General features: G+C 38.5%; 9 protein-coding genes across 9 annotated transcripts; all 9 read right to left on the bottom strand.

The window, feature by feature from the left end:
• Nucleotides 1-486: 486 nt before the first annotated feature.
• On the bottom strand, nt 487-1,385 carry LOC143883201 (germin-like protein 8-2). The gene is made up of 3 exons (XM_077386551.1): nt 1,268-1,385; nt 780-1,043; nt 487-692 (listed from the first exon to the last, which is right to left on the bottom strand). The coding sequence occupies exons 1-3, from the start codon at nt 1,383-1,385 to the stop codon at nt 487-489; spliced, it is 588 nt and encodes a 195-aa protein (XP_077242666.1).
• Nucleotides 1,386-4,782: 3,397 nt separating this feature from the next.
• Nucleotides 4,783-5,778, bottom strand: LOC143883749 (germin-like protein 8-2). Its single transcript, XM_077387068.1, has 2 exons — nt 5,661-5,778; nt 4,783-5,434 (listed from the first exon to the last, which is right to left on the bottom strand). Exons 1-2 carry the CDS (start codon nt 5,776-5,778, stop codon nt 4,878-4,880), a joined length of 675 nt encoding a protein of 224 aa, XP_077243183.1. The 3' UTR covers nt 4,783-4,877.
• A 13,415-nt stretch (nt 5,779-19,193) lies between these two features.
• On the bottom strand, nt 19,194-20,092 carry LOC143883200 (germin-like protein 8-2). Its single transcript, XM_077386550.1, has 2 exons — nt 19,975-20,092; nt 19,194-19,750 (listed from the first exon to the last, which is right to left on the bottom strand). The coding sequence occupies exons 1-2, from the start codon at nt 20,090-20,092 to the stop codon at nt 19,194-19,196; spliced, it is 675 nt and encodes a 224-aa protein (XP_077242665.1).
• Nucleotides 20,093-24,289: 4,197 nt separating this feature from the next.
• On the bottom strand, nt 24,290-25,191 carry LOC143883748 (germin-like protein 8-2). Its single transcript, XM_077387067.1, has 2 exons — nt 25,074-25,191; nt 24,290-24,846 (listed from the first exon to the last, which is right to left on the bottom strand). The coding sequence occupies exons 1-2, from the start codon at nt 25,189-25,191 to the stop codon at nt 24,290-24,292; spliced, it is 675 nt and encodes a 224-aa protein (XP_077243182.1).
• Nucleotides 25,192-38,659: 13,468 nt separating this feature from the next.
• Nucleotides 38,660-39,558, bottom strand: LOC143883199 (germin-like protein 8-2). Its single transcript, XM_077386549.1, has 3 exons — nt 39,441-39,558; nt 38,953-39,216; nt 38,660-38,865 (listed from the first exon to the last, which is right to left on the bottom strand). The coding sequence occupies exons 1-3, from the start codon at nt 39,556-39,558 to the stop codon at nt 38,660-38,662; spliced, it is 588 nt and encodes a 195-aa protein (XP_077242664.1).
• Nucleotides 39,559-44,012: 4,454 nt separating this feature from the next.
• On the bottom strand, nt 44,013-44,913 carry LOC143883198 (germin-like protein 8-2). The gene is made up of 3 exons (XM_077386548.1): nt 44,796-44,913; nt 44,306-44,569; nt 44,013-44,218 (listed from the first exon to the last, which is right to left on the bottom strand). The coding sequence occupies exons 1-3, from the start codon at nt 44,911-44,913 to the stop codon at nt 44,013-44,015; spliced, it is 588 nt and encodes a 195-aa protein (XP_077242663.1).
• Nucleotides 44,914-48,993: 4,080 nt separating this feature from the next.
• LOC143883197 (germin-like protein 8-2) lies at nt 48,994-49,989 on the bottom strand. The gene is made up of 2 exons (XM_077386547.1): nt 49,872-49,989; nt 48,994-49,645 (listed from the first exon to the last, which is right to left on the bottom strand). The coding sequence occupies exons 1-2, from the start codon at nt 49,987-49,989 to the stop codon at nt 49,089-49,091; spliced, it is 675 nt and encodes a 224-aa protein (XP_077242662.1). The 3' UTR covers nt 48,994-49,088.
• Nucleotides 49,990-63,357: 13,368 nt separating this feature from the next.
• LOC143883196 (germin-like protein 8-2) lies at nt 63,358-64,256 on the bottom strand. Its single transcript, XM_077386546.1, has 3 exons — nt 64,139-64,256; nt 63,651-63,914; nt 63,358-63,563 (listed from the first exon to the last, which is right to left on the bottom strand). Exons 1-3 carry the CDS (start codon nt 64,254-64,256, stop codon nt 63,358-63,360), a joined length of 588 nt encoding a protein of 195 aa, XP_077242661.1.
• A 4,455-nt stretch (nt 64,257-68,711) lies between these two features.
• On the bottom strand, nt 68,712-69,599 carry LOC143883195 (germin-like protein 8-2). Its single transcript, XM_077386544.1, has 2 exons — nt 69,482-69,599; nt 68,712-69,268 (listed from the first exon to the last, which is right to left on the bottom strand). The coding sequence occupies exons 1-2, from the start codon at nt 69,597-69,599 to the stop codon at nt 68,712-68,714; spliced, it is 675 nt and encodes a 224-aa protein (XP_077242659.1).
• Between the last annotated feature and the right edge of the window lie 247 nt (nt 69,600-69,846).

Below are 69,846 nucleotides of genomic sequence, written 5' to 3'. Positions count from 1 at the left end.
AGAATGTGTAGTGTATCCCTCACTCTAAGTTTCGGCTTCACTTTGACTTTCTGTTGCAGCCTTCTGTTTCCCTACCATGCTAGACCCAGCTAGAGTAATGCTTGTTTACTATCTGAGCGTTAGCTCACTCGTAGTTTAAAATTTTCAGATATTGAAATTGGACTTGTGCAAAGATCTGGAGTGGGAGCGTACCCTCGTTTTATTTGGTCAAAGGACTAGTAATTTGCACTTGAGCGTGTATACATCTTTTAATAGTATTGATGGATATCGATGTTTTAGTTTGAGAGAGAGAGAGAGAGAGAGAGAGAGAGAGAGAGAGAGAGAGAATTCATGAAAAACAAGACTGTATATTCAATCAATCGCTTGATTGTCCCATTGACATTCTCAAACTGTATTATTATTACGATTTTAAGAAATGCAAACACCAAGTTTGCTTATTCAAATACACTATTGTAGTTAATGCATGGGATCCTTGTCGGTAGTTATCTAGTTTTTGGGCCCGAACTGTGCCTGAAGAAAATCAACTACTTTCTTGTCAAGTTGGAAGGCCTTGGCGAGAACATCATCGGAGATGGGCAGGTTTGATCCGAAGACGGCATTAGCTATGGTGATCACACCTGGGTTCTGACTTGCCAGAGCGGCAATGGCCACCGCATTGGTCTGTCCAACATTGAATTGGAAGTGAATGAGACCTATTGGAAACACAAACACATCACCCTTATTGAGGACCTTTGATATGAGCCGATTTTCGCCATTTGCAAGGTTAGAGGTGACGAAACCAACGAGGAGGGTGCCCTCTTGAACTACAATCATCTCAGTGCCCCTTGGGTGTGTGTGGGGAGGGTTTAGTCCATAGGGTGCAAAGTCTATGCGAGCCATGGAGATGCCAAGAGTGTTGAGTCCTGGTATTTGGACCACGTTCACTGCGGTCACATTGGACCCAACTCGGTTATTTGTGTTGCGTGGCATGTCAAGCCCTGGGAAGAAGAAATCGCTTGCTTGAGCGAGCATTGGGTCCTTGCAAACCACGCCATTGACTAACACTGAGAAGGAAAAACATCAAAAAAGATCAGCCAATAAAAAAAAACATAACCCATGCACGTAGGGCCGGTGTCCACACGCAGAGTAAATGCAATAACAATATTTCTCAAGTCATCTAGCCAAACCCCACAATACCTACCAAAAATGGAATTGAGTTTGCACAAACACGTGATTATCATGATACTAATGGAAGTTAAATTGAGAAATAAAAAAAAAGCATTTGTACCTGGAGACATATTGTCAGCAACACAAAAGTCCTGTAGAGGACTGGGATCAGCGGCAAAGGTAAGAGAAGATGCCAAGGAAAGGAGTACAAGTACAAGGAGGGGAGTAGCCTTCTCCATTTTATCAATCTAAAGAAGAGTATTGGGTGCAAGTGTTTTGACGGTGTGGAAGAAGCTTAGAAAGGGTGCATATTTATAGCAGAGAGAGAGAGAGAGATAGATAGAGAGATGCATGGCTTAGGGGTCATGTGATTTCATGGAAATGGTCTTGTTACTACCAAATCAATACACGGTTTAACAACTACGCTATCTAATCTAATTTTTTATCCAAGTAGATCTTTTCCAGCAAAGAATAGAAGCAATCATCGGACTTGTTTTTCTGTGTAAATTTTGTTTTTAATATTTTGAAATGGTAAGATCTAAATTAATAAGTGGAGCGAGCCCCACGAGCTGGTCGTAAGTATACAAAGAAAAATAAAAAACGACATATTATGCAGGAAGAAAACCAAAGATCCAATTCACTCCATCTCTCGCAAAACCGTCCGCTACACTATTAGCCGAGGGATGGACATGCTGAAATCAAACTGGGTGATCTCCCACACGGCCTCAAACAATGCCTACCCTATTTATACCATGTATATATTCCCAAAATACTTACCCATTTGATTGCTAATTTGCAGACCTTTTTTTAAGGTTGGCCAATACCACTCTAATTAGGAAATTGATTTTTCCCGACCCCTCTTCAGCATTTCCTTCTCCTTTTGTTAATCTTTTCTTAAGAATGGCTACATTTCCACCTTTTGTTTGCCTTTCTCTGAAAATAGTCATTTCCAAGAAAGCACAAACAAAAGGATGGATATGCTGAGGAATGAGGTAGAAATTAAAATTTCACTTGTAATTATTAAAAAAAACTTATGGCATCTCTAAAATTTTTTATTTTAGTTACTTCGTTATTAAAGATTTTTTGCGAAATCTTAGTTAGATTGTAAATAAAATAATAAATATATTTTAAACTCCTTTTACCATTTGGTTGTTTTTCAAATATGCAATTTGAGAAAAAAAAATGGCGTCGATTTTCTATCGTTGAAGCTGTTGATCTGGTGGACCCCAACTCACACCGAAAGGCCATCCATCATCTACGCTAAAACTATGGTAGGATGATCCTAACCCACTGATGGCAATTTTTTCAAAAAACGTCTTAAAGAATTTAAAAACGATTTTTTCAATAACTTAATATCATAAATTTTGGGGGCAACTAAGACGCCCTTATCTATATATTTGTACCAATATGGCTCCAATAGTATATCTACTACTACCTAATACATCTTTTTTCCCAACTTGACTTTCATTAGGTTGGATAATTTAATTAAGGGAAAATTACAGATACACCCCCTCAAATATGGTAAAATTCCACTTCTAACCCCGTGGTATCAAAGGTACCAAAGACACCCCCTTAGTTTTCAATAATGCTTGTTATATGACGGGGTGTACAGGAACGAATAAATTGTTAGGGGGTGTCTTTGATGGATTTTGAACTATAGGGTGAAAAGTAGGGGATCTACTTAAAAATGTCAGAAAGTTGAGGGGTAGCCTTTGGTACCTTCGATACCACGGGGTTAGAAGTGGAATTTCGCCCTAGTTGAGGGGGTGTATCCTGTATTTTTCCCTTTAATTAATGCCCTATTTATCTGAAAAAGGGCACCACTTATTTCACCCATCTACTTTTTACCGACGAAGCAGTCATTTCCTTTTTCTCTCCCCTTCCAGGATAAAATCACCCCACTCTACTCTACAGCTGTACAATACTACATCAAGCAAGGTAGGCCCCACCATAGGATGATCCAAACCATCCATTTGATTGATCCCAACTTAATTAGGTTGTGCTCAAAAAATCATTCTGATAGGATGATCCTAGCCCTCCGATCCAAACCGAGATTTTAATTTTTCCCCTCTATTTCTCCCACAATTCGGTTATTCGGTTATAACTGAATAACCGAATTTTTATTCGGTTCGGTTTCGGTTACCGAAATTTGGTAACTGAAATTATTTCGGTTACCAAATTTCGGTCTATTCGGTTCGGTGAAAACCGAATAACCACCCCTACCTACAATTGGGCCTTAATGTTACTGTAAGACCTGAACCATAGGATGATCCAAACCATCTATTCGATGGCCCACAACTTAAATAGGTTTCACTCCAGAATATCATTTTCAAAATATCATTTTCAAAGGATGATCGCAACCCTCAAATCTATAGAGGTTTCTCTTTAGATCAGAGGGCTAGGATCATTCTTTGGAAATAATATTTCGCGGTGCAACCTATTTACGTTGTGGGCCATCGAATGGATGGTTTGGATCATCCTATGGTGGGACCTACCTTCCTCACAAATTAAAACAAATTAATTATTGGGCCCACCAACAGTTCATGCACGTTGGAGAGAGAGAGAGACACCGGATTGGAGTAGTGTTGTATCGGTTAAAAGTAGATAGGAAACATGCTTTATGGATTGGCCGCGAGATACAAAGTCAAAGTCTTATTGAAAGGCTATTTCGTGTGTGTTAAATACATTCAGCAATATAATAAAGTTCTTTTGTGTTCTGTTCTCTTCTGTGTTTCTGTATTACTTGTTCTTTAAATTCTACAAAGTGGTATCAGACCAGAAAGGCTGGGGACAATTTCAAAAGAAGATCGGCACGGGTTCGGTAAGTTGGCAATATGGCAGGCAATACCAATTCTTCAAGTTTTCAGCAAAACGTTCCTTTGTTTAAAGGTGCTAATTTTCAGTTTTGGTCTACTATGATGAAGACATTGTTTATGTCACGTGATATATGAATCCTTTTGAATATCCCGACTTTGTTCATTCGTATATTTTGATCTTAGTTACTTGTGTTTGATCATGCTTGTAAATCTCCACTGTGAACTTTTGAAATACGCGACCATGCTTCTCGTTGCATGTTTCAGTTTCAGCTACATTTTTAGTCTCGGGATGTGATTTGATCCTGTTTGGTTCGTATCTTGGCAAAATGATTCTCTGATTACTCATTCTATGCCTATTTTACTTCACATTGGTCCTTGCCTCCTACTTCGGTTCTTATTATTGTGGCCATGCTTAACATTTCAGTTTCGGTTTCTACATGTAAATTTTGTATGTTCTATTTTGGCTCTTATCGATTTGTGGTAATATGAATCCTTGATTATTTACCTTGTCTTAAGTATACTTTGTGTGGTTCCAAATCACTTGTGATGAACCCTATGTGAATTTCTTTGTGATGAACTATAAAAGATAACCATCAGAATGTGTAGTGTATCCCTCGCTTTAAGTTTGGGCTTCACTTTGACTTTCTGTTTCCCATCAGTGGGTTAGGATCATCCTGTTGCAGACTTCATGATCGGTGTGTGTGTGTGTGTGTGTGTGTGAGAGAGAGAGAGAGAGAGAGAGAGAGAGAGAGAGAATTCATGAAAAACAAGACTGTATATTCAATCAATCCCTTGATTTCCCCAGTGACATACTCAGACTGTATTATTATTACTATTTTAAGAAATGCAAACATCAAGTTTGCATATTCCAATACACTATGGTAGTTAATGCATGGGATCCTTGTCGGTAGTCATCTAGTTTTTGGGCCCGAACTGTGCCTGAAGAAAATCAACTACTTTCTTGTCAAGTTGGAAGGCCTTGGCGAGAACATCATCGGAGATGGGCAGGTTTGATCCGAAGACGGCATTAGCTATGGTGATCACACCTGGGTTCTGACTTGCCAGAGCGGCAATGGCCACCGCATTGGTCCGTCCAACATTGAATTGGAAGTGAATGAGACCTATTGGAAACACAAACACATCACCCTTATTGAGGACCTTTGATATGAGCCGATTTTCGCCATTTGCAAGGTTAGAGGTGACGAAACCAACGAGGAGGGTGCCCTCTTGAACTACAATCATCTCAGTGCCCCTTGGGTGTGTGTGGGGAGGGTTTAGTCCATAGGGTGCAAAGTCTATGCGAGCCATGGAGATGCCAAGAGTGTTGAGTCCTGGTATTTGGACCACGTTCACTGCGGTCACATTGGACCCAACTCGGTTATTTGTGTTGCGTGGCATGTCAAGCCCTGGGAAGAAGAAATCGCTTGCTTGAGCGAGCATTGGGTCCTTGCAAACCACGCCATTGACTAACACTGAGAAGGAGAAACATCAAAAAAAGATCAGCCAATAAAAAAAAACATAACCCATGCACGTAGGGCCGGTGTCCACACGCAGAGTAAATGCAATAACAATATTTCTCAAGTCATCTAGCCAAACCCCACATTACCTACCAAAAAATGGAATTGAGTTTGCACAAACACGTGATTATCATGATACTAATGGAAGTTAAATTGAGAAATAAAAAAAAAGCATTTGTACCTGGAGACATATTGTCAGCAACACAAAAGTCCTGTAGAGGACTGGGATCAGCGGCAAAGGTAAGAGAAGATGCCAAGGAAAGGAGTACAAGTACAACGAGGGGAGTAGCCTTCTCCATTTTATCAATCTAAAGAGGAGTATTGGGTGCGAGTGTTTTGATGGTGTGGAAGAAGCTTAGAATGGGTGCATATTTATAGGCAGAGAGAGAGAGAGAAATAGATGCATGGCTTAAGGGTCATGTGATTTCATGGAAATGGTCTTGTTACAACTTAATCAATATATGGTTTAACAACTACGCTATCTAATCTATTTTTTTCATCCAAGTAGATCTTTCCCCGCAAAGAATAGAAGCAGTCGTCAGACTCTTTTTTCTGTGAAAGTTGAAACAATCTTTTCTTACCTAAATTATAATGTAACTTATCTGAGTTGAAAAATGCCTGCCCTTTTTTTAAATGCTTAGATCTAAATTAATAAGTGGGGCTTGCCCCACCACCGAACTGGTCATGAGTACAGACAAAGAAAATATACAAAGAAAAATAAGAAACAACATATTATGGAGGAAGAAAATCAAAGATCCAATTTACTCCATCTCTCGCTAAACGGTCCGCTACCCTATTAGCCGAGCGAAGGACATGCTGAAATCAAACTGGGTGATCTCCCACATGGTCTCGAACAATGCCTACCCTATTTATACCTACCCATTTGATTGCTAATTTGCAGACCCTTTTTTAAGGTTGGCCAATACCACTCTAATTAGGAAATTGATTTTTCCCGACCCCTTTTCAGCATTTCCACCTCCTCTTGTTTATCTTTTCTTAAGAATGGCTATATTTCCACCTTTTGTTTGCCTTTCCCTGAAAATAGTCATTTCCAAGAAAGCACAAACAAAAGGATGGATATGCTGAGGAATGGGGTAGAAAATAAAATTTCACTTGTAATTATAAAAAAACTTACAGCATCTATAAAAATTTTTATTTTCGTTACTTCGCTATTAAAGATTAGTTGCCAAAACTTGGTTAAATGGTAAATAAATATATTTTAAACTCCTTTGACCATTTGGATGTTTTTCAAATATGCGATTTGAGAAATAATTGGTGTCGATTTTCTGTCGTTCAAGCTGTTGATATGGTGGACACCCACTCACATAAAAAATCCATCCATCATCTACGTTAAAACTATGATAGGATGATCCTGATCCACTGATGGCAAATTTACCAAAAAACGTCTTAATATATCATTTCCTTCGGGAAATCGTTTTGACAATTTCATGTTTTCAGATAATATTGTGATGGAATTTCCATACCAATCTAATTGTTAATAGGGAAAAGTGTTTCTACACGGCCGAGTAGATACATTATCTACTCCGTCGGCCAAAATTACAGTGGGGCCCACATTGTTTGGGTCCTGATCGCAATAGTTAGGGTGTGCCAAAAAAAAAAAAAAAAAAAACCAGCACCATAAGATCATCCCAACCCTTCTATTTGTGGAGGTTAAATATGGAGGGCTATGAACCTCCCATTTTTAACCTCCACAAATTGAAGGGTTAGGATGATCGTTTGAAGTTGATTTTTAAGGGCACACCCTATCTATCTCAGGGCCTAACAAATGAATGCTCTGGATTATCCAAGCGATGTGGGCCCACTGTGTTTCATGCGACGTAGTAGACAACGTTATCTACTTTTGACCGAGTAGAAACACTTTTCCCTTGTTAATATCTTTTACATTATAAACTATAATTCAGAAAATATATTGTCAAATTAAGAGTTCTTCTAGCAAACCGTTACTACTTTACAATATTATAAAACAAGAGTTTTAATACGGTGCCCGACGGTCAAGTCCCATGTGGGCGGTACCCCCTTGATATTTGATCCAACAACAGCCCAGTTTTTAAGAGGAGCAAAAGAAATAAATCACAAGCAATCACAAGAAGAAAACAATATATGCAGTTCACCATAATGGGCTACATCCAACGACAAGGTAACACAAGTCCATTATTTAAAACCAAATAGTACAACGTTACCTCCACACTTGTAAAAACTACCGAAAAACCCTTCTCTCCAACCTTCTATACAATCACAAAAAATCCCCAAATCTATACACTAAGTCTGAGGAGAAATCCCCTTAAAAAAACCTCCAACATTATGCTAGGGTTGCAAGGAAAAACTAATGGAAATGAAGAATGAAAGAAGAGGAACACACCCTAAGTAACCAGGAAGAAGAAACATGTTTTTGCCTCACCAGAGAAGCCCTCCTAGAGCCCAAAGAGAAAACCCCTCATTTCTTGTAGTAACCTTTTCTCCTCTCAAACCTCTCACTCTTCTCCTCCTTTTTAAAGACCTTTTTATCTCTTGCCTTTACAAAACCATATGAGAGAGGCATGGAAAGCATCCCACTTAAAAGACCAAGTGAGACCCGCTCCAAAAAAAACAAAAAATGAAAAAATTGGTGCTCATGCGTCACCATTTTAACAATCTCCACATTGATGCATAATCATCGGCATACCAAGTCTTCCTTCTTGAGACCGAGAGAAGATAAACTTCGATCTAACTTTTCTCCTTGAACCATCGTTACGATCATATCCACTACATTCTCCTTGGTTCAGACTTTCAACAAATAGATCCTTCCATCAGACTTCCTGAATGTAGTGATATTGTACCGATATATGTTTGGTCCTTTTGTGATTAACTGAATTCATGGCCAAACAAATGATGCACATGTTATCACAAAAAAATAATCCATGGGTTTTGACTCGATGCCAATCTCACCCATCAAACCTTAAAGCCAAACTACTTTCTAGCAAGCTTCCGCTGTCTCCATGTACTCGGCCTCGATAGTGGATAAGGCAACCGTTGGTTGCAACTTTGCCATCCAACTAATAGGACCATTCCCATTAGCATAACCCATAATAGATCTTCCTTTGTCCATAAATTATTAAAAGTTAAAAAATCAAACAACTACACAAAATTTCTTTTAATTTAAAAAATCATTCGCATTTAAGATAAAGCTCATGGTACAAATAAAACTGATGAGAATTTCACATTCTGCCCTAAATTTTCTTTTGCATATGACGAAGATAATTATACAATCTGAACAGATAAGTGTAAATGCCAAGAGTAAATCTCTTATATCTTATGTGTTTATAAAAAAACTAATAAAATTTCGTAATATAAGCTATTATATCTCTCATGTCTTATGTATTTACATATGGTCTTATATATCTTATAATTAGGATTTGTAAATGGTCCAATTTTTTAAAGAAAACTCCCCAAATTTTGAAGAGGAATCCATATCATTCTGATGAATTCGCTAAGGGTGCAACTTATTCTTTTTTTTAAAATAATAATCCCTACCATTCTTGATCTTTTAAAACATTCCTAAAATAGATAAGTTAATGCCGCTAATCTTTTTTTTTTTTTAAATTACAATCATTCATTTTCATCCATTTATATGCCATAAATTTAGATTCTAAGATTGTCTCACAATGGAGATTTTTGAAACAATGGTCCATCCGCAATTGGGCCAAATATATGAACGCCTTAAACAATCAAATACGAAGGGGCATAATGTGTAAATAGGTTAATTTTAAATTAATCTTATCTACAAATAGAATATTAAGGAATTGCCTCTTTAAAAGTTAAGTAACTATATCGTGTGTGAGTGTACGTAGGGATTTGCTAGCATCCATCAACAGACCATCCGCGATGTGAGAGTTTGTCTTCATTCACGAGGTGGCTGCCCTCACATACAACAGCGCAGCCGTAAAATGGCTTCTGCGATGAATGCTAGCAAATCCCTATGTGCGTGTGCGCCAGTGTGCTAGTGCGTGCGTGCGTGTGCGTGTGTGTGCGTGTGAAGCATTAGAACCTTGTAGTCACAGCCCTTATAATTAATATTTTCCATGGCTTATTTTTATATAAACTATTAGAACCTATAAAGTATTAAAAAAAATTCTATCACCCGAATTTCTCAAAGTTTCACCGCCCTTTATCATTACACTTTACATTTATTTCGTTTTTAACATTTAATGATTTTAATGCTGAGAGAGAGAGAGAGAGAGAGAGAGAGAGAGAGAGAGAGAGAGAGAGAGAGAGAGAGAGAGAGGAGAGAGATGGGCCTTACACTTGTCATTTCAAAGAGAAGGAGATGGGGCTAATGGTTGTCAATTAAAAGAGAGATGACTTGTAACTGCCCGAGCATTTAATGCTCTTACACTTGAGAGATATGATTGTACTGTTAATGCTCTTTCACTTATGTCTTTTCTCTTCCTTCTCCTATTTTGTACCAACATACAGTTAAATACATGTACTTTGAACAACATTTTCTAGGAAGGTTCTCTTATATCTTATGTCACTTAGTATTTTCTATTTTTCTTTATTAAGTATTAGAGATAAGAGAATATAAATTACCAACGTAGGAACAATGTCGGTTCCTGGTCTAGAAATAGGATATAAGAGATTATTAATTTATAGAGCATTAATTACGAGAGCCTCAACTGTATTTGTAAATGAGATTTACTTCTTTGAGAAGGGTAAGCAATTAGCTATTTGAGAAGATTTAACGTGATGCAACGGTCTTATCACCCATTTTAACAAATGTCTCTTGTAAGAGTTCAAAACTTTTAAATATCTCGTTCACTTTCGCACGCATGCCCTGCGTGTGCGCGTCCACTGTTAGATACGCTGATGATGATATGGAAGATGACAAAGAGAATACAAGGCCAGATTACATACAAGAAGCATATGAGAAGTACAAAGAAGAAGAGCATGGAAAGTTATATGGAAGTGATATTGCTTTGCCATCACCGCAAAGGAACCTATGACTGCCATTGTTGCTAGTGATATGGTTTTGCCCGCAACTATTATATAATTCTATATATGATACGTTTACATAGTGGACTGCTACACATATGTCATATTTGGTTTAAACAGCGGACTACTACACATATGTCATATTCAGCAGACATTGAATTGGGGATTATAGGTATTCTACTAGCCCACGCACATCACATGGTAAGATACAACTCAATAAGAGAATTAAGGTGGGAGGTTATATTCCTTGGGACGAGGGTGTGTATATCTTCATCTTTGATCCAGGTGGACTAATTCCCGGGTGGAGTTTATGTGAACTCAGGGCCGAGTTCTTTCTAAGAAGGCAAGTGTGATGCACTACATCCTTTGGTGCATCTGCTTGACCATTACTTGCAATAGTAATGTTATTATACTATTGTCCTTCCATATTTTGTTATATTTAGTAGTCGTCATTATTAATCATTTGATTATTATACATGTCCTTTTTTAGTCTCTTTACCATTGGGGGTTATGTTGGTTGATGTTAGTTGTAAGGGCTGTCTATATGAAGCCAATCTCATTTCATTTCTGAGAATGACATTGATTTGAGAGAGAGAGAGAGAGAGAGAGAGAGAGAGAGAGAGAGGCTCTTCTCCTTTATTCTTTCTTTCCTTGTTATTGTAGACTAGTGTTATAGTCCTTTTTCTCTTCATTCCATTATTTTCTTGTTGAATGCATGAAGAAGAACTGATCAAGATCAGTTTGTTATCACTGACAGATTTAAACATACTAGCATCTTCTTCCTTGAGAGATCTTTCTTAAGGCTGGCAACGGGGCGGGTCGGGGCCGGATGTTGGGGTCCCCTACCCCTTGCCCTATGCGGGGAATTTTCCCCCTCCCCTTCCCCTCCCCACTGCGGGGATCATGGGGAATCCCCCTCCCCTCCCCATGGGGAATATCTAATCCCCATCCCCGCCCCGCATCCTTTGGGGACAATCACTTTACTTTGTTAAATGTTAGGTTTAAAACTAAAGATTTGCTAGGGACAATCACTTCAGGCATGTTGCGGCTTGGCTGTTGCATGTGAGAGTAGCCACACAACCCACACAGGCTAAGATTTTGTCTTATTCATTTTATTAACCTGGGGACAAAGGTGGTTGCTCTCAGATTCATTTAATTGATCGATAGTCCCTAGCAGATCCCTAATTTCCAATCCCACTTGCCAAAAAGTACTGTACGTGCCACACCATAGGAAGATCCAAACCATCCATTTGATGGGCACACCATAAGAAGAGGAACACACCTTGGAAAACCAAGAAGAAGAAACTTGTTTTCGCTTTACCACAAAGCCCTCCTAAAGCCCCAAGAGGAAACCCCTCTTTTCTTGTCTAAACCTTTTCTCCTCTCAAATATCTCACTCTTCTCCTTTTTTAAACCCTATTTATCTTTTGTCTTTAAAAAACCATATGAGAGAGGCAAGGAAAACATCCCATTTAAAAGACCAAGAGATACCGACTTCGAAAAAAGAAATAAAAAAATGGTGCTCATGCGTCACCATTTTAACAATCTCCACCTTGATGCACAATCACCAGCGTGCCAACCCTTCCTTCTTGAGACTGGGAGAAGATAAACTTCAATATAACTTCTCTCCTTGAACCATCTTTATGAGCATATCCACCACATTCTCTTTGGTTCACACCTTCAACAAATAGATCCTTCCATCTTTAATGACTTCCTAAATGTAGTGATATTGAACCGATATATATGTGGTCCTTTGTGAAAAATTGAATTCTTGGCCAAATAAATGATACTCATGTTATCACAAAATAAATCCATAGGTTTTAACTTAATGCCTCGATAGTGGATAATGCAACCGTTGGTTGCAGCTTTGACATCTAATTAATAGGACCATTCCCAAACCTAAATATATAACCCGTAGTAGATCTTTCTTTGTCCATATCATTAGCATAACTTGTATCAACAAAATCATGCAACGGATTCGAATCCTTTCCATATATCATAACATAATCAGTAGTACTTCTTAGGTAGCGAAGCACCAATTTGGCGGCCTCCGAATGTGCTTTACCTGGATTCGCCATAAACCGGATTAAAACTCCAACCGCATAAGCAATGTTCGGCCTAGTTCATATCACGATAAACATCAAGCTCCCAACAATGCTAGCATATGGGACTCGATCCATTTTCTTCTTCTCCTCTTCCGATTTTGGGAATTGATCGGAACATATCTTAAAGTGAGCCGCTGATGATGGCTTTATCGGCTTAGATTTGCTTATCCCAAACCTTTCAAGCCCCTTTTTTACAAACATATTTTGTGAAAGCAACAAAGTTCCATTCTTTTTATCCTTGGAACTTTGTTGCTTTCACAAAAGATGTTTATAAAAAAGGTGCTTGAATGGTTTGGAATGAGCAAGTCTAAGCCGATAAAGACACATTAGCAGCTTACTTTAAGTTATGTTCCAATCAGTGCCCAAAATCAGAAGAGGATGTGAAGAAAATGGATCGAATCCCATATGCTACCCTTGTCGGGAGCTTGATGTTTTCCATGGTATATACTAGGCCAAAAATTACTTACGCGGTTGGAGTTTTAAGCCGGTTTATGGGGAATCTGGGTAAAGCGCATTCAGAAGCCGTCATTGTTAGGGTGTGTGCCCTAATCAAAATCCAGTTGTTGTAATGTTGCAACTATTATTTATTGTTACATGACATCTATTGGGTATTTGTTGGAGTGAATCGTGAGAATATGCCTGGCAACAATATATTATTAACTTATATGCCCAATTGTTTAAGGGTGGAGACACAATTCTCTTCCATGAATGCAACCCAAGCATGAGACTGGTCAACCCATGGAGCCTTAGGTTTTAGATGTTAGAAACCCTTAAAAGATAGATAAATCATTAACCTAATGTGCTTCTAGGCACACCTTTATCCTTAGGTAGCATCGTAGGATAGGTCATGCACATTGAGATTATGTGGTGGGGAGATATGATCTTCAGGTTCTTTGCAGACCTAGAATGTTCTTGGTTGGGGTTGAGATTGGACATCTCGTACCTGTACACAACTAGAATCGAACCTGCCTCCATATACGCATTGGGGTGGCCTATCTAGGTTACTGGGGTAGTTGATTCTAAGTAGGTGGAATGGGCGAAATGATTGGATCACACACTGAACGGATGGCTTTGTAGAATAACATGTGGACAAGGAATTGGATAAGGTTATTCTGTCAGACAGGACCCTTGGATATGTCCTTAGACCTGAGGGATATTTTTAGTCTGTGGGCACACCTTATGGCTTTGGTCTATCTAACAGTAGTCCCCGGTCCAGGGTTACCAGCGGGTAGTGCTGGGTCATGGGGTAAACCCGTGGGGTCAATAGTGATGCCCATCATGGAATCCTCCACCCCTCCCATAGAGGAAAATCATTTGCAATTTCGATCTCAGCTAGGCCATTAAATAATGACTGGCCAATCCGTTTGATAAATTGTTTATCAAAGTTTTTCAAAAACATTGATTGTTTCAAAAGGGAGTTGCAAATGCATTTGCGGGCCCAAGCTTGATAGGTAGAAAGGTATACCATTGAGTGAGCCCATGGGGTAATTGATGTCCACCCTCCACAAGACCCAACTCGGTAAATGAAGGATTGGAGGAAGGACTACACATTGGATGTGATTTGGGTAATTTGATCTAATGGTCTTCTTCAGGGTAACGTCATGGTGGGGTTCACTTGCCTAATGCTATCGTAGTTGGACTACATTGCGTGAGATCACAGTAGGGCCCATTGTGGACCCTGTGAGAATGATCATTGGATCCCTGGGCCGATCACACTCACAACTCGCTAGACCCTTATGGATTGTTGGACAATATGGGTTTCAGATTTGATCGTATGTGTGATATGGATTGGATCCACTATATGTGATACAGGGAGGAAGAGCACCATACATAGGGTGCACACACATGTATTAAAGATGAGATACACCATATTATGGTGTGTACATGTCTTAATTAACATGTGCTTATTAAATGCTCAAATCCTATTGGATAAGAGTTATGAGAGATCCTATTGGTTGATTTATTCTAATTTCCTATTGGTGGAAATTTAAAAAGGAAAAGAGAGAATTTGAGTTGGAGAAGGTTTCCTATTTCTAAAAGTCCCATTGGTTATTGGTAACATTCAATAAGAAAAAATCATTTTGAGTATCCATGTGTTTTACATGTTTAAGAAACAAAGAGTTTTAATTGAATTTAGTTTCCAAAATCAAGGGGACACATACAAGGGAACGAATTGCTAGAGGGAACTCTATAAACGGAGGGGATGGGTGGACAATTTGGATTACTTGCACAATTTGGAAAGCCATATGCAAAATTCGTCCAGCCCATCTCCCCTCCCAATTTCATTTTTCTCCTTTCTTTTTCCCGCTTCTAGTTTTGTTTCTAGTTCTTTAGAAGAACTTGAAAGCCTTATTGGTTTTAGTTTGGGAGAGGATTCCAAGTTCTCTCCTATTTCTCCTTCAACCGCACGGTTTGAGAAGCCACTACTTCGACTTCCGGACCAGCTTGGGTTTCAGAAACGTCGGGTACCTAATGGGGAGTAGATCAAGCAGAGATTGGCAGTATCGGTCAACCAATTGGTAAATGTCCTTAACCATCCGAATTTCAATTCATAAACATTGATTAATCTAGCAACTAAGATCTTGGTTCAGTTGGTGGATCGAAAAGTTTTTGTTTTTAGCTAAATCTTGTTTCTGCCGTGCATATTGATTCCACTGCCGAGTTTCAGTCAAATGAGCGCTTTTCTATGTGAGAGGTACTAGTGATTATGCTATCACATATGAGAAGGATTCGAAGTCGTTGCATGGTTTTTTTTATGCAAGTTATGCTAATGTTATGGACAAAGGAAGATCTATTATAGGTAATGTATTCGAGTTTAGGAATGGTCTTATTAGTTTGATGTCAAACTTGCTACCAACGGTTGCATTATCCTGTACCGAGCCCGAATACATGGCGGCAATGGAATCTTGCAAGGAATCTGAAAATAAATATGTGTAGGCCTAGGTGATTGCAACCCAAAGGGGAAGCGAATTAGATTTATAAAATTGTGCCCTTTTAAAGGATTGATTAAGAAATTAAATCAAAGAAAATTTTAACAATAAACACAAAGAACTTAAAATCAATGCACAAGTAAAGTAAAGGAGATAAGGGAAGGAGTACAATGAGATTTAATAGGGGTTCGGTTTAAAACCCCAGACCTACATCTCCACCACAACTGTTGATGGTCACTAAAATCTGTTCTTAACGGTGAAGATCAAACCAATACAACGAGGTTGCTCTGCGCCTCAACACTTGTCGACGGAGACGGATCTATGTCTCCCAACACTCACCTTCGGAGAAGGCTCTGCATCTCTGATTACTTGCCAAATATAAGATTAAAAGAATGAAGGAATGCATTGTTCAAAGGCAATTACACAAGATGCTCTCATAAAGATATACAATTTTAAGCCTTGAATCCAATCCCTCATAAGATTTCTCGAAGAGAGGCACAAGGAGTGACTTTTCACTCAAGAGATGCTTTAAGTGTATATTAGAGCTTGTTGATTTTGTCTAAGTGGTTTGAGAACCCTTTTATAGCCAAAAACCCAAAAACTAGCCATTTGGGACACCCCCAACGGCTCTGTAATGGATAGTTTAAACTAGCCGTTAGGCTATTTAAAATACTTGCAAAGTCACTCACGGTGGACCGCCAGAGGCTCTCTCATGTTTTTTAAGGGAAAAATACAGACACACCCCCTTTAGTTTCTAACACATTCAATTCTAACCCTGACTTTCAAAACGTGACAAGTACACCCCCTGAAGTTGTTTTAACGTGACGGAGTAGATGGCGAGGTAGAAATGACCAAAATGCCCTCGTCTTCCCCAACTGAAAATTAAGGTTTTCAGACTTCAAAACTGAAATTAGGGTTACTTAAAAACTGAAATTAGGGTTTGATTCAAACCCTTGTTTATTTATCAACATAAACCCTCGATTTAGGAGTTTTATTTATCTTCATTCGCACCATTATCATGAATTGCACATAAACCCTAATATTTTAGGGCTTTTTTTGTTTTATTTTTTTCTTGAAATGTGGCTTTGATGTAGCCATGGGTGGGGTTTCATTGTTTGTGGTGGAGGTGACGGCGGTGGCCGGAGGTGTCGGCGGTGGCCGAAGGTGGCGACGGCAGCAGTGGAAAATGGCGTAACCCTAATCCCTCTGCAAATGAGGGTATTTCTGGCGTCAAAATATTAACCATGGTTAGTTTTAGTCTTTCTATCAGGTTAAACCGACGGACAGTTGAAGGAGGGGGTGTACTTGTCACAAATTGAAACCTCAGGGGGTGTACTTGTCACGTTTTGAAAGTCAGGGTTAGAGTTGTCAGAAACAAGAGGGGGTGTAAATGTATTTTTTTCCTTTTTTTTATATCAGAATGGCACCGGTCGACCGACCATGTCTCGATCGACCGTCCCCCCCTGAATTTTGGCCATTTCATATTTTCCTATTGTTTTGCCTTGGGAACTTGGTCCGCTTGATTTTCTTCATTCCATTAGCTTACTTGGGGTATTTTAACCCTCTTTTGATGCCTTGTTTGGATCCTAAGTGTGGGATTGGATTTTACATTCTATTTGACACAAGACTTGACTTTTGATCTTCTTCAAATTGTGTCTTCTAGTCCCTTTCAACTTCGTGGATCTCCTCTTGCTTTGACTTTGAACCTTGACGAACCTTCAACTTAAATAACAAACACAATTAGTACATATAATCATTTGTGTTTTGAATCATCATAAAATAGAAGATAGCCAAGGGTTGAACAATTAGGCTTACATCTCCCCCCTTTTTTGATGACATCATACAAGGGATTTTCCAATAAAATATGTTTTGAAGTAAATGATATGCCAACTTAGAACTTTAAAACATAACACCAAATTTCTTTCCTCCTTTGTCATCCACATAAAGAAGAGATGAGAGCATATCAAAATATCAAGGGGTTTTGAAATATTAATACATAAGTTTTAGGTTCGCCTTAGTCAAATAGAATTTAAAACTACAACTCCCTCTTTTTTTATTTAGAAATTCAATATAAGAGGGGGTTTTCAAAAAGAAATTGCCAAGGACTCTAGAATTTTCATTTTAAGTTCAACCTTCGGCTTAACTCATCATCTCAAAATGATTTTCAACATTCATTTTCAAATTGTAAAGATTTTTCAATTTTTAGCTCCAGCCCCTAAATCTGAGTAAAAACTCAAACAATGATTCATGTTGGAGCTTTTAGAACCCAAGTTTTATTGGGTCCATTCCTTCTAACCCATTTAGAATATTGATTTCTATGCTCACATTGAAATTTATAATGTCCATAACATCCACAATAGTGACATCTTATGGATGGGTTAGCATGCCTTCTAGATGCAAAATATGTTCTATAGTAAGTTGTGCATCTAGATCTTTTAAGAATAATGTCTACAATTCTATCCCCATTAATAAACCTATTTAGACATATTCTCAACTTTTCATTTTCTCTTTTAAGATCTTGAATTTGGTTTAAAAAATCATTAATTTCTTCTTGATTTTCCCTGTTTGAGTATTTATTAATTTTCATGATCACTTTTTAATTCAACAATTTGATAAGAAAATTCAAGAATTAATCCCTCATTTTCTTCCTTGAGGGTTTCATTTTCTTTCTTCAAATATTCAAGTTCTTTACTAAAATCATTTTTGGAAGAAGGTTCAAACTTTTGATCTTCTTCAAAATATTATGATGAAGACCTTGTTTATGTCTTGTGATAAGTGAATCCTTTTGAATATCCTGACTATGTCTATTGGTATATTTTGATCTCAGTTACTTGTGTTTGATCATGCTGCTTGTAAAATCTCCACTGTGAACTTTTGAAATACGCGACCATGCTTCTTGTTGCATATTTCAGTTCCAGCTTCATTTTTAGTCTAGGTATGTGATTTGATCTTGTTTGGTTCGTATCTTGGGAAAATGATTCTCTGATTACTCATTCTATGCCTATTTTACTTCACATTGCTCCTTGCCTCCTATTTCGGCTTTTATAATTGTGGCCATGCTTCTCATTTCAGTTTCGGTTTCTACATGCAAATTTTGTATGTTCTATTTTGGCTCTTATCCATTTGTGGTAATATGAATCCCTGATTATTTACCTTGTGTTAAGCATATTTTGTGTGGCTCAAAATTACTTGTGTTGAACCATCAGAATGTGTAGTGTATCCCTCACTCTAAGTTTCGGCTTCACTTTGACTTTCTGTTGCAGCCTTCTGTTTCCCTACCATGCTAGACCCAGCTAGAGTAATGCTTGTTTACTATCTGAGCGTTAGCTCACTCGTAGTTTAAAATTTTCAGATATTGAAATTGGACTTGTGCAAAGATCTGGAGTGGGAGCGTACCCTCGTTTTATTTGGTCAAAGGACTAGTAATTTGCACTTGAGCGTGTATACATCTTTTAATAGTATTGATGGATATCGATGTTTTAGTTTGAGAGAGAGAGAGAGAGAGAGAGAGAGAGAGAGAGAGAGAGAGAATTCATGAAAAACAAGACTGTATATTCAATCAATCGCTTGATTGTCCCATTGACATTCTCAAACTGTATTATTATTACGATTTTAAGAAATGCAAACACCAAGTTTGCTTATTCAAATACACTATTGTAGTTAATGCATGGGATCCTTGTCGGTAGTTATCTAGTTTTTGGGCCGGAACTGTGCCTGAAGAAAATCAACTACTTTCTTGTCAAGTTGGAAGGCCTTGGCGAGAACATCATCGGAGATGGGCAGGTTTGATCCGAAGACGGCATTAGCTATGGTGATCACACCTGGGTTCTGACTTGCCAGAGCGGCAATGGCCACCGCATTGGTCTGTCCAACATTGAATTGGAAGTGAATGAGACCTATTGGAAACACAAACACATCACCCTTATTGAGGACCTTTGATATGAGCCGATTTTCGCCATTTGCAAGGTTAGAGGTGACGAAACCAACGAGGAGGGTGCCCTCTTGAACTACAATCATCTCAGTGCCCCTTGGGTGTGTGTGGGGAGGGTTTAGTCCATAGGGTGCAAAGTCTATGCGAGCCATGGAGATGCCAAGAGTGTTGAGTCCTGGTATTTGGACCACGTTCACTGCGGTCACATTGGACCCAACTCGGTTATTTGTGTTGCGTGGCATGTCAAGCCCTGGGAAGAAGAAATCGCTTGCTTGAGCGAGCATTGGGTCCTTGCAAACCACGCCATTGACTAACACTGAGAAGGAAAAACATCAAAAAAGATCAGCCAATAAAAACAAACATAACCCATGCACGTAGGGCCGGTGTCCACACGCAGAGTAAATGCAATAACAATATTTCTCAAGTCATCTAGCCAAACCCCACAATACCTACCAAAAATGGAATTGAGTTTGCACAAACACGTGATTATCATGATACTAATGGAAGTTAAATTGAGAAATAAAAAAAAAGCATTTGTACCTGGAGACATATTGTCAGCAACACAAAAGTCCTGTAGAGGACTGGGATCAGCGGCAAAGGTAAGAGAAGATGCCAAGGAAAGGAGTACAAGTACAAGGAGGGGAGTAGCCTTCTCCATTTTATCAATCTAAAGAAGAGTATTGGGTGCAAGTGTTTTGACGGTGTGGAAGAAGCTTAGAAAGGGTGCATATTTATAGCAGAGAGAGAGAGAGAGATAGATAGAGAGATGCATGGCTTAGGGGTCATGTGATTTCATGGAAATGGTCTTGTTACTACCAAATCAATACACGGTTTAACAACTACGCTATCTAATCTAATTTTTTATCCAAGTAGATCTTTTCCAGCAAAGAATAGAAGCAATCATCGGACTTGTTTTTCTGTGTAAATTTTGTTTTTAATATTTTGAAATGGTAAGATCTAAATTAATAAGTGGAGCGAGCCCCACGAGCTGGTCGTAAGTATACAAAGAAAAATAAAAAACGACATATTATGCAGGAAGAAAACCAAAGATCCAATTCACTCCATCTCTCGCAAAACCGTCCGCTACACTATTAGCCGAGGGATGGACATGCTGAAATCAAACTGGGTGATCTCCCACACGGCCTCAAACAATGCCTACCCTATTTATACCATGTATATATTCCCAAAATAATTACCCATTTGATTGCTAATTTGCAGACCTTTTTTTAAGGTTGGCCAATACCACTCTAATTAGGAAATTGATTTTTCCCGACCCCTCTTCAGCATTTCCTTCTCCTTTTGTTAATCTTTTCTTAAGAATGGCTACATTTCCACCTTTTGTTTGCCTTTCTCTGAAAATAGTCATTTCCAAGAAAGCACAAACAAAAGGATGGATATGCTGAGGAATGAGGTAGAAATTAAAATTTCACTTGTAATTATTAAAAAAAACTTATGGCATCTCTAAAATTTTTTATTTTAGTTACTTCGTTATTAAAGATTTTTTGCGAAATCTTAGTTAGATTGTAAATAAAATAATAAATATATTTTAAACTCCTTTTACCATTTGGTTGTTTTTCAAATATGCAATTTGAGAAAAAAAAATGGCGTCGATTTTCTATCGTTGAAGCTGTTGATCTGGTGGACCCCAACTCACACCGAAAGGCCATCCATCATCTACGCTAAAACTATGGTAGGATGATCCTAACCCACTGATGGCAATTTTTTCAAAAAACGTCTTAAAGAATTTAAAAACGATTTTTTCAATAACTTAATATCATAAATTTTGGGGGCAACTAAGACGCCCTTATCTATATATTTGTACCGATATGGCTCCAATAGTATATCTACTACTACCTAATACATCTTTTTTCCCAACTTGACTTTCATTAGGTTGGATAATTTAATTAAGGGAAAATTACAGATACACCCCCTCAAATATGGTAAAATTCCACTTCTAACCCCGTGGTATCAAAGGTACCAAAGACACCCCCTTAGTTTTCAATAATGCTTGTTATATGACGGGGTGTACAGGAACGAATAAATTGTTAGGGGGTGTCTTTGATGGATTTTGAACTATAGGGTGAAAAGTAGGGGATCTACTTAAAAATGTCAGAAAGTTGAGGGGTTGCCTTTGGTACCTTCGATACCACGGGGTTAGAAGTGGAATTTCGCCCTAGTTGAGGGGGTGTATCCTGTATTTTTCCCTTTAATTAATGCCCTATTTATCTGAAAAAGGGCACCACTTATTGAGCGGGAAAGGCATACTCTATATGTAGCTAATCCAAGGGGTTTATTCCATATATAAATTAGAGAAATGATAATGGGAATGGCTGCCTTGCAAAAACCAGCTAAAGGTCGCTCCACATTGGTCCATCCCAACAAAAATCATTTGAAAGAGCACAGGAAAATATGAAAATGGCACGGACAGATATTAAATTAATGGAAAAAGAAATCCACCTTGATCAGAAGTCCCAATAGGAGCGCCCATGCAGATGGTTTTTTGCAAGGGCACCATTCATTTTAGCATTTTCGTCTTGAAATTATATATGAAAGGAGGCCAATCCAAAGAATTGCTTATCCAAGGATGTGTATCCTCCAACGACAGAGAACAATGCAGTTCCATGCCACGTCCAGTTTTATACATTTTCAAAGTTTCTGTTCCCACTAATTATTGATTTGTTGAGCTGAGTATACGTCATTTCACTAAACTAGGTGACGAGGTAGTTGTGAACTTGTGATGTGGAAAACCCCCTTGCGAGATTGTTAGATGAAGTAATTAAAAACTTGTGGGGCCCACCTAATTCAAGTCCATCGTATAGTCATCTAGAAAGCATACAAAACTCCTTTTGCATGTTAATTTATTTTTAGGGCGCTGATATTTTCGCCCTTGACGGCCCCCTTGGAGGCTAGTTTCCCTCTTGACAGCCCACTAACTATAAAGTACGATTCCCATCTACTTTTTACCGACGAAGCAGTCATTTCCTTTTTCTCTCCCCTTCCAGGATAAAATCACCCCACTCTACTCTACAGCTGTACAACACTACATCAAGCAAGGTAGGCCCCACCATAGGATGATCCAAACCATCCATTTGATTGATCCCAACTTAATTAGGTTGTGCTCAAAAAATCATTCTGATAGGATGATCCTAGCCCTCCGATCCAAACCGAGATTTTAATTTTTCCCCTCTATTTCTCCCACAATTCGGTTATTCGGTTATAACTGAATAACCGAATTTTTATTCGGTTCGGTTTCGGTTACCGAAATTTGGTAACTGAAATTATTTCGGTTACCAAATTTCGGTCTATTCGGTTCGGTGAAAACCGAATAACCACCCCTACCTACAATTGGGCCTTAATGTTACTGTAAGACCTGAACCATAGGATGATCCAAACCATCTATTCGATGGCCCACAACTTAAATAGGTTTCACTCCAGAATATCATTTTCAAAATATCATTTTCAAAGGATGATCGCAACCCTCAAATCTATAGAGGTTTCTCTTTAGATCAGAGGGCTAGGATCATTCTTTGGAAATAATATTTCGCGGTGCAACCTATTTACGTTGTGGGCCATCGAATGGATGGTTTGGATCATCCTATGGTGGGACCTACCTTCCTCACAAATTAAAACAAATTAATTATTGGGCCCACCAACAGTTCATGCACGTTGGAGAGAGAGAGAGACACCGGATTGGAGTAGTGTTGTATCGGTTAAAAGTAGATAGGAAACATGCTTTATGGATTGGCCGCGAGATACAAAGTCAAAGTCTTATTGAAAGGCTATTTCGTGTGTGTTAAATACATTCAGCAATATAATAAAGTTCTTTTGTGTTCTGTTCTCTTCTGTGTTTCTGTATTACTTGTTCTTTAAATTCTACAAAGTGGTATCAGACCAGAAAGGCTGGGGACAATTTCAAAAGAAGATCGGCACGGGTTCGGTAAGTTGGCAATATGGCAGGCAATACCAATTCTTCAAGTTTTCAGCAAAACGTTCCTTTGTTTAAAGGTGCTAATTTTCAGTTTTGGTCTACTATGATGAAGACATTGTTTATGTCACGTGATATATGAATCCTTTTGAATATCCCGACTTTGTTCATTCGTATATTTTGATCTTAGTTACTTGTGTTTGATCATGCTTGTAAATCTCCACTGTGAACTTTTGAAATACGCGACCATGCTTCTCGTTGCATGTTTCAGTTTCAGCTACATTTTTAGTCTCGGGATGTGATTTGATCCTGTTTGGTTCGTATCTTGGCAAAATGATTCTCTGATTACTCATTCTATGCCTATTTTACTTCACATTGGTCCTTGCCTCCTACTTCGGTTCTTATTATTGTGGCCATGCTTAACATTTCAGTTTCGGTTTCTACATGTAAATTTTGTATGTTCTATTTTGGCTCTTATCGATTTGTGGTAATATGAATCCTTGATTATTTACCTTGTCTTAAGTATACTTTGTGTGGTTCCAAATCACTTGTGATGAACCCTATGTGAATTTCTTTGTGATGAACTATAAAAGATAACCATCAGAATGTGTAGTGTATCCCTCGCTTTAAGTTTGGGCTTCACTTTGACTTTCTGTTTCCCATCAGTGGGTTAGGATCATCCTGTTGCAGACTTCATGATCGGTGTGTGTGTGTGTGTGTGTGTGTGTGTGTGTGAGAGAGAGAGAGAGAGAGAGAGAGAGAGAGAGAGAATTCATGAAAAACAAGACTGTATATTCAATCAATCCCTTGATTTCCCCAGTGACATACTCAGACTGTATTATTATTACTATTTTAAGAAATGCAAACATCAAGTTTGCATATTCCAATACACTATGGTAGTTAATGCATGGGATCCTTGTCGGTTGTCATCTAGTTTTTGGGCCCGAACTGTGCCTGAAGAAAATCAACTACTTTCTTGTCAAGTTGGAAGGCCTTGGCGAGAACATCATCGGAGATGGGCAGGTTTGATCCGAAGACGGCATTAGCTATGGTGATCACACCTGGGTTCTGACTTGCCAGAGCGGCAATGGCCACCGCATTGGTCCGTCCAACATTGAATTGGAAGTGAATGAGACCTATTGGAAACACAAACACATCACCCTTATTGAGGACCTTTGATATGAGCCGATTTTCGCCATTTGCAAGGTTAGAGGTGACGAAACCAACGAGGAGGGTGCCCTCTTGAACTACAATCATCTCAGTGCCCCTTGGGTGTGTGTGGGGAGGGTTTAGTCCATAGGGTGCAAAGTCTATGCGAGCCATGGAGATGCCAAGAGTGTTGAGTCCTGGTATTTGGACCACGTTCACTGCGGTCACATTGGACCCAACTCGGTTATTTGTGTTGCGTGGCATGTCAAGCCCTGGGAAGAAGAAATCGCTTGCTTGAGCGAGCATTGGGTCCTTGCAAACCACGCCATTGACTAACACTGAGAAGGAGAAACATCAAAAAAAGATCAGCCAATAAAAAAAAAACATAACCCATGCACGTAGGGCCGGTGTCCACACGCAGAGTAAATGCAATAACAATATTTCTCAAGTCATCTAGCCAAACCCCACATTACCTACCAAAAAATGGAATTGAGTTTGCACAAACACGTGATTATCATGATACTAATGGAAGTTAAATTGAGAAATAAAAAAAAAGCATTTGTACCTGGAGACATATTGTCAGCAACACAAAAGTCCTGTAGAGGACTGGGATCAGCGGCAAAGGTAAGAGAAGATGCCAAGGAAAGGAGTACAAGTACAACGAGGGGAGTAGCCTTCTCCATTTTATCAATCTAAAGAGGAGTATTGGGTGCGAGTGTTTTGATGGTGTGGAAGAAGCTTAGAATGGGTGCATATTTATAGGCAGAGAGAGAGAGAGAAATAGATGCATGGCTTAAGGGTCATGTGATTTCATGGAAATGGTCTTGTTACAACTTAATCAATATATGGTTTAACAACTACGCTATCTAATCTATTTTTTTCATCCAAGTAGATCTTTCCCCGCAAAGAATAGAAGCAGTCGTCAGACTCTTTTTTCTGTGAATGTTGAAACAATCTTTTCTTACCTAAATTATAATGTAACTTATCTGAGTTGAAAAATGCCTGCCCTTTTTTTAAATGCTTAGATCTAAATTAATAAGTGGGGCTTGCCCCACCACCGAACTGGTCATGAGTACAGACAAAGAAAATATACAAAGAAAAATAAGAAACAACATATTATGGAGGAAGAAAATCAAAGATCCAATTTACTCCATCTCTCGCTAAACGGTCCGCTACCCTATTAGCCGAGCGAAGGACATGCTGAAATCAAACTGGGTGATCTCCCACATGGTCTCGAACAATGCCTACCCTATTTATACCTACCCATTTGATTGCTAATTTGCAGACCTTTTTTTAAGGTTGGCCAATACCACTCTAATTAGGAAATTGATTTTTCCCGACCCCTTTTCAGCATTTCCACCTCCTCTTGTTTATCTTTTCTTAAGAATGGCTATATTTCCACCTTTTGTTTGCCTTTCCCTGAAAATAGTCATTTCCAAGAAAGCACAAACAAAAGGATGGATATGCTGAGGAATGGGGTAGAAAATAAAATTTCACTTGTAATTATAAAAAAACTTACAGCATCTATAAAAAATTTTATTTTCGTTACTTCGCTATTAAAGATTAGTTGCCAAAACTTGGTTAAATGGTAAATAAATATGTTTTAAACTCCTTTGACCATTTGGATGTTTTTCAAATATGCGATTTGAGAAATAATTGGTGTCGATTTTCTGTCGTTCAAGCTGTTGATATGGTGGACACCCACTCACATAAAAAATCCATCCATCATCTACGTTAAAACTATGATAGGATGATCCTGATCCACTGATGGCAAATTTACCAAAAAACGTCTTAATATATCATTTCCTTCGGGAAATCGTTTTGACAATTTCATGTTTTCAGATAATATTGTGATGGAATTTCCATACCAATCTAATTGTTAATAGGGAAAAGTGTTTCTACACGGCCGAGTAGATACATTATCTACTCCGTCGGCCAAAATTACAGTGGGGCCCACATTGTTTGGGTCCTGATCGCAATAGTTAGGGTGTGCCAAAAAAAAAAAAAAAAAAAAAAACCAGCACCATAAGATCATCCCAACCCTTCTATTTGTGGAGGTTAAATATGGAGGGCTATGAACCTCCCATTTTTAACCTCCACAAATTGAAGGGTTAGGATGATCGTTTGAAATTGATTTTTAAGGGCACACCCTATCTATCTCAGGGCCTAACAAATGAATGCTCTGGATTATCCAAGCGATGTGGGCCCACTGTGTTTCATGCGACGTAGTAGACAACGTTATCTACTTTTGACCGAGTAGAAACACTTTTCCCTTGTTAATATCTTTTACATTATAAACTATAATTCAGAAAATATATTGTCAAATTAAGAGTTCTTCTAGCAAACCGTTACTACTTTACAATATTATAAAACAAGAGTTTTAATACGGTGCCCGACGGTCAAGTCCCATGTGGGCGGTACCCCCTTGATATTTGATCCAACAACAGCCCAGTTTTTAAGAGGAGCAAAAGAAATAAATCACAAGCAATCACAAGAAGAAAACAATATATGCAGTTCACCATAATGGGCTACATCCAACGACAAGGTAACACAGGTCCATTATTTCAAACCAAATAGTACAACGCTACCTCCACACTTGTAAAAACTACCGAAAAACCCTTCTCTCCAACCTTCTATACAATCACAAAAAATCCCCAAATCTATACACTAAGTATGAGGAGAAATCCCCTTAAAAAAACCTCCAACATTATGCTAGGGTTGCAAGGAAAAACTAATGGAAATGAAGAATGAAAGAAGAGGAACACACCCTAAGTAACCAGGAAGAAGAAACATGTTTTTGCCTCACCAGAGAAGCCCTCCTAGAGCCCAAAGAGAAAACCCCTCATTTCTTGTAGTAACCTTTTCTCCTCTCAAACCTCTCACTCTTCTCCTCCTTTTTAAAGACCTTTTTATCTCTTGCCTTTACAAAACCATATGAGAGAGGCATGGAAAGCATCCCACTTAAAAGACCAAGTGAGACCCGCTCCAAAAAAAACAAAAAATGAAAAAATTGGTGCTCATGCGTCACCATTTTAACAATCTCCACATTGATGCATAATCATCGGCATACCAAGTCTTCCTTCTTGAGACCGAGAGAAGATAAACTTCGATCTAACTTTTCTCCTTGAACCATCGTTACGATCATATCCACTACATTCTCCTTGGTTCAGACTTTCAACAAATAGATCCATCCATCAGACTTCCTGAATGTAGTGATATTGTACCGATATATGTTTGGTCCTTTTGTGATTAACTGAATTCATGGCCAAACAAATGATGCACATGTTATCACAAAAAAATAATCCATGGGTTTTGACTCGATGCCAATCTCACCCATCAAACCTTGAAGCCAAACTACTTTCTAGCAAGCTTCCGCTGTCTCCATGTACTCGGCCTCGATAGTGGATAAGGCAACCGTTGGTTGCAACTTTGCCATCCAACTAATAGGACCATTCCCATTAGCATAACCCATAATAGATCTTCCTTTGTCCATAAATTATTAAAAGTTAAAAAATCAAACAACTACACAAAATTTCTTTTAATTTAAAAAATCATTCGCATTTAAGATAAAGCTCATGGTACAAATAAAACTGATGAGAATTTCACATTCTGCCCTAAATTTTCTTTTGCATATGACGAAGATAATTATACAATCTGAACAGATAAGTGTAAATGCCAAGAGTAAATCTCTTATATCTTATGTGTTTATAAAAAAACTAATAAAATTTCGTAATATAAGCTATTATATCTCTCATGTCTTATGTATTTACATATGGTCTTATATATCTTATAATTAGGATTTGTAAATGGTCCAATTTTTTTAAAGAAAACTCCCCAAATTTTGAAGAGGAATCCATATCATTCTGATGAATTCGCTAAGGGTGCGACTTATTCTTTTTTTAAAAAAAAAATAATAATCCCTACCATTCTTGATCTTTTAAAACATTCCTAAAATAGATAAGTTAATGCCGCTAATCTTTTTTTTTTTTTAAATTACAATCATTCATTTTCATCCATTTATATGCCATAAATTTAGATTCTAAGATTGTCTCACAATGGAGATTTTTGAAACAATGGTCCATCCGCAATTGGGCCAAATATATGAACGCCTTAAACAATCAAATACGAAGGGGCATAATGTGTAAATAGGTTAATTTTAAATTAATCGTATCTACACATAGAATATTAAGGAATTGCCTCTTTAAAAGTTAAGTAACTATATCGTGTGTGAGTGTACGTAGGGATTTGCTAGCATCCATCAACAGACCATCCGCGATGTGAGAGTTTGTCTTCATTCACGAGGTGGCTGCCCTCACATACAACAGCGCAGCCGTAAAATGGCTTCTGCGATGAATGCTAGCAAATCCCTATGTGCGTGTGCGCCAGTGTGCTAGTGCGTGTGCGTGTGAAGCATTAGAACCTTGTAGTCACGGCCCTTATAATTAATATTTTCCATGGCTTATTTTTATATAAACTATTAGAACCTATAAAGTATTAAAAAAAATTCTATCACCCGAATTTCTCAAAGTTTCACCGCCCTTTATCATTACACTTTACATTTATTTCGTTTTTAACATTTAATGATTTTAATGCTGAGAGAGAGAGAGAGAGAGAGAGAGAGAGAGAGAGAGAGAGAGAGAGAGAGAGAGAGAGAGAGAGAGAGGAGAGAGATGGGCCTTACACTTGTCATTTCAAAGAGAAGGAGATGGGGCTAATGGTTGTCAATTAAAAGAGAGATGACTTGTAACTGCCCGAGCATTTAATGCTCTTACACTTGAGAGATATGATTGTACTGTTAATGCTCTTTCACTTATGTCTTTTCTCTTCCTTCTCCTATTTTGTACCAACATACAGTTAAATACATGTACTTTGAACAACATTTTCTAGGAAGGTTCTCTTATATCTTATGTCACTTAGTATTTTCTATTTTTCTTTATTAAGTATTAGAGATAAGAGAATATAAATTACCAACGTAGGAACAATGTCGGTTCCTGGTCTAGAAATAGGATATAAGAGATTATTAATTTATAGAGCATTAATTACGAGAGCCTCAACTGTATTTGTAAATGAGATTTACTTCTTTGAGAAGGGTAAGCAATTAGCTATTTGAGAAGATTTAACGTGATGCAACGGTCTTATCACCCATTTTAACAAATGTCTCTTGTAAGAGTTCAAAACTTTTAAATATCTCGTTCACTTTCGCACGCATGCCCTGCGTGTGCGCGTCCACTGTTAGATACGCTGATGATGATATGGAAGATGACAAAGAGAATACAAGGCCAGATTACATACAAGAAGCATATGAGAAGTACAAAGAAGAAGAGCATGGAAAGTTATATGGAAGTGATATTGCTTTGCCATCACCGCAAAGGAACCTATGACTGCCATTGTTGCTAGTGATATGGTTTTGCCCGCAACTATTATATAATTCTATATATGATACGTTTACATAGTGGACTGCTACACATATGTCATATTTGGTTTAAACAGCGGACTACTACACATATGTCATATTCAGCAGACATTGAATTGGGGATTATAGGTATTCTACTAGCCCACGCACATCACATGGTAAGATACAACTCAATAAGAGAATTAAGGTGGGAGGTTATATTCCTTGGGACGAGGGTGTGTATATCTTCATCTTTGATCCAGGTGGACTAATTCCCGGGTGGAGTTTATGTGAACTCAGGGCCGAGTTCTTTCTAAGAAGGCAAGTGTGATGCACTACATCCTTTGGTGCATCTGCTTGACCATTACTTGCAATAGTAATGTTATTATACTATTGTCCTTCCATATTTTGTTATATTTAGTAGTCGTCATTATTAATCATTTGATTATTATACATGTCCTTTTTTAGTCTCTTTACCATTGGGGGTTATGTTGGTTGATGTTAGTTGTAAGGGCTGTCTATATGAAGCCAATCTCATTTCATTTCTGAGAATGACATTGATTTGAGAGAGAGAGAGAGAGAGAGAGAGAGAGAGAGAGAGAGAGAGAGAGAGAGAGAGGCTCTTCTCCTTTATTCTTTCTTTCCTTGTTAATGAATTGGAATTGTAGACTAGTGTTATAGTCCTTTTTCTCTTCATTCCATTATTTTCTTGTTGAATGCATGAAGAAGAACTGATCAAGATCAGTTTGTTATCACTGACAGATTTAAACACACTAGCATCTTCTTCCTTGAGAGATCTTTCTTAAGGCTGGCAACGGGGCGGGTCGGGGCCGGATGTTGGGGTCCCCTACCCCTTGCCCTATGCGGGGAATTTTCCCCCTCCCCTTCCCCTCCCCACTGCGGAGATCATGGGGAATCCCCCTCCCCTCCCAATGGGGAATATCTAATCCCCATCCCCGCCCCGCATCCTTTGGGGACAATCACTTTACTTTGTTAAATGTTAGGTTTAAAACTAAAGATTTGCTAGGGACAATCACTTCAGGCATGTTGCGGCTTGGCTGTTGCATGTGAGAGTAGCCACACAACCCACACAGGCTAAGATTTTGTCTTATTCATTTTATTAACCTGGGGACAAAGGTGGTTGCTCTCAGATTCATTTAATTGATCGATAGTCCCTAGCAGATCCCTAATTTCCAATCCCACTTGCCAAAAAGTACTGTACGTGCCACACCATAGGAAGATCCAAACCATCCATTTGATGGGCACACCATAAGAAGAGGAACACACCTTGGAAAACCAAGAAGAAGAAACTTGTTTTCGCTTTACCACAAAGCCCTCCTAAAGCCCCAAGAGGAAACCCCTCTTTTCTTGTCTAAACCTTTTCTCCTCTCAAATATCTCACTCTTCTCCTTTTTTAAACCCTATTTATCTTTTGTCTTTAAAAAACCATATGAGAGAGGCAAGGAAAACATCCCATTTAAAAGACCAAGAGATACCGACTTCGAAAAAAGAAATAAAAAAATGGTGCTCATGCGTCACCATTTTAACAATCTCCACCTTGATGCACAATCACCAGCGTGCCAACCCTTCCTTCTTGAGACTGGGAGAAGATAAACTTCAATATAACTTCTCTCCTTGAACCATCTTTATGAGCATATCCACCACATTCTCTTTGGTTCACACCTTCAACAAATAGATCCTTCCATCTTTAATGACTTCCTAAATGTAGTGATATTGAATCGATATATATGTCGTCCTTTGTGAAAAATTGAATTCTTGGCCAAATAAATGATACTCATGTTATCACAAAATAAATCCATACGTTTTAACTTAATGCCTCGATAGTGGATAATGCAACCGTTGGTTGCAGCTTTGACATCTAATTAATAGGGCCATTCCCAAACCTAAATATATAACCCGTAGTAGATCTTTCTTTGTCCATATCATTAGCATAACTTGTATCAACAAAATCATGCAACGGATTCGAATCCTTTCCATATATCATAACATAATCAGTAGTACTTCTTAGGTAGCGAAGCACCAATTTGGCGGCCTCCGAATGTGCTTTACCTGGATTCGCCATAAACCGGATTAAAACTCCAACCGCATAAGCAATGTTCGGCCTAGTTCATATCACGATAAACATCAAGCTCCCAACAATGCTAGCATATGGGACTCGATCCATTTTCTTCTTCTCCTCTTCCGATTTTGGGAATTGATCGGAACATATCTTAAAGTGAGCCGCTGATGATGGCTTTATCGGCTTAGATTTGCTTATCCCAAACCTTTCAAGCCCCTTTTTTACAAACATATTTTGTGAAAGCAACAAAGTTCCATTCTTTTTATCCTTGGAACTTTGTTGCTTTCACAAAAGATGTTTATAAAAAAGGTGCTTGAATGGTTTGGGATGAGCAAGTCTAAGCCGATAAAGACACATTAGCAGCTTACTTTAAGTTATGTTCCAATCAGTGCCCAAAATCGGAAGAGGATGTGAAGAAAATGGATCGAATCCCATATGCTACCCTTGTCGGGAGCTTGATGTTTTCCATGGTATATACTAGGCCAAAAATTACTTACGCGGTTGGAGTTTTAAGCCGGTTTATGGGGAATCTGGGTAAAGCGCATTCAGAAGCCGTCATTGTTAGGGTGTGTGCTCTAATCAAAATCCAGTTGTTGTAATGTTGCAACTATTATTTATTGTTACATGACATCTATTGGGTATTTGTTGGAGTGAATCGTGAGAATATGCCTGGCAACAATATATTATTAACTTATATGCCCAATTGTTTAAGGGTGGAGACACAATTCTCTTCCATGAATGCAACCCAAGCATGAGACTGGTCAACCCATGGAGCCTTAGGTTTTAGATGTTAGAAACCCTTAAAAGATAGATAAATCATTAACCTAATGTGCTTCTAGGCACACCTTTATCCTTAGGTAGCATCGTAGGATAGGTCATGCACATTGAGATTATGTGGTGGGGAGATATGATCTTCAGGTTCTTTGCAGACCTAGAATGTTCTTGGTTGGGGTTGAGATTGGACATCTCGTACCTGTACACAACTAGAATCGAACCTGCCTCCATATACGCATTGGGGTGGCCTATCTAGGTCACTGGGGTAGTTGATTCTAAGTAGGTGGAATGGGCGAAATGATTGGATCACACACTGAACGGATGGCTTTGTAGAATAACCTGTGGACAAGGAATTGGATAAGGTTATTCTGTCAGACAGGACCCTTGGATCTGTCCTTAGACCTGAGGGATATTTTTAGTCTGTGGGCACACCTTATGGCTTTGGTCTATCTAACAGTAGTCCCCGGTCCGGGGTTACCAGCGGGTAGTGCTGGGTCATGGGGTAAACCCGTGGGGTCAATAGTGATGCCCATCATGGAATCCTCCACCCCTCCCATAGAGGAAAATCATTTGCAATTTCGATCTCAGCTAGGCCATTAAATAATGACTGGCCAATCCGTTTGATAAATTGTTTATCAAAGTTTTTCAAAAACATTGATTGTTTCAAAAGGGAGTTGCAAATGCATTTGCGGGCCCAAGCTTGATAGATAGAAAGGTATACCATTGAGTGAGCCCATGGGGTAATTGATGTCCACCCTCCACAAGACCCAACTCGGTAAATGAAGGATTGGAGGAAGGACTACACATTGGATGTGATTTGGGTAATTTGATCTAATGGTCTTCTTCAGGGTAACGTCATGGTGGGGTTCACTTGCCTAATGCTATCGTAGTTGGACTACATTGCGTGAGATCACAGTAGGGCCCATTGTGGACCCTGTGAGAATGATCATTGGATCCCTGGGCCGATCACACTCACAACTCGCTAGACCCTTATGGATTGTTGGACAATATGGGTTTCAGATTTGATCGTATGTGTGATATGGATTGGATCCACTATATGTGATACAGGGAGGAAGAGCACCATACATAGGGTGCACACACATGTATTAAAGATGAGATACACCATATTATGGTGTGTACATGTCTTAATTAACATGTGCTTATTAAATGCTCAAATCCTATTGGATAAGAGTTATGAGAGATCCTATTGGTTGATTTATTCTAATTTCCTATTGGTGGAAATTTAAAAAGGAAAAGAGAGAATTTGAGTTGGAGAAGGTTTCCTATTTCTAAAAGTCCCATTGGTTATTGGTAACATTCAATAAGAAAAAATCATTTTGAGTATCCATGTGTTTTACATGTTTAAGAAACAAAGAGTTTTAATTGAATTTAGTTTCCAAAATCAAGGGGACACATACAAGGGAACGAATTGCTAGAGGGAACTCTATAAACGGAGGGGATGGGTGGACAATTTGGATTACTTGCACAATTTGGAAAGCCATATGCAAAATTCGTCCAGCCCATCTCCCCTCCCAATTTCATTTTTCTCCTTTCTTTTTCCCGCTTCTAGTTTTGTTTCTAGTTCTTTAGAAGAACTTGAAAGCCTTATTGGTTTTAGTTTGGGAGAGGATTCCAAGTTCTCTCCTATTTCTCCTTCAACCGCACGGTTTGAGAAGCCACTACTTCGACTTCCGGACCAGCTTGGGTTTCAGAAACGTCGGGTACCTAATGGGGAGTAGATCAAGCAGAGATTGGCAGTATCGGTCAACCAATTGGTAAATGTCCTTAACCATCCGAATTTCAATTCATAAACATTGATTAATCTAGCAACTAAGATCTTGGTTCAGTTGGTGGATCGAAAAGTTTTTGTTTTTAGCTCAATCTTGTTTCTGCCGTGCATATTGATTCCACTGCCGAGTTTCAGTCAAATGAGCGCTTTTCTATGTGAGAGGTACTAGTGATTATGCTATCACATATGAGAAGGATTCGAAGTCGTTGCATGGTTTTTTTTATGCAAGTTATGCTAATGTTATGGACAAAGGAAGATCTATTATGGGTAATGTATTCGAGTTTAGGAATGGTCTTATTAGTTTGATGTCAAACTTGCTACCAACGGTTGCATTATCCTGTACCGAGCCCGAATACATGGCGGCAATGGAATCTTGCAAGGAATCTGAAAATAAATATGTGTAGGCCTAGGTGATTGCAACCCAAAGGGGAAGCGAATTAGATTTATAAAATTGTGCCCTTTTAAAGGATTGATTAAGAAATTAAATCAAAGAAAATTTTAACAATAAACACAAAGAACTTAAAATCAATGCACAAGTAAAGTAAAGGAGATAAGGGAAGGAGTACAATGAGATTTAATAGGGGTTCGGTTTAAAACCCCAGACCTACATCTCCACCACAACTGTTGATGGTCACTAAAATCTGTTCTTAACGGTGAAGATCAAACCAATACAACGAGGTTGCTCTGCGCCTCAACACTTGTCGACGGAGACGGATCTATGTCTCCCAACACTCACCTTCGGAGAAGGCTCTGCATCTCTGATTACTTGCCAAATATAAGATTAAAAGAATGAAGGAATGCATTGTTCAAAGGCAATTACACAAGATGCTCTCATAAAGATATACAATTTTAAGCCTTGAATCCAATCCCTCATAAGATTTCTCGAAGAGAGGCACAAGGAGTGACTTTTCACTCAAGAGATGCTTTAAGTGTATATTAGAGCTTGTTGATTTTGTCTAAGTGGTTTGAGAACCCTTTTATAGCCAAAAACCCAAAAACTAGCCATTTGGGACACCCCCAACGGCTCTGTAATGGATAGTTTAAACTAGCCGTTAGGCTATTTAAAATACTTGCAAAGTCACTCACGGTGGACCGCCAGAGGCTCTCTCATGTTTTTTAAGGGAAAAATACAGACACACCCCCTTTAGTTTCTAACACATTCAATTCTAACCCTGACTTTCAAAACGTGACAAGTACACCCCCTGAAGTTGTTTTAACGTGACGGAGTAGATGGCGAGGTAGAAATGACCAAAATGCCCTCGTCTTCCCCAACTGAAAATTAAGGTTTTCAGACTTCAAAACTGAAATTAGGGTTACTTAAAAACTGAAATTAGGGTTTGATTCAAACCCTTGTTTATTTATCAACATAAACCCTCGATTTAGGAGTTTTATTTATCTTCATTCGCACCATTATCATGAATTGCACATAAACCCTAATATTTTAGGGCTTTTTTTGTTTTATTTTTTTTCTTGAAATGTGGCTTTGATGTAGCCATGGGTGGGGTTTCATTGTTTGTGGTGGAGGTGACGGCGGTGGCCGGAGGTGTCGGCGGTGGCCGAAGGTGGCGACGGCAGCAGTGGAAAATGGCGTAACCCTAATCCCTCTGCAAATGAGGGTATTTCTGGCGTCAAAATATTAACCATGGTTAGTTTTAGTCTTTCTATCAGGTTAAACCGACGGACAGTTGAAGGAGGGGGTGTACTTGTCACAAATTGAAACCTCAGGGGGTGTACTTGTCACGTTTTGAAAGTCAGGGTTAGAGTTGTCAGAAACAAGAGGGGGTGTAAATGTATTTTTTTCCTTTTTTTTATATCAGAATGGCACCGGTCGACCGACCATGTCTCGATCGACCGTCCCCCCCTGAATTTTGGCCATTTCATATTTTCCTATTGTTTTGCCTTGGGAACTTGGTCCGCTTGATTTTCTTCATTCCATTAGCTTACTTGGGGTATTTTAACCCTCTTTTGATGCCTTGTTTGGATCCTAAGTGTGGGATTGGATTTTACATTCTATTTGACACAAGACTTGACTTTTGATCTTCTTCAAATTGTGTCTTCTAGTCCCTTTCAACTTCGTGGATCTCCTCTTGCTTTGACTTTGAACCTTGACGAACCTTCAACTTAAATAACAAACACAATTAGTACATATAATCATTTGTGTTTTGAATCATCATAAAATAGAAGATAGCCAAGGGTTGAACAATTAGGCTTACATCTCCCCCCTTTTTTGATGACATCATACAAGGGATTTTCCAATAAAATATGTTTTGAAGTAAATGATATGCCAACTTAGAACTTTAAAACATAACACCAAATTTCTTTCCTCCTTTGTCATCCACATAAAGAAGAGATGAGAGCATATCAAAATATCAAGGGGTTTTGAAATATTAATACATAAGTTTTAGGTTCGCCTTAGTCAAATAGAATTTAAAACTACAACTCCCTCTTTTTTTATTTAGAAATTCAATATAAGAGGGGGTTTTCAAAAAGAAATTGCCAAGGACTCTAGAATTTTCATTTTAAGTTCAACCTTCGGCTTAACTCATCATCTCAAAATGATTTTCAACATTCATTTTCAAATTGTAAAGATTTTTCAATTTTTAGCTCCAGCCCCTAAATCTGAGTAAAAACTCAAACAATGATTCATGTTGGAGCTTTTAGAACCCAAGTTTTATTGGGTCCATTCCTTCTAACCCATTTAGAATATCGATTTCTATGCTCACATTGAAATTTATAATGTCCATAAGATCCACAATAGTGACATCTTATGGATGGGTTAGCATGCCTTCTAGATGCAAAATATGTTCTATAGTAAGTTGTGCATCTAGATCTTTTAAGAATAATGTCTACAATTCTATCCCCATTAATAAACCTATTTAGACATATTCTCAACTTTTCATTTTCTCTTTTAAGATCTTGAATTTGGTTTAAAAAATCATTAATTTCTTCTTGATTTTCCCTGTTTGAGTATTTATTAATTTTCATGATCACTTTTTAATTCAACAATTTGATAAGAAAATTCAAGCATTAATCCGTCATTTTCTTCCTTGAGGGTTTCATTTTCTTTCTTCAAATATTCAAGTTCTTTACTAAAATCATTTTTGGAAGAAGGTTCAAACTTTTGATCTTCTTCAAAATATTATGATGAAGACCTTGTTTATGTCTTGTGATAAGTGAATCCTTTTGAATATCCTGACTATGTCTATTGGTATATTTTGATCTCAGTTACTTGTGTTTGATCATGCTGCTTGTAAAATCTCCACTGTGAACTTTTGAAATACGCGACCATGCTTCTTGTTGCATATTTCAGTTCCAGCTTCATTTTTAGTCTAGGTATGTGATTTGATCTTGTTTGGTTCGTATCTTGGGAAAATGATTCTCTGATTACTCATTCTATGCCTATTTTACTTCACATTGCTCCTTGCCTCCTATTTCGGCTTTTATAATTGTGGCCATGCTTCTCATTTCAGTTTCGGTTTCTACATGCAAATTTTGTATGTTCTATTTTGGCTCTTATCCATTTGTGGTAATATGAATCCCTGATTATTTACCTTGTGTTAAGCATATTTTGTGTGGCTCAAAATTACTTGTGTTGAACCATCAGAATGTGTAGTGTATCCCTCACTCTAAGTTTCGGCTTCACTTTGACTTTCTGTTGCAGCCTTCTGTTTCCCTACCATGCTAGACCCAGCTAGAGTAATGCTTGTTTACTATCTGAGCGTTAGCTCACTCGTAGTTTAAAATTTTCAGATATTGAAATTGGACTTGTGCAAAGATCTGGAGTGGGAGCGTACCCTCGTTTTATTTGGTCAGAGGACTAGTAATTTGCACTTGAGCGTGTATACATCTTTTAATAGTATTGATGGATATCGATGTTTTAGTTTGAGAGAGAGAGAGAGAGAGAGAGAGAGAGAGAGAGAGAGAGAGAGAGAGAGAGAGAGAGAGAGAGAGAGAGAATTCATGAAAAACAAGACTGTATATTCAATCAATCGCTTGATTGTCCCATTGACATTCTCAAACTGTATTATTATTACGATTTTAAGAAATGCAAACACCAAGTTTGCTTATTCAAATACACTATTGTAGTTAATGCATGGGATCCTTGTCGGTAGTTATCTAGTTTTTGGGCCCGAACTGTGCCTGAAGAAAATCAACTACTTTCTTGTCAAGTTGGAAGGCCTTGGCGAGAACATCATCGGAGATGGGCAGGTTTGATCCGAAGACGGCATTAGCTATGGTGATCACACCTGGGTTCTGACTTGCCAGAGCGGCAATGGCCACCGCATTGGTCTGTCCAACATTGAATTGGAAGTGAATGAGACCTATTGGAAACACAAACACATCACCCTTATTGAGGACCTTTGATATGAGCCGATTTTCGCCATTTGCAAGGTTAGAGGTGACGAAACCAACGAGGAGGGTGCCCTCTTGAACTACAATCATCTCAGTGCCCCTTGGGTGTGTGTGGGGAGGGTTTAGTCCATAGGGTGCAAAGTCTATGCGAGCCATGGAGATGCCAAGAGTGTTGAGTCCTGGTATTTGGACCACGTTCACTGCGGTCACATTGGACCCAACTCGGTTATTTGTGTTGCGTGGCATGTCAAGCCCTGGGAAGAAGAAATCGCTTGCTTGAGCGAGCATTGGGTCCTTGCAAACCACGCCATTGACTAACACTGAGAAGGAAAAACATCAAAAAAGATCAGCCAATAAAAACAAACATAACCCATGCACGTAGGGCCGGTGTCCACACGCAGAGTAAATGCAATAACAATATTTCTCAAGTCATCTAGCCAAACCCCACAATACCTACCAAAAATGGAATTGAGTTTGCACAAACACGTGATTATCATGATACTAATGGAAGTTAAATTGAGAAATAAAAAAAAAGCATTTGTACCTGGAGACATATTGTCAGCAACACAAAAGTCCTGTAGAGGACTGGGATCAGCGGCAAAGGTAAGAGAAGATGCCAAGGAAAGGAGTACAAGTACAAGGAGGGGAGTAGCCTTCTCCATTTTATCAATCTAAAGAAGAGTATTGGGTGCAAGTGTTTTGACGGTGTGGAAGAAGCTTAGAAAGGGTGCATATTTATAGCAGAGAGAGAGAGAGAGATAGAATGAGAGATGCATGGCTTAGGGGTCATGTGATTTCATGGAAATGGTCTTGTTACTACCAAATCAATACACGGTTTAACAACTACGCTATCTAATCTAATTTTTTATCCAAGTAGATCTTTTCCAGCAAAGAATAGAAGCAATCATCGGACTTGTTTTTCTGTGTAAATTTTGTTTTTAATATTTTGAAATGGTAAGATCTAAATTAATAAGTGGAGCGAGCCCCACGAGCTGGTCGTAAGTATACAAAGAAAAATAAAAAACGACATATTATGCAGGAAGAAAACCAAAGATCCAATTCACTCCATCTCTCGCAAAACCGTCCGCTACACTATTAGCCGAGGGATGGACATGCTGAAATCAAACTGGGTGATCTCCCACACGGCCTCAAACAATGCCTACCCTATTTATACCATGTATATATTCCCAAAATACTTACCCATTTGATTGCTAATTTGCAGACCTTTTTTTAAGGTTGGCCAATACCACTCTAATTAGGAAATTGATTTTTCCCGACCCCTCTTCAGCATTTCCTTCTCCTTTTGTTAATCTTTTCTTAAGAATGGCTACATTTCCACCTTTTGTTTGCCTTTCTCTGAAAATAGTCATTTCCAAGAAAGCACAAACAAAAGGATGGATATGCTGAGGAATGAGGTAGAAATTAAAATTTCACTTGTAATTATTAAAAAAAACTTATGGCATCTCTAAAATTTTTTATTTTAGTTACTTCGTTACTAAAGATTCTTTGCGAAATCTTAGTTAGATTGTAAATAAAATAATAAATATATTTTAAACTCCTTTTACCATTTGGTTGTTTTTCAAATATGCAATTTGAGAAAAAAAAATGGCGTCGATTTTCTATCGTTGAAGCTGTTGATCTGGTGGAACCCAACTCACACCGAAAGGCCATCCATCATCTACGCTAAAACTATGGTAGGATGATCCTAACCCACTGATGGCAAATTTTTCGAAAAACGTCTTAAAGAATTTAAAAACGATTTTTTCAATAACTTAATATCATAAATTTTGGGGGCAACTAAGACGCCCTTATCTATATATTTGTACCAATATGGCTCCAATAGTATATCTACTACTACCTAATACATCTTTTTTCCCAACTTGACTTTCATTAGGTTGGATAATTTAATTAAGGGAAAATTACAGATACACTCCCTCAAATATGGTAAAATTCCACTTCTAACCCCGTGGTATCAAAGGTACCAAAGACACCCCCTTAGTTTTCAATAATGCTTGTTATATGACGGGGTGTACAGGAACGAATAAATTGTTAGGGGGTGTCTTTGATGGATTTTGAACTATAGGGTGAAAAGTAGGGGATCTACTTAAAAATGTCAGAAAGTTGAGGGGTTGCCTTTGGTACCTTCGATACCACGGGGTTAGAAGTGGAATTTCGCCCTAGTTGAGGGGGTGTATCCTGTATTTTTCCCTTTAATTAATGCCCTATTTATCTGAAAAAGGGCTCCACTTATTGAGCGGGAAAGGCATACTCTATATGTAGCTAATCCAAGGGGTTTATTCCATATATAAATTAGAGAAATGATAATGGGAATGGCTGCCTTGCAAAAACCAGCTAAAGGTCGCTCCACATTGGTCCATCCCAACAAAAATCATTTGAAAGAGCACAGGAAAATATGAAAATGGCACGGACAGATATTAAATTAATGGAAAAAGAAATCCACCTTGATCAAAAGTCCCAATAGGAGCGCCCATGCAGATGGTTTTTTGCAAGGGCACCATTCATTTTAGCATTTTCGTCTTGAAATTATATATGAAAGGAGGCCAATCCAAAGAATTGCTTATCCAAGGATGTGTATCCTCCAACGACAGAGAACAATGCAGTTCCATGCCACGTCCAGTTTTATACATTTTCAAAGTTTCTGTTCGCACTAATTATTGATTTGTTGAGCTGAGTATACGTCATTTCACTAAACTAGATGACGAGGTAGTTGTGAACTTGTGATGTGGAAAACCCCCTTGCGAGATTGTTAGATGAAGTAATTAAAAACTTGTGGGGCCCACCTAATTCAAGTCTATCGTATAGTCATCTAGAAAGCATACAAAACTCCTTTTGCATGTTAATTTATTTTTAGGGCGCTGATATTTTCGCCCTTGACCGCCCCCTTGGAGGCTAGTTTCCCTCTTGACAGCCCACTATGATCCAAACCATCCATTTGATGGCCCACAACATAAATAGGTTGCACCCCAAAATATTATAGATCGGAGGTTTGAGATCATCCTGTGGAAATGATTTTGGGGGAACAACCTATTTACGTTGCGGCCCATCAAATGAATGGCTTGGATCATCCTATTGTGTGGACCGTACAGTTCATTTTGAAAAATATAAGTGGGGCCTACAATTAGGGGTGAGGATTATTCGGTTAAAACCGAATACCCGAACCGAATTGGTCGGTTCGGTTCGGTTTTGGTTTTTTTTTTGGAAATTCGGTTTCGGTTTCGGTTTTCTAAAAAAAAAAATCGGTTAACCGAATAACCAAAATTATGGATGAAAACCATTTTTTTTCCAAAAAAAAGTGCTATATGTGCACTCCGTAGGATGATTAAAACCGTCCATTTGATTGATCCCAACTTAATTAGGTTGTGCTCAAAAAATCATTTTGATCGGATGATCCTAGCCCTCCGATCCAAACCGAGATTTTAATTTTTCCCCTCTATTTCTCCCACAATTCGGTTATTCGGTTATAACTGAATAACCGAATTTTTATTCGGTTCGGTTTTGGCGAATTTCGGTTCGGTTTCGGTTACCGAAATTTGGTAACTGAAATTATTTCGGTTACCAAATTTCGGTCTATTCGGTTCGATTAAAACCGAATAACCACCCCTACCTACAATTGGGCCTTAATGTTACTGTAACAGCTGAACCATAGGATGATCCAAACCATCTATTCGATGGCCCACAACTTAAATAGGTTTCACTCCAGAATATCATTTTCAAAATATCATTTTCAAAGGATGATCGCAACCCTCAAATCTATAGAGGTTTCTCTTTAGATCAGAGGGCTAGGATCATTCTTTGGAAATAATATTTCGCGGTGCAACCTATTTACGTTGTGGGCCATCGAATGGATGGTTTGGATCATCCTATGGAGGGACCTACCTTCCTCACAAATTAAAACAAATTAATTATTGGGCCCACCAACAGTTCATGCACGTTGGAGAGAGAGAGACACCGGATTGGAGTAGTGTTGTATCGGTAAAAAGTTGATAGGAAACATGCTTTATGGATTGGCCGCGAGATACAAAGTCAAAGTCTTATTGAAAGGCTATTTCGTGTGTGTTAAATACATTCAGCAATATAATGAAGTTCTTTTGTGTTCTGTTCTCTTCTGTGTTTCTGTATTACTTGTTCTTTAAATTCTACAAAGTGGTATCAGAGCAGAAAGGCTGGGGACAATTTCGAAAGAAGACCGGCATGGGTTCGGTAAGTTGGCAATATGGCAGGCAATACCAATTCTTCAAGTTTTCAGCAAAACGTTCCTTTGTTTAAAGGTGCTAATTTTCAGTTTTGGTCTACTATGATGAAGACATTGTTTATGTCACGTGATATATGAATCCTTTTGAATATCCCGACTTTGTTCATTCGTATATTTTGATCTTAGTTACTTGTGTTTGATCATGCTTGTAAATCTCCACTGTGAACTTTTGAAATACGCGACCATGCTTCTCGTTGCATGTTTCAGTTTCAGCTACATTTTTAGTCTCGGGATGTGATTTGATCCTGTTTGGTTCGTATCTTGGCAAAATGATTCTCTGATTACTCATTCTATGCCTATTTTACTTCACATTGCTCCTTGCCTCCTATTTCGGTTCTTATTATTGTGGCCATGCTTCAGATTTCAGTTTCGGTTTCTACATGTAAATTTTGTATGTTCTATTTTGGCTCTTATCGATTTGTGGTAATATGAATCCTTGATTATTTACCTTGTCTTAAGTATACTTTGTGTGGTTCCAAATCACTTGTGATGAACCCTATGTGAATTTCTTTGCGATGAACTATAAAAGATAACCATCAGAATGTGTAGTGTATCCCTCGCTTTAAGTTTGGGGTTCACTTTGACTTTCTGTTTCCCATCAGTGGGTTAGGATCATCCTGTTGCAGACTTCATGATCGGTGTGTGTGTGTGTGTGAGAGAGAGAGAGAGAGAGAGAGACGAATTCATGAAAAACAAGATTGCATAGTAAATCAATCCCTTGATTTCCCCAGTGACATACTCAGACTGTATTATTATTACTATTTTAAGAAATGCAAACATCAAGTTTGCTTATTCAAATAGACACTACGGTAGTTAATGCATGGGATCCTTGTCGGTAGTTATCTAGTTTTTGGGCCCGAACTGTGCCTGAAGAAAATCAACTACTTTCTTGTCAAGTTGGAAGGCCTTGGCGAGAACATCATCGGAGATGGGCAGGTTTGATCCGAAGACGGCATTAGCTATGGTGATCACACCTGGGTTCTGACTTGCCAGAGCGGCAATGGCCACCGCATTGGTCTGTCCAACATTGAATTGGAAGTGAATGAGACCTATTGGAAACACAAACACATCACCCTTATTGAGGACCTTTGATATGAGCCGATTTTCGCCATTTGCAAGGTTAGAGGTGACGAAACCAACGAGGAGGGTGCCCTCTTGAACTACAATCATCTCAGTGCCCCTTGGGTGTGTGTGGGGAGGGTTTAGTCCATAGGGTGCAAAGTCTATGCGAGCCATGGAGATGCCAAGATTGTTGAGTCCTGGTATTTGGACCACGTTCACTGCGGTCACATTGGACCCAACTCGGTTATTTGTGTTGCGTGGCATGTCAAGCCCTGGGAAGAAGAAATCGCTTGCTTGAGCGAGCATTGGGTCCTTGCAAACCACGCCATTGACTAACACTGAGAAGGAAAAACATCAAAAAAAGATCAGCCAATAAAAAAAAAACATAACCCATGCACGTAGGGCCGGTGTCCACACGCAGAGTAAATGCAATAACAATATTTCTCAAGTCATCTAGCCAAACCCCACAATACCTACCAAAAATGGAATTGAGTTTGCACAAACACGTGATTATCATGATACTAATGGAAGTTAAATTGAGAAATAAAAAAAAAGCATTTGTACCTGGAGACATATTGTCAGCAACACAAAAGTCCTGTAGAGGACTGGGATCAGCGGCAAAGGTAAGAGAAGATGCCAAGGAAAGGAGTACAAGTACAAGGAGGGGAGTAGCCTTCTCCATTTTATCAATCTAAAGAAGAGTATTGGGTGCAAGTGTTTTGACGGTGTGGAAGAAGCTTAGAAAGGGTGCATATTTATAGCAGAGAGAGAGAGAGAGATAGATAGAGAGATGCATGGCTTAGGGGTCATGTGATTTCATGGAAATGGTCTTGTTACTACCAAATCAATACACGGTTTCACAACTACTCTATCTAATCTAATTTTTTATCCAAGTAGATCTTTTCCAGCAAAGAATAGAAGCAATCATCGGACTTGTTTTTCTGTGTAAATTTTGTTTTTAATATTTTGAAATGGTAAGATCTAAATTAATAAGTGGAGCGAGCCCCACGAGCTGGTCGTAAGTATACAAAGAAAAATAAAAAACGACATATTATGCAGGAAGAAAACCAAAGATCCAATTCACTCCATCTCTCGCAAAACCGTCCGCTACACTATTAGCCGAGGGATGGACATGCTGAAATCAAACTGGGTGATCTCCCACACGGCCTCAAACAATGCCTACCCTATTTATACCATGTATATATTCCCAAAATACTTACCCATTTGATTGCTAATTTGCAGACCTTTTTTTAAGGTTGGCCAATACCACTCTAATTAGGAAATTGATTTTTCCCGACCCCTCTTCAGCATTTCCTTCTCCTTTTGTTAATCTTTTCTTAAGAATGGCTACATTTCCACCTTTTGTTTGCCTTTCTCTGAAAATAGTCATTTCCAAGAAAGCACAAACAAAACGATGGATATGCTGAGGAATGAGGTAGAAATTAAAATTTCACTTGTAATTATTAAAAAAAACTTATGGCATCTCTAAAAATTTTTATTTTAGTTACTTCGTTATTAAAGATTCTTTGCGAAATCTTAGTTAGATTGTAAATAAAATAATAAATATATTTTAAACTCCTTTTACCATTTGGTTGTTTTTCAAATATGCAATTTGAGAAAAAAAAATGGCGTCGATTTTCTATCGTTGAAGCTGTTGATCTGGTGGACCCCAACTCACACCGAAAGGCCATCCATCATCTACGCTAAAACTATGGTAGGATGATCCTAACCCACTGATAGCAAATTCTTCAAAAAACGTCTTAAAGAATTTAAAAACGATTTTTTCAATAACTTAATATCATAAATTTTGGGGGCAACTAAGACGCCCTTATCTATATATTTGTACCAATATGGCTCCAATAGTTTATCTACTACTACCTAATACATCTTTTTTCCCAACTTGACTTTCATTAGGTTGGATAATTTAATTAAGGGAAAATTACAGATACACCCCCTCAAATATGGTAAAATTCCACTTCTAACCCCGTGGTATCAAAGGTACCAAAGACACCCCCTTAGTTTTCAATAATGCTTGTTATATGACGGGGTGTACAGGAACGAATAAATTGTTAGGGGGTGTCTTTGATGGATTTTGAACTATAGGGTGAAAAGTAGGGGATCTACTTAAAAATGTCAGAAAGTTGAGGGGTTGCCTTTGGTACCTTCGATACCACGGGGTTAGAAGTGGAATTTCGCCCTAGTTGAGGGGGTGTATCCTGTATTTTTCCCTTTAATTAATGCCCTATTTATCTGAAAAAGGGCACCACTTATTGAGCGGGAAAGGCATACTCTATATGTAGCTAATCCAAGGGGTTTATTCCATATATAAATTAGAGAAATGATAATGGGAATGGCTGCCTTGCAAAAACCAGCTAAAGGTCGCTCCACATTGGTCCATCCCAACAAAAATCATTTGAAAGAGCACAGGAAAATATGAAAATGGCACGGACAGATATTAAATTAATGGAAAAAGAAATCCACCTTGATCAGAAGTCCCAATAGGAGCGCCCATGCAGATGGTTTTTTGCAAGGGCACCATTCATTTTAGCATTTTCGTCTTGAAATTATATATGAAAGGAGGCCAATCCAAAGAATTGCTTATCCAAGGATGTGTATCCTCCAACGACAGAGAACAATGCAGTTCCATGCCACGTCCAGTTTTATACATTTTCAAAGTTTCTGTTCCCACTAATTATTGATTTGTTGAGCTGAGTATACGTCATTTCACTAAACTAGGTGACGAGGTAGTTGTGAACTTGTGATGTGGAAAACCCCCTTGCGAGATTGTTAGATGAAGTAATTAAAAACTTGTGGGGCCCACCTAATTCAAGTCCATCGTATAGTCATCTAGAAAGCGTACAAAACTCCTTTTGCATGTTAATTTATTTTTAGGGCGCTGATATTTTCGCCCTTGACGGCCCCCTTGGAGGCTAGTTTCCCTCTTGACAGCCCACTAACTATAAAGTACGATTCCCATCTACTTTTTACCGACGAAGCAGTCATTTCCTTTTTCTCTCCCCTTCCAGGATAAAATCACCCCACTCTACTCTACAGCTGTACAACACTACATCAAGCAAGGTAGGCCCCACCATAGGATGATCCAAACCATCCATTTGATTGATCCCAACTTAATTAGGTTGTGCTCAAAAAATCATTCTGATAGGATGATCCTAGCCCTCCGATCCAAACCGAGATTTTAATTTTTCCCCTCTATTTCTCCCACAATTCGGTTATTCGGTTATAACTGAATAACCGAATTTTTATTCGGTTCGGTTTCAGTTACCGAAATTTGGTAACTTAAATTATTTCGGTTACCAAATTTCGGTCTATTCGGTTCGGTGAAAACCGAATAACCACCCCTACCTACAATTGGGCCTTAATGTTACTGTAAGACCTGAACCATAGGATGATCCAAACCATCTATTCGATGGCCCACAACTTAAATAGGTTTCACTCCAGAATATCATTTTCAAAATATCATTTTCAAAGGATGATCACAACCCTCAAACCTATAGAGGTTTCTCGTTAGATCAGAGGGCTAGGATCATTCTTTGGAAATAATATTTCGCGGTGCAACCTATTTACGTTGTGGGCCATCGAATGGATGGTTTGGATCATCCTATGGTGGGACCTACCTTCCTCACAAATTAAAACAAATTAATTATTGGGCCCACCAACAGTTCATGCACGTTGGAGAGAGAGAGAGACACCGGATTGGAGTAGTGTTGTATCGGTTAAAAGTAGATAGGAAACATGCTTTATGGATTGGCCGCGAGATACAAAGTCAAAGTCTTATTGAAAGGCTATTTCGTGTGTGTTAAATACATTCAGCAATATAATAAAGTTCTTTTGTGTTCTGTTCTCTTCTGTGTTTCTGTATTACTTGTTCTTTAAATTCTACAAAGTGGTATCAGACCAGAAAGGCTGGGGACAATTTCAAAAGAAGATCGGCACGGGTTCGGTAAGTTGGCAATATGGCAGGCAATACCAATTCTTCAAGTTTTCAGCAAAACGTTCCTTTGTTTAAAGGTGCTAATTTTCAGTTTTGGTCTACTATGATGAAGACATTGTTTATGTCACGTGATATATGAATCCTTTTGAATATCCCAACTTTGTTCATTCGTATATTTTGATCTTAGTTACTTGTGTTTGATCATGCTTGTAAATCTCCACTGTGAACTTTTGAAATACGCGACCATGCTTCTCGTTGCATGTTTCAGTTTCAGCTACATTTTTAGTCTCGGGATGTGATTTGATCCTGTTTGGTTCGTATCTTGGCAAAATGATTCTCTGATTACTCATTCTATGCCTATTTTACTTCACATTGGTCCTTGCCTCCTACTTCGGTTCTTATTATTGCGGCCATGCTTCACATTTCAGTTTCGGTTTCTACATGTAAATTTTGTATGTTCTATTTTGGCTCTTATCGATTTGTGGTAATATGAATCCTTGATTATTTACCTTGTCTTAAGTATACTTTGTGTGGTTCCAAATCACTTGTGATGAACCCTATGTGAATTTCTTTGTGATGAACTATAAAAGATAACCATCAGAATGTGTAGTGTATCCCTCGCTTTAAGTTTGGGCTTCACTTTGACTTTCTGTTTCCCATCAGTGGGTTAGGATCATCCTGTTGCAGACTTCATGATCGGTGTGTGTGTGTGTGTGTGTGAGAGAGAGAGAGAGAGAGAGAGAGAATTCATGAAAAACAAGACTGTATATTCAATCAATCCCTTGATTTCCCCAGTGACATACTCAGACTGTATTATTATTACTATTTTAAGAAATGCAAACATCAAGTTTGCATATTCCAATACACTATGGTAGTTAATGCATGGGATCCTTGTCGGTAGTCATCTAGTTTTTGGGCCCGAACTGTGCCTGAAGAAAATCAACTACTTTCTTGTCAAGTTGGAAGGCCTTGGCGAGAACATCATCGGAGATGGGCAGGTTTGATCCGAAGACGGCATTAGCTATGGTGATCACACCTGGGTTCTGACTTGCCAGAGCGGCAATGGCCAGCGCATTGGTCCGTCCAACATTGAATTGGAAGTGAATGAGACCTATTGGAAACACAAACACATCACCCTTATTGAGGACCTTTGATATGAGCCGATTTTCGCCATTTGCAAGGTTAGAGGTGACGAAACCAACGAGGAGGGTGCCCTCTTGAACTACAATCATCTCAGTGCCCCTTGGGTGTGTGTGGGGAGGGTTTAGTCCATAAGGTGCAAAGTCTATGCGAGCCATGGAGATGCCAAGAGTGTTGAGTCCTGGTATTTGGACCACGTTCACTGCGGTCACATTGGACCCAACTCGGTTATTTGTGTTGCGTGGCATGTCAAGCCCTGGGAAGAAGAAATCGCTTGCTTGAGCGAGCATTGGGTCCTTGCAAACCACGCCATTGACTAACACTGAGAAGGAAAAACATCAAAAAAAGATCAGCCAATAAAAAAAAACATAACCCATGCACGTAGGGCCGGTGTCCACACGCAGAGTAAATGCAATAACAATATTTCTCAAGTCATCTAGCCAAACCCCACATTACCTACCAAAAAATGGAATTGAGTTTGCACAAACACGTGATTATCATGATACTAATGGAAGTTAAATTGAGAAATAAAAAAAAAGCATTTGTACCTGGAGACATATTGTCAGCAACACAAAAGTCCTGTAGAGGACTGGGATCAGCGGCAAAGGTAAGAGAAGATGCCAAGGAAAGGAGTACAAGTACAACGAGGGGAGTAGCCTTCTCCATTTTATCAATCTAAAGAGGAGTATTGGGTGCGAGTGTTTTGATGGTGTGGAAGAAGCTTAGAATGGGTGCATATTTATAGGCACAGAGAGAGAGAGAAATAGATGCATGGCTTAAGGGTCATGTGATTTCATGGAAATGGTCTTGTTACAACTTAATCAATATATGGTTTAACAACTACGCTATCTAATCTATTTTTTTCATCCAAGTAGATCTTTCCCCGCAAAGAATAGAAGCAGTCGTCAGACTCTTTTTTCTGTGAAAGTTGAAACAATCTTTTCTTACCTAAATTATAATGTAACTTATCTGAGTTGAAAAATGCCTGCCCTTTTTTTAAATGCTTAGATCTAAATTAATAAGTGGGGCTTGCCCCACCACCGAACTGGTCATGAGTACAGACAAAGAAAATATACAAAGAAAAATAAGAAACAACATATTATGGAGGAAGAAAATCAAAGATCCAATTTACTCCATCTCTCGCTAAACGGTCCGCTACCCTATTAGCCGAGCGAAGGACATGCTGAAATCAAACTGGGTGATCTCCCACATGGTCTCGAACAATGCCTACCCTATTTATACCTACCCATTTGATTGCTAATTTGCAGACCCTTTTTTTAAGGTTGGCCAATACCACTCTAATTAGGAAATTGATTTTTCCCGACCCCTTTTCAGCATTTCCACCTCCTCTTGTTTATCTTTTCTTAAGAATGGCTATATTTCCACCTTTTGTTTGCATTTCCCTGAAAATAGTCATTTCCAAGAAAGCACAAACAAAAGGATGGATATGCTGAGGAATGGGGTAGAAAATAAAATTTCACTTGTAATTATAAAAAAACTTACAGCATCTATAAAAAAATTTATTTTCGTTACTTCGCTATTAAAGATTAGTTGCCAAAACTTGGTTAAATGGTAAATAAATATATTTTAAACTCCTTTGACCATTTGGATGTTTTTCAAATATGCGATTTGAGAAATAATTGGTGTCGATTTTCTGTCGTTCAAGCTGTTGATATGGTGGACACCCACTCACATAAAAAATCCATCCATCATCTACGTTAAAACTATGATAGGATGATCCTGATCCACTGATGGCAAATTTACCAAAAAACGTCTTAATATATCATTTCCTTCGGGAAATCGTTTTGACAATTTCATGTTTTCAGATAATATTGTGATGGAATTTCCATACCAATCTAATTGTTAATAGGGAAAAGTGTTTCTACACGGCCGAGTAGATACATTATCTACTCCGTCGGCCAAAATTACAGTGGGGCCCACATTGTTTGGGTCCTGATCGCAATAGTTAGGGTGTGCCAAAAAAAAAAAAAAAAAAAACCAGCACCATAAGATCATCCCAACCCTTCTATTTGTGGAGGTTAAATATGGAGGGCTATGAACCTCCCATTTTTAACCTCCAGAAATTGAAGGGTTAGGATGATCGTTTGAAGTTGATTTTTAGGGCACACCCTATCTATCTCAGGGCCTAACAAATGAATGCTCTGGATTATCCAAGCGATGTGGGCCCACTGTGTTTCATGCGACGTAGTAGACAACGTTATCTACTTTTGACCGAGTAGAAACACTTTTCCCTTGTTAATATCTTTTACATTATAAACTATAATTCAGAAAATATATTGTCAAATTAAGAGTTCTTCTAGCAAACCGTTACTACTTTACAATATTATAAAACAAGAGTTTTAATACGGTGCCCGACGGTCAAGTCCCATGTGGGCGGTACCCCCTTGATATTTGATCCAACAACAGCCCAGTTTTTAAGAGGAGCAAAAGAAATAAATCACAAGCAATCACAAGAAGAAAACAATATATGCAGTTCACCATAATGGGCTACATCCAACGACAAGGTAACACAGGTCCATTATTTCAAACCAAATAGTACAACGTTACCTCCACACTTGTAAAAACTACCGAAAAACCCTTCTCTCCAACCTTCTATACAATCACAAAAAATCCCCAAATCTATACACTAAGTATGAGGAGAAATCCCCTTAAAAAAACCTCCAACATTATGCTAGGGTTGCAAGGAAAAACTAATGGAAATGAAGAATGAAAGAAGAGGAACTCACCCTAAGTAACCAGGAAGAAGAAACATGTTTTTGCCTCACCAGAGAAGCCCTCCTAGAGCCCAAAGAGAAAACCCCTCATTTCTTGTAGTAACCTTTTCTCCTCTCAAACCTCTCACTCTTCTCCTCCTTTTTAAAGACCTTTTTATCTCTTGCCTTTACAAAACCATATGAGAGAGGCATGGAAAGCATCCCACTTAAAAGACCAAGTGAGACCCGCTCCAAAAAAAACAAAAAATGAAAAAATTGGTGCTCATGCGTCACCATTTTAACAATCTCCACATTGATGCATAATCATCGGCATACCAAGTCTTCCTTCTTGAGACCGAGAGAAGATAAACTTCGATCTAACTTTTCTCCTTGAACCATCGTTACGATCATATCCTCTACATTCTCCTTGGTTCAGACTTTCAACAAATAGATCCTTCCATCAGACTTCCTGAATGTAGTGATATTGTACCGATATATGTTTGGTCCTTTTGTGATTAACTGAATTCATGGCCAAACAAATGATGCACATGTTATCACAAAAAAATAATCCATGGGTTTTGACTCGATGCCAATCTCACCCATCAAACCTTGAAGCCAAACTACTTTCTAGCAAGCTTCCGCTGTCTCCATGTACTCGGCCTCGATAGTGGATAAGGCAACCGTTGGTTGCAACTTTGCCATCCAACTAATAGGACCATTCCCATTAGCATAACCCATAATAGATCTTCCTTTGTCCATAAATTATTAAAAGTTAAAAAATCAAACAACTACACAAAATTTCTTTTAATTTAAAAAATCATTCGCATTTAAGATAAAGCTCATGGTACAAATAAAACTGATGAGAATTTCACATTCTGCCCTAAATTTTCTTTTGCATATGACGAAGATAATTATACAATCTGAACAGATAAGTGTAAATGCCAAGAGTAAATCTCTTATATCTTATGTGTTTATAAAAAAACTAATAAAATTTCGTAATATAAGCTATTATATCTCTCATGTCTTATGTATTTACATATGGTCTTATATATCTTATAATTAGGATTTGTAAATGGTCCAATTTTTTAAAGAAAACTCCCCAAATTTTGAAGAGGAATCCATATCATTCTGATGAATTCGCTAAGGGTGCGACTTATTCTTTTTTAAAAAAAAATAATAATCCCTACCATTCTTGATCTTTTAAAACATTCCTAAAATAGATAAGTTAATGCCGCTAATCTTTTTTTTTTTTTAAATTACAATCATTCATTTTCATCCATTTATATGCCATAAATTTAGATTCTAAGATTGTCTCACAATGGAGATTTTTGAAACAATGGTCCATCCGCAATTGGGCCAAATATATGAACGCCTTAAACAATCAAATACGAAGGGGCATAATGTGTAAATAGGTTAATTTTAAATTAATCGTATCTACACATAGAATATTAAGGAATTGCCTCTTTAAAAGTTAAGTAACTATATCGTGTGTGAGTGTACGTAGGGATTTGCTAGCATCCATCAACAGACCATCCGCGATGTGAGAGTTTGTCTTCATTCACGAGGTGGCTGCCCTCACATACAACAGCGCAGCCGTAAAATGGCTTCTGCGATGAATGCTAGCAAATCCCTATGTGCGTGTGCGCCAGTGTGCTAGTGCGTGCGTGCGTGTGCGTGTGTGTGCGTGTGAAGCATTAGAACCTTGTAGTCACGGCCCTTATAATTAATATTTTCCATGGCTTATTTTTATATAAACTATTAGAACCTATAAAGTATTAAAAAAAATTCTATCACCCGAATTTCTCAAAGTTTCACCGCCCTTTATCATTACACTTTACATTTATTTCGTTTTTAACATTTAATAATTTTAATGCTGAGAGAGAGAGAGAGAGAGAGAGAGAGAGAGAGAGGAGAGAGATGGGCCTTACACTTGTCATTTCAAAGAGAAGGAGATTGGGCTAATGGTTGTCAATTAAAAGAGAGATGACTTGTAACTGCCCGAGCATTTAATGCTCTTACACTTGAGAGATATGATTGTACTGTTAATGCTCTTTCACTTATGTCTTTTCTCTTCCTTCTCCTATTTTGTACCAACATACAGTTAAATACATGTACTTTGAACAACATTTTCTAGGAAGGTTCTCTTATATCTTATGTCACTTAGTATTTTCTATTTTTCTTTATTAAGTATTAGAGATAAGAGAATATAAATTACCAACGTAGGAACAATGTCGGTTCCTGGTCTAGAAATAGGATATAAGAGATTATTAATTTATAGAGCATTAATTACGAGAGCCTCAACTGTATTTGTAAATGAGATTTACTTCTTTGAGAAGGGTAAGCAATTAGCTATTTGAGAAGATTTAACGTGATGCAACGGTCTTATCACCCTTTTAAATATCTCGTTCACTTTCGCACGCATGCCCTGCGTGTGCGCGTCCACTGTTAGATACGCTGATGATGATATGGAAGATGACAAAGAGAATACAAGGCCAGATTACATACAAGAAGCATATGAGAAGTACAAAGAAGAAGAGCATGGAAAGTTATATGGAAGTGATATTGCTTTGCCATCACCGCAAAGGAACCTATGACTGCCATTGTTGCTAGTGATATGGTTTTGCCCGCAACTATTATATAATTCTATATATGATACGTTTACATAGTGGACTGCTACACATATGTCATATTTGGTTTAAACAGCGGACTACTACACATATGTCATATTCAGCAGACATTGAATTGGGGATTATAGGTATTCTACTAGCCCACGCACATCACATGGTAAGATACAACTCAATAAGAGAATTAAGGTGGGAGGTTATATTCCTTGGGACGAGGGTGTGTATATCTTCATCTTTGATCCAGGTGGACTAATTCCCGGGTGGAGTTTATGTGAACTCAGGGCCGAGTTCTTTCTAAGAAGGCAAGTGTGATGCACTACATCCTTTGGTGCATCTGCTTGACCATTACTTGCAATAGTAATGTTATTATACTATTGTCCTTCCATATTTTGTTATATTTAGTAGTCGTCATTATTAATCATTTGATTATTATACATGTCCTTTTTTAGTCTCTTTACCATTGGGGGTTATGTTGGTTGATGTTAGTTGTAAGGGCTGTCTATATGAAGCCAATCTCATTTCATTTCTGAGAATGACATTGATTTGAGAGAGAGAGAGAGAGAGAGAGAGAGAGAGAGAGAGAGAGAGAGAGGCTCTTCTCCTTTATTCTTTCTTTCCTTGTTAATGAATTGGAATTGTAGACTAGTGTTATAGTCCTTTTTCTCTTCATTCCATTATTTTCTTGTTGAATGCATGAAGAAGAACTGATCAAGATCAGTTTGTTATCACTGACAGATTTAAACACACTAGCATCTTCTTCCTTGAGAGATCTTTCTTAAGGCTGGCAACGGGGCGGGTCGGGGCCGGATGTTGGGGTCCCCTACCCCTTGCCCTATGCGGGGAATTTTCCCCCTCCCCTTCCCCTCCCCACTGCGGGGATCATGGGGAATCCCCCTCCCCTCCCCATGGGGAATATCTAATCCCCATCCCCGCCCCGCATCCTTTGGGGACAATCACTTTACTTTGTTAAATGTTAGGTTTAAAACTAAAGATTTGCTAGAGACAATCACTTCAGGCATGTTGCGGCTTGGCTGTTGCATGTGAGAGTAGCCACACAACCCACACAGGCTAAGATTTTGTCTTATTCATTTTATTAACCTGGGGACAATGGTGGTTGCTCTCAGATTCATTTAATTGATCGATAGTCCCTAGCAGATCCCTAATTTCCAATCCCACTTGCCAAAAAGTACTGTACGTGCCACACCATAGGAAGATCCAAACCATCCATTTGATGGGCACACCATAAGAAGAGGAACACACTTTGGAAAACCAAGAAGAAGAAACTTGTTTTCGCTTTACCACAAAGCCCTCCTAAAGCCCCAAGAGGAAACCCCTCTTTTCTTGTCTAAACCTTTTCTCCTCTCAAATCTCTCACTCTTCTCCTTTTTTAAACCCTATTTATCTTTTGTCTTTAAAAAACCATATGAGAGAGGCAACGAAAACATCCCATTTAAAAGACCAAGAGATACCGACTTCGAAAAAAGAAATAAAAAAATGGTGCTCATGCGTCACCATTTTAACAATCTCCACCTTGATGCACAATCACCAGCGTGCCAACCCTTCCTTCTTGAGACTGGGAGAAGATAAACTTCAATATAACTTCTCTCCTTGAACCATCTTTATGAGCATATCCACCACATTCTCTTTGGTTCACACCTTCAACAAATAGATCCTTCCATCTTTAATGACTTCCTAAATGTAGTGATATTGAACCGATATATATGTGGTCCTTTGTGAAAAATTGAATTCTTGGCCAAATAAATGATACTCATGTTATCACAAAATAAATCCATAGGTTTTAACTTAATGCCTCGATAGTGGATAATGCAACCGTTGGTTGCAGCTTTGACATCTAATTAATAGGACCATTCCCAAACCTAAATATATAACCCGTAGTAGATCTTTCTTTGTCCATATCATTAGCATAACTTGTATCAACAAAATCATGCAACGGATTCGAATCCTTTCCATATATCATAACATAATCAGTAGTACTTCTTAGGTAGCGAAGCACCAATTTGGCGGCCTCCGAATGTGCTTTACCTGGATTCGCCATAAACCGGATTAAAACTCCAACCGCATAAGCAATGTTCGGCCTAGTTCATATCACGATAAACATCAAGCTCCCAACAATGCTAGCATATGGGACTCGATCCATTTTCTTCTTCTCCTCTTCCGATTTTGGGAATTGATCGGAACATATCTTAAAGTGAGCCGCTGATGATGGCTTTATCGGCTTAGATTTGCTTATCCCAAACCTTTCAAGCCCCTTTTTTACAAACATATTTTGTGAAAGCAACAAAGTTCCATTCTTTTTATCCTTGGAACTTTGTTGCTTTCACAAAAGATGTTTATAAAAAAGGTGCTTGAATGGTTTGGAATGAGCAAGTCTAAGCAGATAAAGACACATTAGCAGCTTACTTTAAGTTATGTTCCAATCAGTGCCCAAAATCAGAAGAGGATGTGAAGAAAATGGATCGAATCCCATATGCTACCCTTGTCGGGAGCTTGATGTTTTCCATGGTATATACTAGGCCAAAAATTACTTACGCGGTTGGAGTTTTAAGCCGGTTTATGGGGAATCTGGGTAAAGCGCATTCAGAAGCCGTCATTGTTAGGGTGTGTGCCCTAATCAAAATCCAGTTGTTGTAATGTTGCAACTATTATTTATTGTTACATGACATCTATTGGGTATTTGTTGGAGTGAATCGTGAGAATATGCCTGGCAACAATATATTATTAACTTATATGCCCAATTGTTTAAGGGTGGAGACACAATTCTCTTCCATGAATGCAACCCAAGCATGAGACTGGTCAACCCATGGAGCCTTAGGTTTTAGATGTTAGAAACCCTTAAAAGATAGATAAATCATTAACCTAATGTGCTTCTAGGCACACCTTTATCCTTAGGTAGCATCGTAGGATAGGTCATGCACATTGAGATTATGTGGTGGGGAGATATGATCTTCAGGTTCTTTGCAGACCTAGAATGTTCTTGGTTGGGGTTGAGATTGGACATCTCGTACCTGTACACAACTAGAATCGAACCTGCCTCCATATACGCATTGGGGTGGCCTATCTAGGTCACTGGGGTAGTTGATTCTAAGTAGGTGGAATGGGCGAAATGATTGGATCACACACTGAACGGATGGCTTTGTAGAATAACCTGTGGACAAGGAATTGGATAAGGTTATTCTGTCAGACAGGACCCTTGGATATGTCCTTAGACCTGAGGGATATTTTTAGTCTGTGGGCACACCTTATGGCTTTGGTCTATCTAACAGTAGTCCCCGGTCCGGGGTTACCAGCGGGTAGTGCTGGGTCATGGGGTAAACCCGTGGGGTCAATAGTGATGCCCATCATGGAATCCTCCACCCCTCCCATAGAGGAAAATCATTTGCAATTTCGATCTCAGCTAGGCCATTAAATAATGACTGGCCAATCCGTTTGATAAATTGTTTATCAAAGTTTTTCAAAAACATTGATTGTTTCAAAAGGGAGTTGCAAATGCATTTGCGGGCCCAAGCTTGATAGATAGAAAGGTATACCATTGAGTGAGCCCATGGGGTAATTGATGTCCACCCTCCACAAGACCCAACTCGGTAAATGAAGGATTGGAGGAAGGACTACACATTGGATGTGATTTGGGTAATTTGATCTAATGGTCTTCTTCAGGGTAACGTCATGGTGGGGTTCACTTGCCTAATGCTATCGTAGTTGGACTACATTGCGTGAGATCACAGTAGGGCCCATTGTGGACCCTGTGAGAATGATCATTGGATCCCTGGGCCGATCACACTCACAACTCGCTAGACCCTTATGGATTGTTGGACAATATGGGTTTCAGATTTGATCGTATGTGTGATATGGATTGGATCCACTATATGTGATACAGGGAGGAAGAGCACCATACATAGGGTGCACACACATGTATTAAAGATGAGATACACCATATTATGGTGTGCACATGTCTTAATTAACATGTGCTTATTAAATGCTCAAATCCTATTGGATAAGAGTTATGAGAGATCCTATTGGTTGATTTATTCTAATTTCCTATTGGTGGAAATTTAAAAAGGAAAAGAGAGAATTTGAGTTGGAGAAGGTTTCCTATTTCTAAAAGTCCCATTGGTTATTGGTAACATTCAATAAGAAAAAATCATTTTGAGTATCCATGTGTTTTACATGTTTAAGAAACAAAGAGTTTTAATTGAATTTAGTTTCCAAAATCAAGGGGACACATACAAGGGAACGAATTGCTAGAGGGAACTCTATAAACGGAGGGGATGGGTGGACAATTTGGATTACTTGCACAATTTGGAAAGCCATATGCAAAATTCGTCCAGCCCATCTCCCCTCCCAATTTCATTTTTCTCCTTTCTTTTTCCCGCTTCTAGTTTTGTTTCTAGTTCTTTAGAAGAACTTGAAAGCCTTATTGGTTTTAGTTTGGGAGAGGATTCCAAGTTCTCTCCTATTTCTCCTTCAACCGCACGGTTTGAGAAGCCACTACTTCGACTTCCGGACCAGCTTGGGTTTCAGAAACGTCGGGTACCTAATGGGGAGTAGATCAAGCAGAGATTGGCAGTATCGGTCAACCAATTGGTAAATGTCCTTAACCATCCGAATTTCAATTCATAAACATTGATTAATCTAGCAACTAAGATCTTGGTTCAGTTGGTGGATCGAAAAGTTTTTGTTTTTAGCTCAATCTTGTTTCTGCCGTGCATATTGATTCCACTGCCGAGTTTCAGTCAAATGAGCGCTTTTCTATGTGAGAGGTACTAGTGATTATGCTATCACATATGAGAAGGATTCGAAGTCGTTGCATGGTTTTTTTTATGCAAGTTATGCTAATGTTATGGACAAAGGAAGATCTATTATGGGTAATGTATTCGAGTTTAGGAATGGTCTTATTAGTTTGATGTCAAACTTGCTACCAACGGTTGCATTATCCTGTACCGAGCCCGAATACATGGCGGCAATGGAATCTTGCAAGGAATCTGAAAATAAATATGTGTAGGCCTAGGTGATTGCAACCCAAAGGGGAAGCGAATTAGATTTATAAAATTGTGCCCTTTTAAAGGATTGATTAAGAAATTAAATCAAAGAAAATTTTAACAATAAACACAAAGAACTTAAAATCAATGCACAAGTAAAGTAAAGGAGATAAGGGAAGGAGTACAATGAGATTTAATAGGGGTTCGGTTTAAAACCCCAGACCTACATCTCCACCACAACTGTTGATGGTCACTAAAATCTGTTCTTAACGGTGAAGATCAAACCAATACAACGAGGTTGCTCTGCGCCTCAACACTTGTCGACGGAGACGGATCTATGTCTCCCAACACTCACCTTCGGAGAAGGCTCTGCATCTCTGATTACTTGCCAAATATAAGATTAAAAGAATGAAGGAATGCATTGTTCAAAGGCAATTACACAAGATGCTCTCATAAAGATATACAATTTTAAGCCTTGAATCCAATCCCTCATAAGATTTCTCGAAGAGAGGCACAAGGAGTGACTTTTCACTCAAGAGATGCTTTAAGTGTATATTAGAGCTTGTTGATTTTGTCTAAGTGGTTTGAGAACCCTTTTATAGCCAAAAACCCAAAAACTAGCCATTTGGGACACCCCCAACGGCTCTGTAATGGATAGTTTAAACTAGCCGTTAGGCTATTTAAAATACTTGCAAAGTCACTCACGGTGGACCGCCAGAGGCTCTCTCATGTTTTTTAAGGGAAAAATACAGACACACCCCCTTTAGTTTCTAACACATTCAATTCTAACCCTGACTTTCAAAACGTGACAAGTACACCCCCTGAAGTTGTTTTAACGTGACGGAGTAGATGGCGAGGTAGAAATGACCAAAATGCCCTCGTCTTCCCCAACTGAAAATTAAGGTTTTCAGACTTCAAAACTGAAATTAGGGTTACTTAAAAACTGAAATTAGGGTTTGATTCAAACCCTTGTTTATTTATCAACATAAACCCTCGATTTAGGAGTTTTATTTATCTTCATTCGCACCATTATCATGAATTGCACATAAACCCTAATATTTTAGGGCTTTTTTTGTTTTATTTTTTTTCTTGAAATGTGGCTTTGATGTAGCCATGGGTGGGGTTTCATTGTTTGTGGTGGAGGTGACGGCGGTGGCCGGAGGTGTCGGCGGTGGCCGAAGGTGGCGACGGCAGCAGTGGAAAATGGCGTAACCCTAATCCCTCTGCAAATGAGGGTATTTCTGGCGTCAAAATATTAACCATGGTTAGTTTTAGTCTTTCTATCAGGTTAAACCGACGGACAGTTGAAGGAGGGGGTGTACTTGTCACAAATTGAAACCTCAGGGGGTGTACTTGTCACGTTTTGAAAGTCAGGGTTAGAGTTGTCAGAAACAAGAGGGGGTGTAAATGTATTTTTTTCCTTTTTTTTATATCAGAATGGCACCGGTCGACCGACCATGTCTCGATCGACCGTCCCCCCCTGAATTTTGGCCATTTCATATTTTCCTATTGTTTTGCCTTGGGAACTTGGTCCGCTTGATTTTCTTCATTCCATTAGCTTACTTGGGGTATTTTAACCCTCTTTTGATGCCTTGTTTGGATCCTAAGTGTGGGATTGGATTTTACATTCTATTTGACACAAGACTTGACTTTTGATCTTCTTCAAATTGTGTCTTCTAGTCCCTTTCAACTTCGTGGATCTCCTCTTGCTTTGACTTTGAACCTTGACGAACCTTCAACTTAAATAACAAACACAATTAGTACATATAATCATTTGTGTTTTGAATCATCATAAAATAGAAGATAGCCAAGGGTTGAACAATTAGGCTTACATCTCCCCCCTTTTTTGATGACATCATACAAGGGATTTTCCAATAAAATATGTTTTGAAGTAAATGATATGCCAACTTAGAACTTTAAAACATAACACCAAATTTCTTTCCTCCTTTGTCATCCACATAAAGAAGAGATGAGAGCATATCAAAATATCAAGGGGTTTTGAAATATTAATACATAAGTTTTAGGTTCGCCTTAGTCAAATAGAATTTAAAACTACAACTCCCTCTTTTTTTATTTAGAAATTCAATATAAGAGGGGGTTTTCAAAAAGAAATTGCCAAGGACTCTAGAATTTTCATTTTAAGTTCAACCTTCGGCTTAACTCATCATCTCAAAATGATTTTCAACATTCATTTTCAAATTGTAAAGATTTTTCAATTTTTAGCTCCAGCCCCTAAATCTGAGTAAAAACTCAAACAATGATTCATGTTGGAGCTTTTAGAACCCAAGTTTTATTGGGTCCATTCCTTCTAACCCATTTAGAATATCGATTTCTATGCTCACATTGAAATTTATAATGTCCATAAGATCCACAATAGTGACATCTTATGGATGGGTTAGCATGCCTTCTAGATGCAAAATATGTTCTATAGTAAGTTGTGCATCTAGATCTTTTAAGAATAATGTCTACAATTCTATCCCCATTAATAAACCTATTTAGACATATTCTCAACTTTTCATTTTCTCTTTTAAGATCTTGAATTTGGTTTAAAAAATCATTAATTTCTTCTTGATTTTCCCTGTTTGAGTATTTATTAATTTTCATGATCACTTTTTAATTCAACAATTTGATAAGAAAATTCAAGCATTAATCCCTCATTTTCTTCCTTGAGGGTTTCATTTTCTTTCTTCAAATATTCAAGTTCTTTACTAAAATCATTTTTGGAAGAAGGTTCAAACTTTTGATCTTCTTCAAAATATTATGATGAAGACCTTGTTTATGTCTTGTGATAAGTGAATCCTTTTGAATATCCTGACTATGTCTATTGGTATATTTTGATCTCAGTTACTTGTGTTTGATCATGCTGCTTGTAAAATCTCCACTGTGAACTTTTGAAATACGCGACCATGCTTCTTGTTGCATATTTCAGTTCCAGCTTCATTTTTAGTCTAGGTATGTGATTTGATCTTGTTTGGTTCGTATCTTGGGAAAATGATTCTCTGATTACTCATTCTATGCCTATTTTACTTCACATTGCTCCTTGCCTCCTATTTCGGCTTTTATAATTGTGGCCATGCTTCTCATTTCAGTTTCGGTTTCTACATGCAAATTTTGTATGTTCTATTTTGGCTCTTATCCATTTGTGGTAATATGAATCCCTGATTATTTACCTTGTGTTAAGCATATTTTGTGTGGCTCAAAATTACTTGTGTTGAACCATCAGAATGTGTAGTGTATCCCTCACTCTAAGTTTCGGCTTCACTTTGACTTTCTGTTGCAGCCTTCTGTTTCCCTACCATGCTAGACCCAGCTAGAGTAATGCTTGTTTACTATCTGAGCGTTAGCTCACTCGTAGTTTAAAATTTTCAGATATTGAAATTGGACTTGTGCAAAGATCTGGAGTGGGAGCGTACCCTCGTTTTATTTGGTCAGAGGACTAGTAATTTGCACTTGAGCGTGTATACATCTTTTAATAGTATTGATGGATATCGATGTTTTAGTTTGAGAGAGAGAGAGAGAGAGAGAGAGAGAGAGAGAGAATTCATGAAAAACAAGACTGTATATTCAATCAATCGCTTGATTGTCCCATTGACATTCTCAAACTGTATTATTATTACGATTTTAAGAAATGCAAACACCAAGTTTGCTTATTCAAATACACTATTGTAGTTAATGCATGGGATCCTTGTCGGTAGTTATCTAGTTTTTGGGCCCGAACTGTGCCTGAAGAAAATCAACTACTTTCTTGTCAAGTTGGAAGGCCTTGGCGAGAACATCATCGGAGATGGGCAGGTTTGATCCGAAGACGGCATTAGCTATGGTGATCACACCTGGGTTCTGACTTGCCAGAGCGGCAATGGCCACCGCATTGGTCTGTCCAACATTGAATTGGAAGTGAATGAGACCTATTGGAAACACAAACACATCACCCTTATTGAGGACCTTTGATATGAGCCGATTTTCGCCATTTGCAAGGTTAGAGGTGACGAAACCAACGAGGAGGGTGCCCTCTTGAACTACAATCATCTCAGTGCCCCTTGGGTGTGTGTGGGGAGGGTTTAGTCCATAGGGTGCAAAGTCTATGCGAGCCATGGAGATGCCAAGAGTGTTGAGTCCTGGTATTTGGACCACGTTCACTGCGGTCACATTGGACCCAACTCGGTTATTTGTGTTGCGTGGCATGTCAAGCCCTGGGAAGAAGAAATCGCTTGCTTGAGCGAGCATTGGGTCCTTGCAAACCACGCCATTGACTAACACTGAGAAGGAAAAACATCAAAAAAGATCAGCCAATAAAAACAAACATAACCCATGCACGTAGGGCCGGTGTCCACACGCAGAGTAAATGCAATAACAATATTTCTCAAGTCATCTAGCCAAACCCCACAATACCTACCAAAAATGGAATTGAGTTTGCACAAACACGTGATTATCATGATACTAATGGAAGTTAAATTGAGAAATAAAAAAAAAGCATTTGTACCTGGAGACATATTGTCAGCAACACAAAAGTCCTGTAGAGGACTGGGATCAGCGGCAAAGGTAAGAGAAGATGCCAAGGAAAGGAGTACAAGTACAAGGAGGGGAGTAGCCTTCTCCATTTTATCAATCTAAAGAAGAGTATTGGGTGCAAGTGTTTTGACGGTGTGGAAGAAGCTTAGAAAGGGTGCATATTTATAGCAGAGAGAGAGAGAGAGATAGAATGAGAGATGCATGGCTTAGGGGTCATGTGATTTCATGGAAATGGTCTTGTTACTACCAAATCAATACACGGTTTAACAACTACGCTATCTAATCTAATTTTTTATCCAAGTAGATCTTTTCCAGCAAAGAATAGAAGCAATCATCGGACTTGTTTTTCTGTGTAAATTTTGTTTTTAATATTTTGAAATGGTAAGATCTAAATTAATAAGTGGAGCGAGCCCCACGAGCTGGTCGTAAGTATACAAAGAAAAATAAAAAACGACATATTATGCAGGAAGAAAACCAAAGATCCAATTCACTCCATCTCTCGCAAAACCGTCCGCTACACTATTAGCCGAGGGATGGACATGCTGAAATCAAACTGGGTGATCTCCCACACGGCCTCAAACAATGCCTACCCTATTTATACCATGTATATATTCCCAAAATACTTACCCATTTGATTGCTAATTTGCAGACCTTTTTTTAAGGTTGGCCAATACCACTCTAATTAGGAAATTGATTTTTCCCGACCCCTCTTCAGCATTTCCTTCTCCTTTTGTTAATCTTTTCTTAAGAATGGCTACATTTCCACCTTTTGTTTGCCTTTCTCTGAAAATAGTCATTTCCAAGAAAGCACAAACAAAAGGATGGATATGCTGAGGAATGAGGTAGAAATTAAAATTTCACTTGTAATTATTAAAAAAACTTATGGCATCTCTAAAATTTTTTATTTTAGTTACTTCGTTACTAAAGATTCTTTGCGAAATCTTAGTTAGATTGTAAATAAAATAATAAATATATTTTAAACTCCTTTTACCATTTGGTTGTTTTTCAAATATGCAATTTGAGAAAAAAAAATGGCGTCGATTTTCTATCGTTGAAGTTGTTGATCTGGTGGACCCCAACTCACACCGAAAGGCCATCCATCATCTACGCTAAAACTATGGTAGGATGATCCTAACCCACTGATGGCAAATTTTTCAAAAAACGTCTTAAAGAATTTAAAAACGATTTTTTCAATAACTTAATATCATAAATTTTGGGGGCAACTAAGACGCCCTTATCTATATATTTGTACCAATATGGCTCCAATAGTATATCTACTACTACCTAATACATCTTTTTTCCCAACTTGACTTTCATTAGGTTGGATAATTTAATTAAGGGAAAATTACAGATACACCCCCTCAAATATGGTAAAATTCCACTTCTAACCCCGTGGTATCAAAGGTACCAAAGACACCCCCTTAGTTTTCAATAATGCTTGTTATATGACGGGGTGTACAGGAACGAATAAATTGTTAGGGGGTGTCTTTGATGGATTTTGAACTATAGGGTGAAAAGTAGGGGATCTACTTAAAAATGTCAGAAAGTTGAGGGGTTGCCTTTGGTACCTTCGATACCACGGGGTTAGAAGTGGAATTTCGCCCTAGTTGAGGGGGTGTATCCTGTATTTTTCCCTTTAATTAATGCCCTATTTATCTGAAAAAGGGCTCCACTTATTGAGCGGGAAAGGCATACTCTATATGTAGCTAATCCAAGGGGTTTATTCCATATATAAATTAGAGAAATGATAATGGGAATGGCTGCCTTGCAAAAACCAGCTAAAGGTCGCTCCACATTGGTCCATCCCAACAAAAATCATTTGAAAGAGCACAGGAAAATATGAAAATGGCACGGACAGATATTAAATTAATGGAAAAAGAAATCCACCTTGATCAGAAGTCCCAATAGGAGCGCCCATGCAGATGGTTTTTTGCAAGGGCACCATTCATTTTAGCATTTTCGTCTTGAAATTATATATGAAAGGAGGCCAATCCAAAGAATTGCTTATCCAAGGATGTGTATCCTCCAACGACAGAGAACAATGCAGTTCCATGCCACGTCCAGTTTTATACATTTTCAAAGTTTCTGTTCGCACTAATTATTGATTTGTTGAGCTGAGTATACGTCATTTCACTAAACTAGATGACGAGGTAGTTGTGAACTTGTGATGTGGAAAACCCCCTTGCGAGATTGTTAGATGAAGTAATTAAAAACTTGTGGGGCCCACCTAATTCAAGTCTATCGTATAGTCATCTAGAAAGCATACAAAACTCCTTTTGCATGTTAATTTATTTTTAGGGCGCTGATATTTTCGCCCTTGACCGCCCCCTTGGAGGCTAGTTTCCCTCTTGACAGCCCACTATGATCCAAACCATCCATTTGATGGCCCACAACATAAATAGGTTGCACCCCAAAATATTATAGATCGGAGGTTTGAGATCATCCTGTGGAAATGATTTTGGGGGAACAACCTATTTACGTTGCGGCCCATCAAATGAATGGCTTGGATCATCCTATTGTGTGGACTGTACAGTTCATTTTGAAAAATATAAGTGGGGCCTACAATTAGGGGTGAGCATTATTCGGTTAAAACCGAATACCCGAACCGAATTGGTCGGTTCGGTTCGGTTTTGGTTTTTTTTTTGGAAATTCGGTTTCGGTTTCGGTTTTCTAAAAAGAAAAATCGGTTAACCGAATAACCAAAATTATGGATGAAAACCATTTTTTTTCCAAAAAAAAGTGCTATATGTGCACTCCGTAGGATGATTAAAACCGTCCATTTGATTGATCCCAACTTAATTAGGTTGTGCTCAAAAAATCATTTTGATCGGATGATCCTAGCCCTCCGATCCAAACCGAGATTTTAATTTTTCCCCTCTATTTCTCCCACAATTCGGTTATTCGGTTATAACTGAATAACCGAATTTTTATTCGGTTCGGTTTTGGCGAATTTCGGTTCGGTTTCGGTTACCGAAATTTGGTAACTGAAATTATTTCGGTTACCAAATTTCGGTCTATTCGGTTCGATTAAAACCGAATAACCACCCCTACCTACAATTGGGCCTTAATGTTACTGTAACAGCTGAACCATAGGATGATCCAAACCATCTATTCGATGGCCCACAACTTAAATAGGTTTCACTCCAGAATATCATTTTCAAAATATCATTTTCAAAGGATGATCGCAACCCTCAAATCTATAGAGGTTTCTCTTTAGATCAGAGGGCTAGGATCATTCTTTGGAAATAATATTTCGCGGTGCAACCTATTTACGTTGTGGGCCATCGAATGGATGGTTTGGATCATCCTATGGAGGGACCTACCTTCCTCACAAATTAAAACAAATTAATTATTGGGCCCACCAACAGTTCATGCACGTTGGAGAGAGAGAGACACCGGATTGGAGTAGTGTTGTATCGGTAAAAAGTAGATAGGAAACATGCTTTATGGATTGGCCGCGAGATACAAAGTCAAAGTCTTATTGAAAGGCTATTTCGTGTGTGTTAAATACATTCAGCAATATAATGAAGTTCTTTTGTGTTCTGTTCTCTTCTGTGTTTCTGTATTACTTGTTCTTTAAATTCTACAAAGTGGTATCAGAGCAGAAAGGCTGGGGACAATTTCGAAAGAAGACCGGCATGGGTTCGGTAAGTTGGCAATATGGCAGGCAATACCAATTCTTCAAGTTTTCAGCAAAACGTTCCTTTGTTTAAAGGTGCTAATTTTCAGTTTTGGTCTACTATGATGAAGACATTGTTTATGTCACGTGATATATGAATCCTTTTGAATATCCCGACTTTGTTCATTCGTATATTTTGATCTTAGTTACTTGTGTTTGATCATGCTTGTAAATCTCCACTGTAAACTTTTGAAATACGCGACCATGCTTCTCGTTGCATGTTTCAGTTTCAGCTACATTTTTAGTCTCGGGATGTGATTTGATCCTGTTTGGTTCGTATCTTGGCAAAAAGATTCTCTGATTACTCATTCTATGCCTATTTTACTTCACATTGCTCCTTGCCTTCTATTTCGGTTCTTATTATTGTGGCCATGCTTCAGATTTCAGTTTCGGTTTCTACATGTAAATTTTGTATGTTCTATTTTGGCTCTTATCGATTTGTGGTAATATGAATCCTTGATTATTTACCTTGTCTTAAGTATACTTTGTGTGGTTCCAAATCACTTGTGATGAACCCTATGTGAATTTCTTTGCGATGAACTATAAAAGATAACCATCAGAATGTGTAGTGTATCCCTCGCTTTAAGTTTGGGCTTCACTTTGACTTTCTGTTTCCCATCAGTGGGTTAGGATCATCCTGTTGCAGACTTCATGATCGGTGTGTGTGTGTGTGTGAGAGAGAGAGAGAGAGAGAGAGAGACGAATTCATGAAAAACAAGATTGCATAGTAAATCAATCCCTTGATTTCCCCAGTGACATACTCAGACTGTATTATTATTACTATTTTAAGAAATGCAAACATCAAGTTTGCTTATTCAAATAGACACTACGGTAGTTAATGCATGGGATCCTTGTCGGTAGTTATCTAGTTTTTGGGCCCGAACTGTGCCTGAAGAAAATCAACTACTTTCTTGTCAAGTTGGAAGGCCTTGGCGAGAACATCATCGGAGATGGGCAGGTTTGATCCGAAGATGGCATTAGCTATGGTGATCACACCTGGGTTCTGACTTGCCAGAGCGGCAATGGCCACCGCATTGGTCTGTCCAACATTGAATTGGAAGTGAATGAGACCTATTGGAAACACAAACACATCACCCTTATTGAGGACCTTTGATATGAGCCGATTTTCGCCATTTGCAAGGTTAGAGGTGACGAAACCAACGAGGAGGGTGCCCTCTTGAACTACAATCATCTCAGTGCCCCTTGGGTGTGTGTGGGGAGGGTTTAGTCCATAGGGTGCAAAGTCTATGCGAGCCATGGAGATGCCAAGAGTGTTGAGTCCTGGTATTTGGACCACGTTCACTGCGGTCACATTGGACCCAACTCGGTTATTTGTGTTGCGTGGCATGTCAAGCCCTGGGAAGAAGAAATCGCTTGCTTGAGCGAGCATTGGGTCCTTGCAAACCACGCCATTGACTAACACTGAGAAGGAAAAACATCAAAAAAAGATCAGCCAATAAAAAAAAAACATAACCCATGCACGTAGGGCCGGTGTCCACACGCAGAGTAAATGCAATAACAATATTTCTCAAGTCATCTAGCCAAACCCCACAATACCTACCAAAAATGGAATTGAGTTTGCACAAACACGTGATTATCATGATACTAATGGAAGTTAAATTGAGAAATTTGTACCTGGAGACATATTGTCAGCAACACAAAAGTCCTGTAGAGGACTGGGATCAGCGGCAAAGGTAAGAGAAGATGCCAAGGAAAGGAGTACAAGTACAAGGAGGGGAGTAGCCTTCTCCATTTTATCAATCTAAAGAGGAGTATTGGGTGCGAGTGTTTTGATGGTGTGGAAGAAGCTTAGAATGGGTGCATATTTATAGGCAGAGAGGGAGAGAGAAATAGATGCATGGCTTAAGGGTCATGTGATTTCATGGAAATGGTCTTGTTACAACTTAATCAATATATGGTTTAACAACTACGCTATCTAATCTATTTTTTTCATCCAAGTAGATCTTTGCCCGCAAAGAATAGAAGCAGTCGTCAGACTC

Source organism: Tasmannia lanceolata, unplaced genomic scaffold (genome assembly GCF_043159265.1).
Source record: "Tasmannia lanceolata isolate RefF3 unplaced genomic scaffold, GAP_Taslan_0.1 ptg000008l, whole genome shotgun sequence".
NCBI classification, from domain to species: Eukaryota; Viridiplantae; Streptophyta; class Magnoliopsida; order Canellales; family Winteraceae; genus Tasmannia; species Tasmannia lanceolata.
This window is presented reverse-complemented; position numbering and strand designations above follow the sequence as displayed.

What these genes read in the sequence shown, in the direction of transcription:
- LOC143883748 (XM_077387067.1), bottom strand. Translation starts at nt 25,191, where the DNA reads ATGGAGAAGGCTACTCCCCTCGTTGTACTTGTACTCCTTTCCTTGGCA. An exon ending in TGCTGACAATATGTCTCCAG is followed by an intron (nt 24,847 to 25,073) that starts GTACAAATGCTT and finishes TCTCCTTCTCAG; the next exon opens with TGTTAGTCAATGGCGTGGTT.
- LOC143883199 (XM_077386549.1), bottom strand. Translation starts at nt 39,558, where the DNA reads ATGGAGAAGGCTACTCCCCTCCTTGTACTTGTACTCCTTTCCTTGGCA. An exon ending in TGCTGACAATATGTCTCCAG is followed by an intron (nt 39,217 to 39,440) that starts GTACAAATGCTT and finishes TTTCCTTCTCAG; the next exon opens with TGTTAGTCAATGGCGTGGTT. An exon ending in AGAGGGCACCCTCCTCGTTG is followed by an intron (nt 38,866 to 38,952) that starts GTTTCGTCACCT and finishes TGTTTCCAATAG; the next exon opens with GTCTCATTCACTTCCAATTC.
- LOC143883198 (XM_077386548.1), bottom strand. Translation starts at nt 44,913, where the DNA reads ATGGAGAAGGCTACTCCCCTCCTTGTACTTGTACTCCTTTCCTTGGCA. An exon ending in TGCTGACAATATGTCTCCAG is followed by an intron (nt 44,570 to 44,795) that starts GTACAAATGCTT and finishes TTTCCTTCTCAG; the next exon opens with TGTTAGTCAATGGCGTGGTT. An exon ending in AGAGGGCACCCTCCTCGTTG is followed by an intron (nt 44,219 to 44,305) that starts GTTTCGTCACCT and finishes TGTTTCCAATAG; the next exon opens with GTCTCATTCACTTCCAATTC.
- LOC143883196 (XM_077386546.1), bottom strand. Translation starts at nt 64,256, where the DNA reads ATGGAGAAGGCTACTCCCCTCCTTGTACTTGTACTCCTTTCCTTGGCA. An exon ending in TGCTGACAATATGTCTCCAG is followed by an intron (nt 63,915 to 64,138) that starts GTACAAATGCTT and finishes TTTCCTTCTCAG; the next exon opens with TGTTAGTCAATGGCGTGGTT. An exon ending in AGAGGGCACCCTCCTCGTTG is followed by an intron (nt 63,564 to 63,650) that starts GTTTCGTCACCT and finishes TGTTTCCAATAG; the next exon opens with GTCTCATTCACTTCCAATTC.
- LOC143883749 (XM_077387068.1), bottom strand. Translation starts at nt 5,778, where the DNA reads ATGGAGAAGGCTACTCCCCTCGTTGTACTTGTACTCCTTTCCTTGGCA. An exon ending in TGCTGACAATATGTCTCCAG is followed by an intron (nt 5,435 to 5,660) that starts GTACAAATGCTT and finishes TCTCCTTCTCAG; the next exon opens with TGTTAGTCAATGGCGTGGTT.
- LOC143883197 (XM_077386547.1), bottom strand. Translation starts at nt 49,989, where the DNA reads ATGGAGAAGGCTACTCCCCTCGTTGTACTTGTACTCCTTTCCTTGGCA. An exon ending in TGCTGACAATATGTCTCCAG is followed by an intron (nt 49,646 to 49,871) that starts GTACAAATGCTT and finishes TTTCCTTCTCAG; the next exon opens with TGTTAGTCAATGGCGTGGTT.
- LOC143883201 (XM_077386551.1), bottom strand. Translation starts at nt 1,385, where the DNA reads ATGGAGAAGGCTACTCCCCTCCTTGTACTTGTACTCCTTTCCTTGGCA. An exon ending in TGCTGACAATATGTCTCCAG is followed by an intron (nt 1,044 to 1,267) that starts GTACAAATGCTT and finishes TTTCCTTCTCAG; the next exon opens with TGTTAGTCAATGGCGTGGTT. An exon ending in AGAGGGCACCCTCCTCGTTG is followed by an intron (nt 693 to 779) that starts GTTTCGTCACCT and finishes TGTTTCCAATAG; the next exon opens with GTCTCATTCACTTCCAATTC.
- LOC143883195 (XM_077386544.1), bottom strand. Translation starts at nt 69,599, where the DNA reads ATGGAGAAGGCTACTCCCCTCCTTGTACTTGTACTCCTTTCCTTGGCA. An exon ending in TGCTGACAATATGTCTCCAG is followed by an intron (nt 69,269 to 69,481) that starts GTACAAATTTCT and finishes TTTCCTTCTCAG; the next exon opens with TGTTAGTCAATGGCGTGGTT.
- LOC143883200 (XM_077386550.1), bottom strand. Translation starts at nt 20,092, where the DNA reads ATGGAGAAGGCTACTCCCCTCCTTGTACTTGTACTCCTTTCCTTGGCA. An exon ending in TGCTGACAATATGTCTCCAG is followed by an intron (nt 19,751 to 19,974) that starts GTACAAATGCTT and finishes TTTCCTTCTCAG; the next exon opens with TGTTAGTCAATGGCGTGGTT.